Raw genomic sequence first — 68,412 nt, forward strand, 5'->3', positions numbered from 1 at the left:
CCAGCAATAGGAGACTGCTGTAGGTGTGGAAGGAGCCACGAGCCGCACCAGTGTCCAGCCTATGGAGCTGTGTGTCACAAATGTGGGGAAAGCAACCATTTTTCTAAAGTATGTCGGGCAGCAAACAACAACAAAAGTACGTTTAGAACAAAGACTGTAAACAACATAGAGTGTGAAGTGGATTCCTTGTACGTAGGAACAGTAGAGATGCTGAAGTGTGTGCAGTAGATCAAATGAAGGACAATGGGTGGTATACAACAGCTAGCATCAGAGGTGTAGAAGTAAAATTCAAGCTTGACACAGGTGCTAAAGCAAACTTGCTACCTCTGTCCATTGTCTGGCAAATGCCAGGTTTCATTCAGCTACAGCGTACATCGACAGTGTTTATTGCGTTTGGTGGTGCTCACCTGACCCCAAACGGCATTGTGTCACTGAAATGCAAGACCACTAAGGCCACAGCCACACTGCAGTTCTATGTATCAAGTCAGACACACACATCGATCATGGGCAGAGAAGCATGTGAAGATCTTCAGCTGGTGAAGAGGATTGAGGCACTCACCACAAAGTCTCCAGCCACCATAGATGAGCCGGTTGAGATGTATTCAGCAGCCTTCACAGGGCTGGTGAGTTCCCAGGAGTCCATCACATACATGTTGATCCATCTGTTATGCCTGTGGTCTGTTGTTGCAGGAACATTCCTCTCTGTCATTGGCAAACTGAAAGACACACTACAAGACCTAAAGAAAAAAGATGTTATAACAGCTGTCAAAGAACCAACAGAGTGGGTGAACAGTCTGGTCATCACAGAGAAGAAGAACGGTACACTGAGGGTTTGCTTGGACCCCCGTGACCTGAACGAGGCTGTAAAATGTCAGCACTACTCCATTCCCACCCCAGAAGATGTGTGCAGCAAGCTAGCAAGAAAATCCATCTTCCCCATCCTTGACGAGAAAGATGGATACTGGCAGATCAAGCTGGGTGAGCCATCTTCGAAACTGTGAACTTTCAACAAACTATGAGGCCGGTTCCGTTTCCTAAGACTCCCATTCAGCATCAAGTCTACGAGTGAGGTGTTCCAGCAGAAGAAGAAGTGTGAGACCTTTGGTGACATACAGGGTGTACACATCATCGCCGACGACATGATCATCGCCGCATCGTCAGATCAGGAGCATGTCTGAGACCCTACACAAGGTAATAGAGAGAGCAAAATCAGCCAATGTGAAGTTCAACAGAGACAAGATCCGGTTCAAAGTCAACACAGTCAGATACATGGGACACATCATCACGCCAGAGGGACTGAGAGCTGATGATGCAAAGGTGAAAACAATCAGCGACATGCCACCCCCAGAGGACAAACAAGGCCTGCAACGACTGCTTCGAATGACAAAGTACTTAGCACAGTACATCCCAAACGAAACCTTGTTGATAGCACCTCTCAGACAGCTACTCAGGAAGGACGCTATGTGGCAGTGGAGCCCACATCACAGCGCAGCAATGGAGAATCTGAAAGCTACCCTCACACAAGCACCTATACTGAGGTTCTATAACTACAAGAAGCTGCCGACAATACAGGCAGACATATTGAATGATGGGCTGAGAGTGTGTCTTCTGCAAGAAGATCAACCTCTGTGCTATGCATCGCGAACACTCACTGCGAATGAACAAAGATACGCTCAAATAGAAAAAGAACTACTCGGTTTCATTAATACATCTACGGCAAGACATTGACGGTCCAGTCAGACCACAAGCCTCTGGAGATCGTTGTGCAGAAGCCACTGAACAAAACACCAGCATGACTGCAGTGAATGCTCCTACAACTGCAAAGGTATGATCTGAACATCACATACACACCACGCAAGCACATGTATATCACTGACACACTGTCTTGTGCCTCAGTGAACGGAGAGGCAGAAGATGTCAACGGGAACCCCTGTTATAAGAAGCCACAGACGCGCTGAGTGCAGAGACACTCAGCCAGCTGAAAGAGGTAACTGCAGCAGACAGTGTGCTACAAGCGCTGTGTGAGAGAAACAAGAAAGGATGGCCACAGAAACGATGCAGCATGGACAGAAGCCTACACAGCTACTGGCCAATGCGACACAACTTCACCCTACAGAATGGCATTGTGATAGTCGGTGACAAAATCATCATACCCAGAGCTTCAAAACAGTCATCTTAAAGAAACTACATCTAGCTCACCAGGGAGTTCAGTGAACAAAGGCCAAAGCAAGAAGAGTTCTCTACAGTGTCGGCGCTACAGGGGGGCATTGGCCGGGCCTCGCCCCCCCAAATGAAAGTTGTGCCCCCCGCCAATTACCCAGTGATGATGTGAAAATTAGTACTTAAGTACTTGAAGATGTTGCTTTAAATTCGTAACTTAGTTGTGGAGTGTTACACTTGCTCAAAAATGGCATACCTTACACACCACTTTTTTCTTTGATTCAAGGTTCTTTCGGCTTAGCCATTTAGTAGCCTACTGTGACGCAGTGCAGCTAGCATATCAGTGTGTTGTTGTAGTGGGCTGTTTGCTGCGAGTAAGCTCACACGATCTGCTTGTAGCGTCTGTGCGCGAATGGAAAACAACGGGGGAAAAGAGTAGATTCAAGATTCAAAAAAGGACTGGCTGTTAAAATCCCTAGTGTTTGCATTGCAACAGATTCAGTGGAGATCAAACTGGAGATGTCTGCCAAGGTGACATTGCCACCACCAGGACACATCATCAGTTGTGTACCTCAGCATCACAGGGTGTTTCGGCCTTTTATCACAAGACACCCTCCGCTGAGGCAGGCCCACCACAGGTTGATCGGTCCTGGGTGCGTGACCTGTGGTTAGCTGTTCACCCTGGCAGCCCAGACGGCGTCTCTCCTTTTGAGCCAGATCCAGTGGCTAGTCCTCTCAGCAATGTTGGCTAGCTCTTTGATCACTCTCCTGTGGGCCTGCCCCCTGACTCCTAGTTCCCTCAGAAGTTTTGCTGTGGAGCTGGCAACAAAGCCCCTACAACCCACCTCCACAGGGCGCACCTTCACCTTCCAGCCTCTGTCCTCAGCTTCGGCTGCTAGGTTGGCGTACCGCAGCTTCTTACGTTCGTACGCTTCATCGACTGCATTCTCCCAGGGGACTGTGAGCTCAATGATGTAAGCGAGCTGGTTAGAATTGGACCAGAGGACGAGGTCTGGTCGCAAGGTGGTTGTTGCGATCTCTGTCGGGAAGATAAGCTTCTGGCCTAAGTCCACTCGCATTTCCCAATCCCTGGCTGAGTTTAGTGAGCCTAAGTTGGGAAGTGAAGGGTTGGCCTTCAGTTTATCCCCCTCTCGAATGAAAGCTGGAAACCGCCGGGGCCCTTCCTGGTTGTTGAAGGGTTGGGCATTGATGGAAACCCTCTTGCAATCGAGTTCAGCTGCCAAGCACCTGAGCACCTGATTGTGTCGCCAGGTGTATCTGCCTTGGGTAAGGCTGGTCTTGCAGCCAACCAAGATATGCTTGAGGGTTGCTGGGGCTGTACACAGGGAGCAAGATGGATTCTCTCCAAACCAGAGATTTAGATTTATGGGAGAGGGCAGGACATCATATGTGGCCTTGATGATGAAACTCAGCCTGTTTGATTCCATGCTCCAGAGCTCACTCCATGTGAGTTTCCTCTTTTCAACACCCTCCCACCTCATCCAGCGACCCTGTTTGGCATGTGCTACGGCTTTAGCACATTTGGCTGCTTCTTCCTGTTGGCGGACCTCCTCAATCACCATAGTTCGCCGTTCGGTAGTAGTCGCCGTTTTGCCAGGTAGGTGTTTTTATTCCCAGGCAAAGGCCGCCTCTGCCTTGTTGAACATGGCCTACTACGTCTCGGTGGCGGAGGGCAGATTTCGCCTCCAGTACAGCTGCAGCCGGGGTCCATTTCTTCCCTGTTGCTAGGGTTGGAGCAACTCCTCTCACTACTGGGTCTCGGGATTCTGTGAGGGACATGTCCAGTCTCACTTTGGCACATTTGAATTCCTCAACCAGGCTGGAAATTGGCAGTGCGAGGGCTCCATTGCCGTAGAGTCCAACACTGCTGAGGCACCTTGGCAGTCCAAGCCACTTCCTCATCTGCAAGTTCACTACCCTCTCCAAGCGATTGGCATGAGATAGTGAGACTTCGTATATGGTTATTGGCCACATGAGTCGGGGTAGCAGCCCAAACTGAAAGCACCAAAGCTTCAACTTCCCGGGCAGTGCAGTGTTGTTGATTTGCCTGAGGCCACTGATTGTATCCTGGCGAAGTTGCTCCAGTTGCTGGGTGTCTTTGAGGTCTGCATTGTACCACCGTCCGAGGCTCTTGATGGGCTTCTCCCGGACTGTGGGGATTGGTTGATCACCAATGCAGAACCGTTCATCTGCTAGTTGGCCTTTGACAATGGAGATGCTGCGAGATTTACTTGGTTTAAACTCCATTCGTGCCCACTTGATGTTCTCCTGGAGTTTCTGCAGCAGGCGCCTGGTGCATGGTTTTGTTGTTGCTATGGTGGTCAAGTCATCCATGTACGGCCGGACTGGTGGAAGACGCAGGCCATTCCTGGACCTTTCGCCTCCCACCACCCATCGAGATGCACGGATGACGAGCTCCATTGCCATGGTGAATGCCAGAGGGGAAATAGTGCAGCCCGCCATAATGCCCATTTCCAGATGTTGCCAAGTGGTGGTGGGGTTCTGTGTTGTGACACAGAACTGGAGATCCTGAAAATAGGTCTTGACCAACTCTGTGATATTTTTGGGGACATGGAAAAAATCAAACGTCGTCCACAGGATCTTGTGAGGAACTGATCCAAAAGCGTTGGCAAGGTCTAAGAAAACCACGTGCAGGTCTCTCCGTTCTTTCTTGGCAGCTTGTATCTGGTGCCAGATGATATTAGCATGCTCCAGACATCCTGAGAAGCCATGGATCCCGGCTTTCTGCACTGATTTATCAACAAAGTTGTTTCTTTGGAGGAATGTGGAGAGCCTTTGGGCAATCACACTAAAAAATATCTTTCCCTCTACATTAAGAAGGCTGATCTGGCGAAACTGGCTGATGCAGGAAGAATTATTTTCCTTGGGGATCAGAATGCCTCCTGCTCTTCGCCATGCCCTGGGTATGACTCTTTTCTGCCATGCCACTTTCATCAGCTTCCAGAGGTATTTCAGGACTCCAGGAGTGTTCTTATAGAGTCTATACTGAATACCATTGGGCCCAGGAGCTGACATCGATCTTGCCTGCTTTACCATCCTCTCCACCTCGCTCCATGTGGGGGGTCTTGTGTCCATATGGTGGTCAGGTGGGTGAATTGGTGGCATGTCATCCGGGATGGTGACTGGCTCATGTCTCTGGACATCAGTGTAGGTCTTCTTTAGGTGCTCTTCCAGATCTCGTATGGGGACTCTAAGGCTCCCATTTTTCTTGCTGTCAAAAAGGCTCTTGACAAAGCTGTAAGGGTTGCTGTAGAAATGAGTCCTAGCCCGTTCTTTCCTCTTATGCTGTCGTCTGAGGTGTTCTGCTCTTCGCAGGTTTGTCAAACGCTGCTTTATTTCAGCCTGCAGTGCGTCAAGCCCAACCCTCTCTCCCTCTGTGGCCTTCCTCCACTGCTTCCTCAGTTGTCTTCTCTCCTTCACCAACCTGTCAATTTCCCGCTGTCTCCTGGATTTGGGCTGGGTTGAAGGGTCTTTCTGCCTACTGGGTATCTTCTCCTTCACCCCAAATCTCTCTACGCCATAGCTGTAAATGATGGCTCCCATGTTCTCCAGTTTTCTTTCAACTGTTCCCTTTTGACCTTCTAGTAAGAGGACAAGGTCAGAGTTGATGGTCTCCCACTCAATCCTCTGGCTGGACTTGGGCCACAGGATTTGAGGTTTTCTTCCTTCCATCTTCCTCTCTGCTACTGGCCGTGGCTGGCCGGGCTCCAGACCGGAGTCCACTGGAGGGTCTATGCAAAGTTGAGCTTCGTCTGGGGTGCTGATACCCTGAAGACTGTGGGGGTTCTCCTGCCTCCGGGCTTCACTCAACTGATTTGGCCTACTTCTTAAGAAGTACTGGTCAATGCGAGGCCCCTTACCGAGCTCACTAAGGCACTTCTTTTTGCCTTGATGGATCTTAAGACCCTTCACTGATGTAACCTTTGACCAGCCACAGATGCAGCTGTGCAGCTTTTGTCCTGCCAGTGCTGATGATCCATCGGTTGCAGTGCTGGTCATCCAACTCGTTGTCAAATCCTTTCCTTGTTCCGTTACCGTGTGATCCAGCTGTGAGTCATCTTGCGCCCCTGCTCTCGCAGACTCTGGGGGTATTCTTCTCCTTAAAGTTTTCGTGGCAATATTGGGTGGATCCAGGAAGGCTAACTAGCGTTGGGTCCTACTAGTATGAGTCGCTAGCCCATACCAGCCCCGTTGGGGTCTATTCCCTCCTGTCAGCAGTCTTTCCAGGCCGTCATCTGGTCTTTCCCTGATTGTCAGCTGCCCTTTCGCAGCGGTCACTGGTTTACTCCAGATATTCAAGATTCAAAAAAGGACTGGTTGTTAAAATCCCTAGTGTTTGCATTGCAACAGATTCAGTGGAGATCAAACTGGAGATGTCTGCCAAGGTGACATTGCCACCACCAGGACAGAGCACAAGTAAGGATTCTAAGCGCACATTCGAAGGTTAATTTGGCAAATAATTAATAATTAATTAAAAAAAATTCACAATCGAAGAATATTCAAATATAGAATGTAAATTTGACAGCCCTAATGCTCATGCCCCCCGTGAAAACCGTAGGCCCGGCCATCAGATTTGTTCTGGCGCCGACACTGGTTCTCTACTGACCTGGAGTGGCAAGTGACAATGGTGGAGAAGTGTGAGCGATGTCTACAGCTACAGCCACAACACCAGAAAGAGCCACTCATCATGCATAAAGTTCCAGAACTGCCATGGATGAAAGTTGGAGCAGACATCTTCGAGCTGAAAGGTCAGTCATATCTTTTATTAGTGGATTATCTGACAAAGTATCCTGAAGTGCTAAATGTACCTGATAAAACAGCTCACACAGTAATCCAGAAAATGAATGCCAGGCATGGTATCCCAAAAGAACTCATGAGTGACAACATTCCATTTGCCAGTTATGAGATGAAGTCATTCACTGCATCATGGGAGTTCAAGCTCACAAACTCCAGCCCGGGATATCTACAGTTGAACGGACTTGCAGAAAAGACCATAAAGACTGTGAAACATGCACTGAAGAAAGCGCTACAAACAGGTACAGATTCACATCTGGTGCTGCTGTCGCTGAGAAACACACCAGTGACAGGCCTGAACGACTCACCTGCACAGATGCTGATTGGAAGAGTACTGCGGGGTAAACTCCCATGCTCCAGTACCATGCTGCAGCAGTCAACCCCACAACATGTGCACAGCAGACTCCAGGAACTGCAGTCTCGTCAGCAGCACTACTACAACCGAGACGCCAATCCACTACCAGAGCTGACCCCAGGATCCACCGTACACATGCAAACGAGGCATGGATGGGAGCCTGTCGTAGTGATGCACAAGAGAGATGAACCACATTCGTGCACCATGCAGACACCTGCAGGAAAGACATTCAGGAGGAACAGGTGCCATCTGAGGAAGATACACCCGAGTTTGTGCAGAGACACTAACCCTAACGAACATTCAGAGGTAACACTTCCCCAGACACCCAGGTCAGCCGACCTGCCACTGCAAAGCCCTCTAGTGAGTGCACACAACTCTCCTGCACACCACACCAGAAACGGTAGAGCGGTAAGACGCCCTACCGGATACAGAGACTATGTTATGGACACTTAACTGAAAGGTCTCACTAAGATCAAACTCTCTTAAAAAAAAAAAGAATGAAAGAGAGATGTCATTGTTTACGGTGTAATGTGTGTTCATGGTAATGTGCTATTTTATTGCATTACATACTTGCATTGTATTTTGTCTACAGTGTATGAGTAAATGCACAAATTAGTTCAAATGATAAACAAAGATTTGATAGAGTTGTTTATTGTTAAATATGTTAAATGTAAACCTAATGGAATGCATGGAGCACATCCTAATCTAGAAAAGGGGGATGTGGTGTATTTGAATGAGCACTCGGTGCTCTACTAAGTTGGACTGTTGATGAAGCACATTGTGGTTGGATTGTTTATGCGTGCGAATGACACACCATTAGACAGTAAAGACCCATTAAACTTTCAGTCTCGACTCTGTATCATTATTGTAAGGATAGCCACCCTCCACTCGGGTATTGTTACATAATGTAACTAGAACATAACATAACATGATAACATAACATAACATAACATAACATAACATAGGGCCATGTAATGTGCGTGTGCAATCTGGTTGCTGAGTGACATAAAGGAAGATCTGATGGTGATGCTGCAATAGCTGCTATAGTGCACAGTGGTGTGCGTTGTGGTTGTTGAAGATCAACTGTCTTGATGGTGTTGATCCAGTAGTGTATAGAGTGCATGATAGTGTATTTTATATGTGGCTGTGTTGGCTGTATCAGCATCCATGTGAGAAATGTGTGCGTCTGTATGTGTATGTGTGTGTGGGGTGTGAGAGGGTGCAGTTTGTTACCGAAGGCCCTGACCGAAACCCCACAGTACACTACTGTAGAAAATGTACACTATTATGCAACCATGTCTTGAATGTTCTATATAGTTCTATGGTCTTGAACAACAAGAGCAATGGCTGCTAAAAAGAAAAACAGGCATTGGACACATAAAGAGACAGTCAGTGTTGCTGTATGGGGTGAAACATGTTACCAAAAGCAATTTGATAAAATGGTGCAAAGCCATACTGGGTTTTGCACCAATTCATCAAATTCATTTCATCCTATCAAATGCTGTATAGCAAGATGAGCCTCTTGGATTTGCACCCAAAATGCTGTCCAAGCTTTCATTTATAATTTCCACCAAAACCTCCATAGTTCTCGACTGGGAAAGAGACAGAAAAAAAGGTGCAGACAAACAGACAACCTTCCTAAAATATCTTATTTTAAAAAACAAACAAACAAGGAAATCACACAAAATTGAATCAGTTCAAATTAGTGAGAGACCAGTTCGCACGGGTCTAATATTATCAGATGACCTCTGTTTCCCGAAATATGGTAATTTGCACTGGATTTTTTTACTTCACAAATTACAGACAAGGCCGAATTGCATGGAATTAAAATCACAGACGACCTCTGCAATCATTACAAATTACTAGATGTCCCCAATAATACAAGTCCTGTGCGACTTTTCAACAGTACTTTGCAATTTCACACTGTTAACATAGAGTATTGATATACTTTGGAAAGTACAAGAATAAAACAGCTTTGCTCAATATGGAACCTGTAAGAGTAATCCTTTATGTTAAAGATTTGATTTCTTGTGATTTCGACTGTCATGACTTGTGTGTAGATTTAAACTTTGGAGCCCAATGTTTTTGTTTTCCAGAATCATTTAGAGGCTTTAACACGGTCTCATTCTCCAATAGATTTGATCAATGTTTTAATCGGCTATGGCCAAAATGTGTTGTATTCTTGTTTTCAGTCAGCTTCAATAACGTAGCTGAGATGTACATGATTCCTAAAAATCATTCCAAAACACAGATATGTGTGATATGTTATGAATGTGCAGAAAGGTTCGAAGATGAGCAAAAGTCTTGCTGAAACACATATGAGCTAGGTTTATAAATCAATTAAAATTAATTAATTTATCATTGAGGCGAATAGGTGCCACATGCACATTTAAGGAGGTTACTTCCCAAACCAAAAGACACAAAAGAGGGCAGGAGAGTAAATCGTGCATAAGTGTTGGTTCAGCAGGGATAATCTACTACTTTCGGCTGCTCCCGTTAGGGGGCGCCACAGCGGATCATCCGTCTCCATGTCTGCCTGTCTTCTGCATCTTTCTCTGTCACACCAGCCACCTGCATGTCTTCCCTCACCACATCCATAAATCATCCATAAATCCGTAAAACACATCAGCAGGGATAGTATTAAATGAAAAAAAATTGATCTACAGAAGAATAAATATTTGAAACTAATACAGAATGCCGGAGAGCCTTACTATTATATTCCATTATATTTTGAATTGTCACCTGGTGCCTGAATTTCGATCTTTCCTAAACAAAAATAAAGACATTTCCTCCATAAATTGATGCAGAAACGGCACAAATTGGTGCATAAAAAATCACCATAATACAGGAAATGAAGTGTTTGATGCTCAAAATTTCCTAGGGGAAGACCCCCAGAACCCCTGCTTAATGTGCCCCCCAATGTTCAAACGAAACCTACGCTCATGTCTAACAGAGGCTACTGGTGAGCGTGGACAGTCAGCACTGAAAGCTTTTCAATATTGTTAGAATCATTATTTGCCACAAATATCTCTCTTCTACAACTTCAAATAATTCATCTCAGCTTTCTGTAACCCGTATGTGAAATAATAGAGGTCATCGGCTTGTATTTATCAAAATTGCTTCTTCTTTTTTTTACCTAATCAGATTCGCTTGTGTTGCGGGGGGGGGCCTTTAACCTCTTGAGTTGAGTTGCGTAACACACAAATGGTTAAAATGCCTTTGGACACAATGGGAAATTAAACGAAACAGCAACAAAATAAAATCTCCATATTTCATCAAGTGCGCGTTTTTCTTTAATTCTACCACCCTGAAAAACTAAAATGTTATCCATTATTTGTCAGTGATTTTAACTGGTCAGGTCGTCCACGCTCTTGTCCTCGTAACCTTTTCTCTGTAAGTGCGTCTGCGGCGGTAGTTCATGTGACCGCTGACGTATAGTGGGAGGAGACGTCACTAGCGACTCTCTTTTACCCAAGGTGGCTCCGCTGATCCGATCAGTGCCCGGCTGTCTGCTCACCCCCGTACCCGCCATCGGTACTTCCGCCGCTTTCACCTAACCAACACCAGCCAAGCCATGAAGATCTGGACATCAGAGCACATATTCAAGTAAGTCACGGATCCCAATAATGTATTTAGTTCCAGTGTTGGTGCATGTTTGAATAAACGTTGCCTTACTCGCTCGGTTAAAGGGTCTGTCTGTCCGGACAGTCTGGTTACTCTAGCCGGCGTATGTCATTGTCATCTACCTAGCATGTGAGACGATGAGTCAGTATATGTACCTCAACTATGGTTGTATTTAGTTTCTAGATTAGGATTTTTTTCCTGCAACGGCTCTCAATGACCTCATTGTAGAGAATACTTCCAGATTGCGTAAAGCGCTAACCGGCTGGCCGCAACCTTTGACCCACATTCTGACGCGCCTCTTCACAGCGTCATCTGACAACCACGCCGCGCTTACGTGACTCCATGGCAACCGTATTTTTATAATTAATCTTATTCTCCTGCAAATACTTCTTACATCATTGCAAGTTTTCTAATGAAAAACAAAAATCCGTGCCTTGTACCTGCTCTCATCGCTTAGTAAAAAAAAGCTGCCTTAAACTCAATAACCGATTTAATGCGTGACTATTTTTTTGCTTTTATTTTCATTACCCAGCTGTGTTGGGTGTTCATTTTGTGTTGTTCCCAATTAGAAAAAAAATGAAGAGGGAAAAAATTATCAATGAAGTTAACAAAAATAAAGTTTCTCCCTGGAAATCATGCACTGTATATTCGCCTCTAATATACTGTGGAAGCGCATCACTGATACCCTTGCGAGTTTCCTAAATCATAACAGTCGTGTTCAGCTAAAATAGATCTGAAGGTCATTAATTAACTCAGTTTCCACACTTCTACCTCCCTAATTCCCTGTCAATAGATTTTTAAAAGCATGTAGTGTAACTTCAATTAAATTGCTTGTCATTTATTCTCAGCCAAGTTATGTAAAGGATAGCACAACTTGGTCAGTTTCCTTTTAAAAAATAGAGCTGAAATGTGTCTTGCGTTGCCTCTGAAAACGCAAAATAAAACCTCATGTGCAGTGTAAGTCTTGCAATTTTTGTATTTTACTCTGTGCAAATCAGTCAGGGGAGATAACTGTCCCTTTCAACGGACAATAAAGATCATTCAGAATGTGTCTTTACATTTTGACTTGTAAGGCTACATAAAACATTTTTTTCTATTTTATGTTTTGTGTTCCCTCTCCCTCCCTTTACAGTCATCCTTGGGAGACAGTAACAAAGGCAGCTATGCAGAAGTACCCAAACCCCATGAACCCAAGCGTCGTTGGAGTGGACGTTCTGAACAGAAACGTAGATAAAGAGGGATGCCTGCACAGTGAACGGCTGCTCAGCACAGAGTGGGGCCTTCCATCTATAGTCAAATCTGTGAGTGCCACCTGATTAAGTTAAATCCACTTTTTCAGGATTCATCTTTTATAAGAACCTATTTATTAGTTGGCATCTAATTAATGCAGGAGTGATGTTGTGGCATTGTTAGCCTTCCAGTGTAATTAATTATCTTAGTCAAATGTCTTTATGCATGCTCAATAAACCAGGTAAGGAAATCACAGAAAGTTGAATCAGTTCATCTGGACACAATGTTCTGTCCAGATGAACTGATTTAACTTTCTATCTCAGTCAAACTTAGAAAGCATGTCCCACATTATGGCCTGCCATGGTGGTAAACTGGAGAAGCAGAGAGAAATGGATATGCTACATCCATTTAAAAAGTCAAGAGAATTACAGGGTTGTAATGAACGACAGTAACTTGGTTGTAGCACCCTTTCTCATGGCTGCTTCTTCATAATCAAGTGTACTGGCCATGTAGGTTTGCACTACATGGAATTTATCTCCGGTTTCGTGGCTCTCTCTGTGTATTTAACATAGAATAACAACACAACAATCTTCAGATATATACACAAAAATTGACTATATACAGGTGAAATAAGAGGCGATAAAGTGCAATGGTGCAGAGAATTCGAAGTGGAATGAAGCACAGTGTCACTTTAGTTGCATTTCACCTGTAAACTTGGCCTTCCTAGAGCTGGACCTTAAAGGATAGAGTGAATATGAGTTCTGGATCTGAAGTGACAATTGCTAATGTCGAGTATAAAAAAGTTATTTAACAGGTGGAAGCATAGGCATGAATCCAATTGTAGCAGAATGCAGTTAGGCTTCAGTCAGCGGGAACTGACCTTATCGGCAAAGGCTATTTCTGTGGGAGACGGCTGACCTGGTGTCTGGCTAGAGGCCAGGAGAGTTTATGGCTGTGTGCTGTGGCACATGCTGTACAGGACACAACACTGCCATTTCTGTCACTGCAGAGCTTTGACCCTTGATAGCATGTGATGTAACTTTTCCGACAGAGTGTAGGGTAGAGAGGGTTTACTTTGTTTTAACAGTTGGCAAAGTACAGCAATGGTATCAGTGCTGCACTTGGCATCTGCGTGTATTTTAACCTCTAGCTTTAGACTCAAGATATGAGTATTAAGATAAGTGTGAAAAAAGTTCAAGCGATATGAAGAGAATGAAATGACTGATCACTGAAGTAGGATGACTTCAACTAAACCTCAAAAAGGGTGTTAATATTCCTTCATATGTATTACCTATCCGTAGCTACTTTAAAAAGTACATTTGAAAATGTTCAATTTTGCAAAATCTAAGCTGTGTTCATGTTGTAGACATCTGGGGATTTCCTTTCCAAATCCCAACCTGAATACATTCACTGGGAATACCTAGGCTACAGGGTGTAAAGATCGCTTGTGTTGTGCTATGTTCTTTATTGGTTTGGCCCTCTAAAAAGTCTTGCTGGACAATAAAAGCTGATTTAGATAACCCTTCATTGCTCTGTATCATGGTCCAGCCTATTCAGTTATTAGCCAACAAGTTGCTCAGTTGGCTTAGATCCCTGGAAAGGTTACAGAAGACAGTCCCAAGATGACATCAATTACTATCCGCTCTAATTCTGTCTGCCGTCTATGACACTGACTGGCCCAGTGAACGATGGCACATTTAACATGGCCCTTAATCAGATTGTCTGCAATGAAGTCACTCCTAAGGCTTTGCATGAGATTAGACCGCTGTGTATCTAGAAGTGCACAGGCGCTAACCTTAAATCATTTTGCCCTTTTAAATCATTGTAGAGTTAATATTGTCATGTGATCTGATCATTGTGATCAGAATACACGATCTTTGCTCCCTACGCTCATCAATGAGCCTTAGGTGCCTATGACCCGGTTTTCAGTTCACCGTTGTCCTTCCTTGGACCACTTTTGGTAGGTACTGACCAGGGCATACTGGAGAACACCCCACAAGACCTGCCATTTTGGAGATGCTCTGACCCAGTTGTCTAGCCATCACAATTGGCCCTTGTCAAAGAAGCTCCTATCCTTATGCTTGCCCATTTTCCCTGCTTCCAACACATCAGCTTAAAGAACTAACTGTTCACTTGCTGCCTAATATATCCCACCCCTTGACAGGTGCCGTTGTAATGAGATAATCAATGTTACTCACTTACCTGTCAGTGGTTTTAATGTTTTGGCTGATTGGTGTATATGGGAGTGCCAGAGTTATCAGGTGAATTGGTCAGTTGGGAACTGCTGTTAGAATAGGTAGCCTGGTGGCCTTGTGATTAGAGTTAAGGTTACATTTAGAGTGCAGGCCTCAATTCTCAATTTCATTTTTGGCCTGGATCATCTTTGTCTTCATTTTCTTATGGACAGCATTTTAAATGGACTCCATTTTATGTAGCGCTTTTCTATCTGCAACAGACACTCAAGGCGCTTTACAATTAATTAATGCCTCACAAACGCGCTTACACATACACCGATGGCGGTGTCAACCATACAGGGTAACAACCAGGTCATCGGGAGCAGTTACGGGTTAGGTGTCTTGTTCAGGGACACCTCGACTTCTTTTGCAAGGAGGAGCTGAGAATCGAACCAGCAACCCTCCAGTTACCAGACCACCTGCTCTACCTCCTTCATCTCTTCTTTATCTTAGTCTTCTTCGTTTTCTTCTCTATTTTTTGTCTTAATGTTCACATTCACTTTTGATAGTGACCCATATCTGATATCAGTGCGTACAGTTTTCCATCCTGAAATAACTTGCATGTTCTAACAAACGGCCACAATTGGTGTCTTGTGATAATGCTCTCAGCCTTTTCTCTAGCAATTTGTTTTTCATGAGGAACAAGCACTGGTCACATGCAATCTGTGCACTTAGGTTGAGCTTGAATAGTGGCATCTCCTCACATAGATCTAAAATCAGTGACTTGCTGTCTTCCCACTGACTTCCAGCAGTGTCATTTTGTCCTAACTTCTCCCTTAACTTTGCCCCCACTAACATCCCATGTACATATGTCACAGGCATGTTTCCTTACCTCATTTCCCTGTAGTTTCACGCAGGATTGGTCAGTGTAAGACATGCCAGTCAATCTCTCATTGCTGTGTCATGGACACTGGCATGAAAAAGTATGTGAAGTCCATACATACTCCAATCGCATGACTGCTGGCTGCATCCAAGGTGCAGCCAGCTAAGTTGTGAAGACAATGAACGAATTGAATAATGTGTCAGCAAATCGCAGCCATTCATTTCAATTGTAGTAAACTATGCCTTAATTCTTTTCTTTCACTTTGATATCTTTAGATCATCGGTAACACGCGGACATGCACGTACATCCAGGAGCACTCTGTTGTGGATCCCAAAGAAAAGACGTTTGAACTTCAATCCTCAAATGTGAGTGATTATAATTGGAGTAAATGTCAGGTACAAATGAATGTGACGTTGAAAGGATTTCATTTTAATTTTCAAATGTTGAGTGACACCGTGGGTCCATCTCTAGTGAAAACACACTGATCTCATGGAGACTTGAGAAGAAAAACTTTCCATGTAATCCCTAGTCCCAAACCGAGATTAAAGAATGCTTTAGATGTCCACCTCAAATTTATTTGGGGATGTAGGCTTTCATAAGATATTATTATATAAGGTACATGTATGTTCTTATGAAAACCCTTTCACTAGGTTTACAAAACATGTCATGAATGTGTCAACCACAAACATGGTGCCATGGACAAATTTGACCCATTCCTGTTTTTGTTAAAGCAAGGGGAACCTACATGTACTGCAGGGTAGGAATTTTTTTCAAGCATCTCTGGAATGATTCCTTACTTGTTCCAGGTATAGCTGGCTGGTTGACATTTCCAACTGTATGGATCATATTATGTAATCATTTGACACTGTAATGACAATTCCTCTTGTTCGTTTGTTTCTGAGACCCTGCGTGTTTTCATATTTGCTAATGTTATTCCCTCTTTTGTTTCTGTAGATCACCTTCACAAACATGGTGTCTGTAGATGAGAAGTTAACATACAAACCACACCCTCAAGATCCTGAGAAGTAAGTTTCAACATCACAGGCATTTTAAGATAACACAATTTACCTTTCCTCTTATTCTTATTGTATGATACAAAATATATCAACAAACCTTTTTGACAAACTATCATGACTACCAGGGTGTTGTAAACAGCCTTTGTATCACTAAAATATATATTTTTGTAATTCTTCCAACCCTCACCTCTTAAGAACAATACTAACCCAGGAGGCCATCATCTCAGTGAAAGGAGTCAGTCTCAGCAGTTATCTGGAGGGTGTTATGGCCAACACTATCTCGACCAATGCCGGGAAGGTAAGAGACCCTTTTCAAATTCAGTTTGTTGTGGTGTCCTGGTGGTTCAACCATTTAAGCTCATCGTGTAGGCTCAGGCCTCATTGCAGTATCCTGGGTTCACGTCGGGCTAAGAGCCTTTTTTGCATGTCTCCCCCCTTCATCCTACATTTCCTGTTTGTCTCCACTTTAAAACTAACCTTAAAGAAAATTCTAAATGATGGCGGACAAATCTTTGGTACAAAACCACAACATGAGAATGTCTTGCAACCCACTGTCTCACTTTGTGAAAATATTAATCTCCCGGTATATGCCTTATAGGCTGACAAGTATTTTTTTAAATGAGAGTGGTATAAAAGATGAGGACACGGACCTTCTGAGCTAAGAGTCTGTGTCAAAACAGATTTTACAGGGCATCTTTCGCTCTTATTGTGAAAAATAACAGCTTAAGGGTCTTTGTGTATTGTCTTTCATCTGGAATTCTCTTTGTGGAATAATTAGAATTCTGCCACCGATCCGAACCCTCATTTAACTGTCAGACTCTTTTCCATATGAACAGATACTGTCACTTCTTTTCCTATTCTGCTGGGATCGGTTCTGTTTGCATCCTCTTATGAATTAACATCTTTTTGTATCTAATCTCCATCAGGGTCGTGAAGCCATGGAGTGGGTGATCAGAAGGCTGAATGCGGAAATAGAAGAAATTGCAGCCACTGCACGCGGGACCATACGAACACCCATGGCCGCTGCTGTCACTGAGAAATGACACCTCCTTCTCAAGCTTAACCTCAGCTCTACATCTTGGTGCAACTAATGCCAGCACAACTAAACAACCCCCCCCCCCCATGTTGCAGCAGTTTTTTCTATTTTGTAATACTCCTCGATGGTGAAATTCCTCAGTCTCTTCTAACTTATTATCTATATTAGATATGTTTCGTACTGCAACATGAAGTGATTCCAATGAGCAGCTTCAGGAGAAGCCTCTTGGTGGGACTGCATTGAGAAACCCAGGAAGACTGGGTGGTGTGCTCAGGGACAAGGTTGAATGCCACTGATATCTATGTTTGGAAATTTGTGGAACGAGTCAAGGTTAACAACAAGTTAGTCAAGGCATCAGTTCACTCAGATGAGAAAAGGTGCCAAACTTTTAAAACTACTCTTTGTCAGAGATGACTGACATACAACCTCATACTGCCAGTTGGTCTCCTAACCGAGCCCTGTGGGTTCACTGAAAGGAAGTTATAAGAAAAACATAGTTTGATGGTAGGAAATGTCCTGGCTTTGATTTGGTGAGGCACAATCCAGTACAAAGCATGTAAATAATAAACAGTAGGGTGTTCATATTTTCAGGATAAGTTAAATGATTTACACAGCCATGGGGAGAAACCTCATCAGGGCTGTTTATTAAAGAGCAACAAACCTAAATAGGTTTTTCTCAGCCATCTCAGTGATGATAAGAAAGCCTGTGCCAGGCATCAAATATGAGCCTGAACATAAGTACTGTATTCTGACATGATGGGATCAACATATATACTTTGGGGTTTTTTTTTTTTTGATGGAGTAATATAGTGGACCATCTAAAATGCAGTGTTTGTAGACTTTCAATCATTCTTCAATTTTTACACTTGGGAGTTTGCAAGTTGTTCAAATGCTTTGTTTTACAGTTGAAGCACCACACCAGTAGTTGCTAACTAACATAGAATGAACTAATACTGAATTCTATTTAGGTTTATCTACATGAAAATGAATCCTGTTCCCCCCTTCGATAACACAAGGAACAAAGCACACCTGCAAAGTGTGAAAAGCATTACAAGCGTTTAAATCTATACTTAAGCTTTGTCTTTGGCTTATATGGAATAATTTTAATTAAAAAATAAATTTCTAAATTTACAAAAGAGAACTTTAATACCTTTGCATTGATAAGAGCAAAAGTAGTTACAACATGCATTTATATTCATGATGAAAGTGGCTTGTCTTCATACTGTAATCTGTAACAGGAATATTTATTGAGTGAAATGGGTGACGTGTTGAAATGAGCGATGTGATGTTACATTCTTTGTTGCCAGTTGTACTTTGTGGATTTCGTTTTGGTACTTTGGAAAATGAAGTAGCTCGCTTGGTACTTAATTTATCATGTTAAATATAGAGCGGAAAGTTGTAAATGCACATATATGCCCCTGATTTCTCTAATGTGAAGTATCCAAGAATACAAAAACCTCTTGGTGGTTTAAATGGCAAATAATTCTACTGTAGAATTGAATTTGCTATTCTATTTTTGTATTATTATAAAGACACTAATGCATTGTGATTCTGTTTTGTTCTTAATGGTAATAGGATGGTGCTGACAGTGAATGGACTGCACCTAAACCTTGTTCTGTGATCACATCACATAATTCAACCATAGAGATGGTCACTGGAAAAATATGGGCCTGTTTTTGGAGGTGACGTCTGAGAGTGGAATAGTAAGCTAAAGTGATTCAATAGTAGATTATCAGAAAGACCCTGAAATTTTTGATGACCTTTCCTTTATTTTTTTAAAGGGCATCATTATTTTCAACAAAGCCATGCAATAATTTAAGACACACAAATTGGGCACACCTAGGTGAGTTGCCTGGTAAAACTACATTCTTCCACTGTTGGTGACAGTTTCACCGGTATGCCTGTGAAGCAAATTAAAAACAAGCCACACTGTCATGCTGTGGCCAAATATTACAATTCTCTTGTTCATCTCCCTTGTGTTCAAAGTTCAAATTGTATATTGTGTTGACATTTGGCGAGGATAAGGCTACATAAATTATTTACCTCTAAAAATAATATTCTGTAATGATGATATTGTCAACATTCACATTTGACATGCTCATGCATATATATATGGAAGAAAGTTGAAATGCTGCTGTTTGAGTTTCCTATCTGAGAGAATGTGTGAGATGTATAGTTAGAATGAATAAAGATTTCAAGCATCCTACCTGCAATACTACTCACTACTTTTTGTCTGTTGTGTGTCGAGTGCAGTGGGTAGTGACTAGCATGTTCAGTTTGTGGCACTGGGTAAAGCTGTCCACGTCAAGGTGTAGTAATTTCACCATTTCCACGCCAATTTGAATTGTAGGGCCAACACCCTGTCAAATGGTCATAGTGTGCTTATGTGTGACTTTTCCCTAACATTACATTACAGTCATTTAGCCGATGCCTTTATGCAAAGCGACTTAAAATAAGTGCATTTACACATGAGCGCTCCAATTTCAGTCTAAAACACATGAAGCACACACAACAAAAGGGCAAACAAAATGTAAATGTGTGATTTCACGATGCTGTGAATTTTCCACAGGTTAAAACGTTTTAATCATGCAATTCAATTAATTACCATCGTTTGCATTTGTGTAGAAATCTCAATATTCCCGTTCTTGTCAGTGCATTGACAGAAGTTTGCTGAGATGCGTTTAACCAGGATGAGGAATAAACAAAAGTCTACATTCTCTACCTGATTCAGAATGTGGAGAATGTAAAACAAACAGAAACAACAGCAAAGCGCAATGAAATATCTGGAAATAATTATGGCACGGTCATGAAACATTGAAGTACACAAAATTGAATTTGAAACGGAGTAGCAGAACTACCATTTTGCCACTACTTCGGGGCTTCTGTTGTGGAGTGCATAGGGAGTGGGCGGGTCAGGATGATTCCAAGGTCCCGGATATAAAAGAAGCCTTTAAACTGACAGTCCAATGACATTGGGATTTTACAGATGGCAGCATATAGTCCATGGGCCAGAGCCCAAAATTTCCTATTTCGGTACACTCAAGGTGGCAAAACTTACTTATAATTTTTGAAAGGATCCATGTCTGTAGATGATATTTTGGTATGATAACCATTCCTGAGTGGCAGCTGTATCACAGTTATCAGCTCATGAAGTTAACCACCCCCTAAAGTAAATTGCATTTTGGACGCTGGTGCATATCCTGGTTTAGCCTCATGGTCAGGACATTTTTCAATGTTCTATAATATTGTCTTTGGTATCATTTTAAAGGGGACCTTCTTAGCTTTCATTCAAGCCCTGTTGTGGATATTTCTCACAAATATAGAGGTCACTTGAGCTCTTCAACCTGTCAATAACACACATCTTTCTGCAATGTTCGCCTAAACTATATATACTTTCCTTTAGCCCTATGGCATCTAGGAATATCAGGGACACAAAACACAAAAACTGGAATACTCACAGGACTGTAAAGATTCAGGAAATGTATAATATACCCATACTATTTCATTGTGTGAGGTGATTGTGAACCTTAAATTAGAAGGGCATTATTACTAAGAAACTAACTAGACCAAAGCCAGTTAGTCCATGGGTCAGACCAGATATCGATATCACCCGAGGTGACACAACTTCACTGGTGCCATTTTATTTGGTACACTAACAGAAGTAAAATAATACATGATAACCTTTCCAAATGAGCAGCTATTTCATTTTTCTTTCAGGAAACCTGTTTCTGTGCCTCTCACGATTGTGTATTTGCCCAGATTTTTACAAATATAGCATTTCAACACCCCTGGTACTGATAAGCCTAGCTTAAACTCTGGGACAGTTCTTAGTTGGCCAACAACCAAGGATAACCAGTACTGTGTACTTCCATTCATTGTGCTAAGCTAGGCTAACGTGCAGCCAGATAGCTTTCTACTAAACACATATAGAGGAAACTGGTATCTATCTTCTTGTCTCACTCTGGAGAAGATTGTAAGCTAATTTCCCATAATGTTAGCATGTTCTTTTAATGTATATGTTAATATGATTAGTTAAAGTGGCTACGAGGAACTTTCATCTTGTGTTGATTTTAGCGGCCTCATGTGGACAAAATACAGCTGTTGCATAGCAACTAGGTAATGTATCTACTTGTGGCTATGTAAGATAAATAATGGTAATATGACGCTGGTGAAGCAAAGTAAACTTTGTTTTAGTAGTGTTCATACACCTAAGTTACATGTATTTGTTTGTATGTGGCAGGTGAAAACTGACTGAATATGGCCACTGGTGAACAAGCAAGTTTTTACCTAATACCAAAGCGCCCACGGGTGGAGTGCATTATCCACTGTTCTGATGATACAGATAAGCTGGTTTCACTACAAAGTGTCGACTCATGGAGAACTCTGCTCAGGGCAGCTCAGATACGAAATCATGCACCAGTTTTGAAACTGGCAAAAGACATTCCTGAGGGACAGATTCCAGCAATCTACTACCACAGAAAGTGTCGCAGTATCTTCACTATGAAGCAAATTCTTGATGGCCTCCTTGCAAAAGAAAAGAAAAGTTGTGTCTCTGCTGAAGAGAAACAATCTAAGAGAGTAGCTCGACATGCTCCAAGTACATCTAGGACTTACGATGCAGAGTGCATATTTTGTCAGAAAAACAGCAAATATTCCAAGAGACAGAATACGAGAGAAGTACTGGTGCAGTGTCGAGAACTGCGAGCTGATGCAAAGATCAGGAGTGCAGCCACAAAGAAAAGGGACAGCAGAATCCTTGCCATTGTGAGTAGAGACCTTGTAGCAGCTGAAGGGCACTACCACAGGTCATGCTATAGACTTTACACCAAAGAAGAGGTTTCCAAAGGAGAGGTTGCCAGCAATGAAGATGATGATGCTGCAGCCCAGTATGAAGCTGCTGTGAATAAGGCATACAATGAGCTGTTCCTCTTCATCAGGATGGAGCTTTTTGGCAATCCTCAAGTGATGACAATGACTGATCTCTCTTCTAGACTGGTAGCTTCAATGAACTCCCAAGGCATTGCCCAAGTCAAGGAATCAACCAAGAAGCACATAAGGCGAAACCTGGAGAGTGAGTTTGCTGGAGCCTTGCAGATATTCCCTGATGAGAAAGGAAAATTCCTCCTCTATCCCGATAACTTGTCCATGAGGGAACTTGCCAAAGAAAATCAGTCTCTCAAAAGGGAGCTGCAGACCCTGAAAAGTGTCAGTGCACAAGATGTTATAGCCAAAGCAGCCATCAAATTGAGAGCAGACATTAAAAGTCAAGATGTTCCTCAAACCTGGCCGCCTGAAGTCAAACCAGAAGCAGAATGTCCTACCATTCCAGAGTCGCTCATTATCTTCCTGTACTCTCTACTCACAGGCTCAAATGATCCTGATCATGCATCCCAGAGAGTGCAGTGCCTTCTGCAGTCATTTGGCCATGACATAGTATATGCAGTGACATGTGGAAATACCAAGCCTTCCAAGCACATTGTTCAGCCATTCAGTGTCAAATCGTTGACAGGAAATGTAGAGTTGATAAACATCCTCAACCGACTTGGTCACAGTGTGTCCTATTCACAGATGGAAGAGATCAACACTGCCCTGTGTCTCCAGAAACTCTCATCATCAGGGAGTGGCATTGCCCTTCCAACTAACATCCATCCTGGCATATTCACAACTTTAGCCTGGGACAATATCGACCGTCTTGAAGAAACTGTCAGTGGTGAGGGAACATCTCACAGAGTCAATGGGATTGCTGTGCAAGCAAAGCCAGTCAACCCACTTCCTGTCCAACCCATGCCCACTGTTCCCAAAACAAAGAAGAGAAGCATTGATGGACCCCCACCAATGTTACCAACTTACAATGCTGGACAACGGGTAGGGCCACCACAAAGCAAAAAGTCAGATGCCGATACTGCAGCCAATACTAAGCTTGCCAGAGAGAAAAACCTTCTTTGGGTCCTAGCACGCATGTCACAACAAGAAGAACAGTCAGTCAGCAGCTGGACAGGCTTCAACATCCTGACTCGAGGAGAGATGACGGTCATCCCCGCCAATATAGGCTATCTGCCTACCATCAATGCTCCAGCGACACAAATGTCTACTGTCAACGAGGTGCTTAACCAGTCACTGAGCATCATGCAGTGCTTAGGCCTGAGGAAGATTGTCTGTGTCTTTGACCAAGCCCTGTATGCGAAGGCTGTCGAGATCACATGGAAACACCATGACAAGTTCCATGATATCATCGTTAGGCTTGGGGTATTCCACACCATCAGCACACTGCTGGCAATAATAGGAAAGCGTTTCCAAGATGCTGGACTCAAAGACCTCTGCATTGAGTCTGGCATGATTGCAGAAGGCTCAATTGCTGGTGTTATGGATGGCCGCAAGTACAACAGGGCAGTGCAACTACACAAGCCCCTGTATGAGGCTCTCATGCGACTGACCTTGAATGGTTTCCTGTCCTGGTTGGAAGAAACTCACAGGAATGACATGGTTCACCTGAATGAGACACTGAAGACCATTGACAGCCTTGGGAAAGAAGTCTCACAACATGCTTTGAAGGAGGTCCTCGAGAACAGCTCTTGTACACGCATCATAGATCTATTTGAAGTCTACCGTGAGTTCCTTAGAGGTGGAAACGGCAGCCTCTCGAACTTCTGGATGTCCTATTTGGACATGGTTGAAATCTTGTTGGGGCTCATCCGAGCATCCAGAGAGGGAGACTGGATGCTACACTTGGCTAGCATTCGAGCAATGATCCCATGGTGCTTTGCTTATGACAGGATGAATTATGCACGCTACCTCCCCTACTACTACGCCCAGATGTCTGAGCTGCCCATCACACACCCAGATGTGTACACAGAATTCATGGAAGGAGGCTTCTCAGTCCAACTGGGCTCCACCAATCCCTTTGGCCGAATCCCTGTTGACCAAGCTATAGAAGAAACGGTGAACAAAGACACCCAAACAGCTGGAGGGACAAAGGGATTCAGCTTGAAGCCAGGAGCTGTGACCAAATATTATCTCACAGCTGAGTATAGAAGCATGTACCTCAGACAGCTGAGAGACCTGACAGGTCAAGGCAGGTGCAAATGGTCTCATCCAGATCTACAGAGTCCAAGGATCAAGAGAGATGAAGCAGATGTTTAGTCTCTCATGGACCTTATGGAGAATAACTGGCTCAATCCTATGTCCCCTGATGAGATTGATTTGGTTAGCCTCTCCACTGGCAACATGGCTCCACCTGATGTGACCATAGATCTCTTGAGAGCTCTTGAGAAAGGAGAAGAGGCCTACCAAGCATTCCAGCAAACAAGGTTAGATGCAGACCCACCACCTGTGAAATTCCACGACAAGATTACCAAGCAAAGTCTGAAAACATTCTCCAATGTCAGCACAAAACAAAGCTCATGGAAAGAAAGCACAGGATGTGGTTCTGAAGGCAGATAGAAACCTTTTCAGTCACATGATCCTGGTGGCTGAAAGCAGGAAGGTGAATCTGAAGGATGTCCTTGCCTACCCATTGGGCCCACTACCATGGGCACTGGCAAATGCTGATGGGTCCTTACGAAAAACAAACAAGGCTGCACTTGCCAGAGAGCTTGAAAAGAATGTATCTCCTGCAGAAGACATCCCAATCCCATCTACTTCCATCATTGATGGGATGAGCCTGGTCCAAAAAATGAATGGCAACAACAAAACCTTTGCACAGGTGGCAGAGTCAGCCTTGACCCAGGTCCTCCATGAGGGAGCACAGAGTGGGAGGATTGATGTTTTTTTTGATGTCTATCACCAGACTTCGATCAAAGATGCTGAACGACTGAACCGGGGTGGAGACATCACTCTCCAGTACAAGAATCTTGCAGGGGGACACCACGTCCAGCAGTGGAGAAAATTTCTGTGCAGTTCCTCCAACAAGACCAGTCTCATCAAGTTTCTGGTGGAAGAGTGGAAACTCCCACGATACAGAGCTATGCTGCATGGCAAGGTGTTGTACATGACCTGTGAGGAAACCTGCTACAAGTTGACAGAAGATGGGTGTGAGGAAGCAGCAGAACTGCACTCCACACATGAAGAAGCTGACACCCGTCTGCTCCTGCATGCATTGCATGCAGCAAATGCGGGCTCAAAGTCAGTTATCATCACAGCTGAGGACACTGATGTCATGGCGCTTTGTCTTGGCTTCCAGAAGGACATCACCTGTCCCATCTACCAGAAGTGTGGGACTCAGAACCGCACACGGTTTGTCGACATCACCAAACTGGCAAGTTCACTTGGAGACAGCATCTGTGACAGCCTAATTGGCTTACATGCCTTCACAGGCTGTGACACTGTCAGTGCATTCGCTGGTCGAGGGAAACTGAATGCCCTGGAGATAGTGAGAAAGCACACTTCCTGCCAAGAGACTTTTAGTCAACTGGGACAGACATGGAATGTGAGTGATGAGCTGTTCCAGAAAATTGAGCAGTTCACCTGTCGGATGTATGCTGCTAATAGCAGCACTGCTGAGGTGAACAAACTGCGTTACCAGCTCTTCTGCACCAAAAGGGGAGAGGTTGAGTCCAGCCAGCTGCCACCATGTAGAGACTGTCTCTTTATGCATGTTCAACGAGCCAACTATCAGGCAGCAATATGGAAGTGCTGTCTGCAGGCTAACCCTGTGGTGCCAAGCCCTACTGAGTATGGATGGACAGACGATGAAGGCAAGCTGGCCATTTACTGGATGCGCTCCCCACCTGCACCAGATGTGGTCTTGGAAATGCTAACATGCAAGTGTGTGCATTCATGTAAAATGCCAAGCTGCATGTGCCTGTCAAATGGACTTCCATGCACAGACATGTGCAGGTTACAGACCTGCAGTAACCAAAAACAGCAGGATGGTCCAGAACTGGACTTTGAACTTGGGGAGTCAGATGATGAGAGAAACGAGCAGTTTGATGAATGACAGTGTGATGATTCTGATGGTATTACTGTGGTAGTAGTCTATTGATGCACAGGATGTTGATTCTGGACTTGGTTACCCAGAGCTTGATAACAATAATGTAACCATATTCACATATACCCATATACCCATTACCCTACCCATTACCATTACATATACCCACTAATGATATGGGATTACATGTATCATTGAACAAGTATATGTAAATGTCAATGTTGTTTAAAATATTAAAATAGTTCATTACCTCACTATGGTATTCCTTTTTATCATGTATTTTGATTGTGTATTTAAACAAATGTATAGAGACCAGTTTGTGACCTAACTGGCTTTGGTCTAGTTCTCATTTAAGGCTCACAATCACCTCACACAATGAAATAGTATGGGTATATTATACATTTCCTGAATCTTTACAGTCCTGTGAGTATTCCAGTTTTTGTGTTTTGTGTCCCTGATATTCCTAGATGCCATAGGGCTAAAGGAAAGTATATATAGTTTAGGCGAACATTGCAGAAAGATGTGTGTTATTGACAGGTTGAAGAGCTCAAGTGACCTCTATATTTGTGAGAAATATCCACAACAGGGCTTGAATGAAAGCTAAGAAGGTCCCCTTTAAAATGATACCAAAGACAATATTATAGAACATTGAAAAATGTCCTGACCATGAGGCTAAACCAGGATATGCACCAGCGTCTAAAATGCAATTTACTTTAGGGGGTGGTTAACTTCATGAGCTGATAACTGTGATACAGCTGCCACGCAGGAATGGTTATCATACCAAAATATTATCTACAGACATGGATCCTTTCAAAAATTATAAGTAAGTTTTGCCACCTTGAGTGTACCGAAATATCGTCTGGCCCATGGACTAATAGCAGAGAAAGACGGCAACGGAGAGAAATACTGCCACCCCCAATTTTGGAGGATTTAAAAAAAAGAAAAAAGAATGCGTCACTCGTGACGTAATGGGCGTTCTGTAGCAGCCAATGGTGGATGAGTAGAAACCGTCTCTCAGCCAATCACAGTCTTTTGCGGAGTTAAAGGTTTTTAAAAGTGGGACATTTGAAATCAAACAAGCCACTGCCAAGGGAGTCGGAGGTTAGCGTTAGCTTACCCGTTCGTAGCTGACCCCTTGCTTTGTCGTCAAGTCCAGAATCGGTTGTTTAGAATCGTTGTTCTTTATACGCGCCAATGGTCGTTTTTTTAACTATATATATAAAGATAAAAAACACGACGCCGTGGAGGCTGATTGGAAAATCAGCCACGCAGAACTTTGCACGTCTATATCGTTAGCTATTAGCCGGCTACCTTTCTTTTGCTCCAACGGTAGTCAGCTAGCCAGTTTACCAGCTATTAGCAGGTATTCTAACGGAGATCTGTTGTTTTAAGATTCCTTTTATTCGACAGGTGGGAACCGGAGAGGGGGCTCTAGTTGGCCTTCGTGATTTGATTGATAGGGGGTAAGTTATATCAGTTAAACTAATGATTAACAAGTTTTTGCTTACTCCCGTGCCTAGCTTGCAATTTTGCTTCAGCCCGTTTGTGGTAGTCTAGCTAGCAGTTTGAGTCGGGGTACGAGAGAGCAGTACGCTAACATACATGGTAGCCGTGCTTAACGCTACATGTAATCCCTTTTTGTCGTATGAACGTGTAGCATGTTCTTGCTAAGCTGATCTTAAACCTAGTATCAAATTTGATGAGACTATCAATGCGTTGCCTTTTATTGCACATTTTCTTGTGCTCTCAATCATTTCACCCTCAGATTCACGTAAGGGTTGTTTTTTTTTTTTGTCAAAAGTGAAGCGAATTCAAATAATGGGCAAAACGTGGTGCAATGCCGTGAAGGCTAGTTTGTTAAAGTATTTATTTCTGAGTCTGAGGTGAGTGTCATCGCTGGCATTAGTTGTTGGTCAAATGTGATATTTTCTTGAGTCTTCTACCAGGCCTCCTTATTTTATCTCTGCTGGGCATGCGCGATCGTCCAAGTCCGCAGCTGTCCTTGGAAGGTGGAAAGTCGAGCCTTTAGGGGGGAAGTTCTGCTTCACTACACTGGTGAACGCCGAATAACTCAACTGATATTTGACGCTGTGTTAGAGTTACACACGCTGCAACACAAAGTATCAAATGTTGCGTTTCACGATGGTAGTGAGACCAGCTATGTTGTATGGTTTGGAGACGGTGGTATAGACGAAAATACAGCAGGCGGCGCTGGAGGTGGCAGAGCTGAAGATGCTAAGATTTTTGTAGGGAATAACAAAGGAAGACAGGATTAGGAACGAGTGTATTAGAGGAACAGCTCAGGTTGGACGGTTTGGAGACAAAGCAAAGAGAGGCAAGACTGAGATGATTTTGGACATGTGCGAAGGAAAGATGCTGGGTATATTGGGAGAAGGATGCTGATCATAGAGCTGCCAGGCAAGAGGAAAAGAGGAGGTTTATGGATGTGGTGAGGGAGGACATGCAGGTGGCTGGCATGACAGACGAAGATGCAGATGATGGGAAGAGATGGTCACGGATGATCCGCTGTGGTGACCCCCTAATGGGAGCAGCTGAAAGTGGTGGTGGTAGTAGTAGTTCAACAAACAAATGAACAAATACAAACATTCCTCACAATATGGAATGTAATGAAAGGAGCATTTAAATTTTTATTTTCCATCATTTTCAAGCCTCGTCACTATGTTAAAACTACTAAAGATGGTCATTGTAGTAATTTTTCTGAGTAGCATAGCAAAAGCTGAGTGTAGATGATGCAATTTATGCTGTTTTTTCTCAAGCAACTGAGACTGCCAATAAGGCAGTTTAACTGTTGAATTAGATTGTCTGTCATTGGACTTAAAGACATTAACTGAAAGAACTTGAATTTCTTTGTGTCACAAAGTTGGCTTAAAGTCATCAAGGTGAATGTTTTGCAGCCATAAATGTGTATGTGAATGTCTCCCTGATTCCTTAGAAGATGGATGTCGCCAGAGCTAAACTGACCAGAGAAATAAAACCACAAAGACCCGAAGTGAAGGTAACACTGAAGTGCTGTCCTGCCTTTGAACTTACAAGGCACTGTAGTTGTTATCCATGGTGCTGTATTCAAGCCACAAGCTATTCTAACAACAGCATCATACCCCTTGTTTACATTTGGCACAAAAATGTGTTTTATGGATTTAAATAATTTTTTAGTGCATCTAGGATCTGTTTACACTTGGATTTTCATGTGGTTTGTCTAAATTGGATAGCTATCAAATTAAGTCAAGGCATGTACAAGACAAAGAGGATTTTAAATGCACAATTTAAGAATTCTCGAGGAAGATGCCCTACCTGCCCCACAGGGGCCATAGTAGCTGTTAGTCCTCTAAGTATAGCAAAAACGTGTATGAAAGTGTGATTGTGTATAAACAAATCCAAATTATAACCTTTATATTCTCAACACATCCAAAAGCGATTTCAAATAGCCCATTTTCCTTCTGCATTTATTCACTACAGTCAATTAATGGACCGCAGCGGATTCCCTTGTCAAATGGAAAGATTGCTCAGAGGCCTGTTGTGACTCCAATCCAGCCACAGCGGATCCTGGCCGTATCAAATGGGCCTCAGCGTGTGCCACGACCAATGAGCCAACAGAAACCAGTTTCAGATGTCTCTAGTAATATCAAGACCAAGCACACAGCCACTGATCAGAACGTAAACCCTGTTGCTCAGAATGTAAACCATATGGCACAACCCAAGCCCATTGCCCAACAAAGCCAGGTGAAGACAACGGTGCTCAAGGGCAGTGCTGAGCCTGTCAAAACAGTGACAGAAACGTCAAAGCAAGAAAAACCACAAAGTAAGAGTGGGAAACTTGTGAATGCACAATTTTATATATATTTTGATTTTTTTTTTTTATACATTTAGGCATTTTATTTACTCGTCTTTTCAGGTGCTACCAAGAAAGAATGTACCAATGCTGCCTCATCAAAGTAAGTCCCTTCTTTTAACATATTCCATTATCAACAATGTAGATCATGAAGATTTTGGTGAAAGAGTTCAAATATCTCTTAAAGTCTAGGTCTCTTTGCACTAACACAGGAAAAAATGGAGCCTGGAGAACTTTGACATTGGCAGACCTTTAGGAAAGGGAAAATTTGGCAACGTCTATCTGGCCAGAGAGCGTCAGACCATGTTTATCCTCGCCCTGAAAGTCCTTTTTAAGAAGCAGTTGGAGAAGGCTGGGGTTGAGCACCAGTTGAGGAGAGAAGTGGAGATCCAGTCTCACCTCAGGTAGCCAGCAAAGACGTGGTTTGCTCCTCACACTCCTTGTGACATCTAATGAACTGTGTACAATTAAAGCCCCTAAAAGATGGAAAACAAATTGATTTTTAGACTGAAATTGGAGTGTAAACATCTTACATTTTAAGAAATGGTTATATAGCACTATTAGTTTCTCAAACAATGTCTGAAATATTACTTAGAATGTCTTGTCTTTTCATGTTTCCAATTCGGATCAGACTAGAATCACTAGATTTGCTCAGGACCCCACTACTTATGGTATGAAGCTAACTGAGGAATGGTCTTGTCTGGCCTTTAACACATTTCTAGTCTTTCTGACATACAAGTGATCCAACCCAAATTCTGGTTTAAGGATTGAGACCACAGATTTGATAAGAAGCATTACATATACACTCACCGGCCACTTTATTAGGCACACCTGTCCAACTGCTCGTTAACGCAAATTTCTAATCAGCCAATCACATGGCAGCAACTCAATGCATTTAGGCATGTAGACATGGTCAAGACGATCTGCTGCAGTTCAAACCGAGCATCAGAATGGGGAAGAAAGGTGATTTAAGTGACTTTGAACATGGCATCGTTGTTGGTGCCAGACGGGCTGGTCTGAGTATTTCAGAAACTGCTGATCTACTGGGATTTTCACGCACAACCATCTCTAGGGTTTACAGAGAATGGTCCGAAAAAGAGAAAATATCCAGTGAGCGGCAGTTCTGTGGGCGAAAATGCCTTGTTGATGCCAGAGGTCAGAGGAGAATGGCCAGACTGGTTCGAGCTGATAGAAAGGCAACAGTAACTCAAATAACCACTCATTACAACCGAGGTATGCAGAAGAGCATCTCTGAACGCACAACACGTCGAACCTTGAGGCAGATGGGCTACAGCAGCAGAAGACCACACCGGGTGCCACTCCTGTCAGCTAAGAACAGGAAACTGAGGCTACAATTCGCACAGGCTCACCAAAATTGGACAATAGACAATTGGAAAAACGTTGCCTGGTCTGATGAGTCTCGATTTTTGCTGCGACATTCGGATGGTAGGGTCAGAATTTGGCGTCAACAACATGAAAGCATGGATCCATCCTGCCTTGTATCAACGGTTCAGGCTGGTGGTGGTGGTGGTGTAATGGTGAGGGGGATATTTTCTTGGCACACTTTGGGCCCCTTAGTACCAATTGAGCATCGTGTCAACGCCACAGCCTACCTGAGTATTGTTGCTGACCATGTCCATCCCTTTATGACCACAGTGTTCCCATCTTCTGATGGCTACTTCCAGCAGGATAACGTGCCATGTCATAAAGCTCGAATCATCTCAGACTGGTTTCTTGAACATGACAATGAGTTCACTGTACTCAAATGGCCTCCACAGTCACCAGATCTCAATCCAATAGAGCACCTTTGGGATGTGGTGGACCGGGAGATTCGCATCATGGATGTGCAGCCGACAAATCTGCAGCAACAGTGTGATGCTATCATGTCAATATGGACCAAACTCTCTGAGGAATGTTTCCAGTACCTTGTTGAATCTATGCCATGAAGGATTAAGGCAGTTCTGAAGGCAAAAGGGGGTCCAACCCGGTACTAGCAAGGTGTACCTAATAAAGTGGCCAGTGAGTGTATGTTTGTGATGGATTTCCTTCACAAACAGTGATGTTGCAAAACGCCAGCGTTATTAATGTGAACGTCTACTTGCTCTGTGAGTGTGCAGTTGTCATTTTCACCACAAGCACAGCACAGATATGAGAGAGGAATGAGATTTTGGGGTATTTGCAGTGCTTCTGTACTGGAGCAAGATTGGGTAGGTATGTGTATTTCTTTCATATATGGATAGAAAGAGCTGACCAGACAGGAAACAAATTGGGCTATAGAGAAATCGTATCTAGACGGAAGGGGGGGGGGTTAATACATAGCAGACATCTATTCCAGGAAACAGAAAATTATGACCCAGAGATGATCTGCAATATTCACTTTTATGTGAAATGTATTTGTAGTGCATACTGCGATAAACATTCACAAGTGTATTTTTGAAGCTTCCTTGATGCATGTGGGCCCAGAAAAGTAGACTTGGAGTTGAAAGTGAATTGATCGGCAAAAATTATTAGTTTAATACCACAAGTGTACTCTGTGGACAAATCATTGAATAAAAAATGGCAGCATATTGGCTCTTGCCACACATACATGTGCCAAAAATGCCTCCATTGGACATTGGCACCAAGTACCAACAGATGGCATTTTTCTGCAATACTGTAGGCATTTTTTTCTGTTTACAGTTCAACTTTCTGTCAAAAACATTTGTAACAAACTCAAGACAGGTCTTCATTCAAGTTTTCCTTGATACAAGAGTGAAAATCCAGCAGTTGCCGAGCAAATGCATTTGGCTGCTTATTCTTCAATTGTACAATCGGCTATGCTAACACTCCCCCTAATATGTGGCAAATCGGTGAAGACCTAGTCCGCTTTTTATATCTAGCCTGGATAGCATGCGTGTTTAGAAATATGCACAAGAAACTCCTATCTATACCAAATAGCCCTGTAATACATATGTCCAACCTTACTTTTAATGATCCTCAATATATGGAGGTACACGCTCATTACACTGAAAAAGGAAAGACCTATCTTGTTTTTCCCACTTTTGATTGGCAAAATTGATAAAGTATATTAATTGTAATATTTGTTTTGCTTAACTTTTCATCTTAATGGATGATATGAGTTAAATTCTCCAATGTGCTTGTCTGTTCTGGTGACTTCTGTCTATCTGCTTTAATAAATCGATATACCACCATTGTTTTTTCTCATAATTGTCTTGTTTAATGCTCTCACAGGCATCCTAACATCCTACGTCTCTATGGCTACTTCCACGACTCATCTCGTGTATACCTCATCCTGGAGTTTGCACCCAAAGGAGAACTCTATAGTGAGCTAAAGCGCTGCGGCAGTTTTAATGAGGAAAGGAGTGCCACGGTATGTCTGAGGCAAATTATAATGTCCAAACAGAACTTTGTCACAACGGTTGTAATTTATTTGCCCTTTTGAGTCCATCATTGTGCCCATCAAACTGATAACAGTTGGCCATTTTGTGTGTGTGTGTGTGTGTGTGTGTGTGTGTGTGTGTATAAAGAGGTATCTAATGGTATCACTTCTGGTTTTTGTTACTCCTGTTCACTTATGTAACCCCCCCCCCCCAACCAAATCTTATCATGTGCTGTTTGTTTTCCCTCCCCCATAGTACATCATGGAGCTGGCAGATGCTTTGAACTACTGTCACTCCAAGAAGGTGATCCACAGGGACATCAAACCAGAGAATTTGTTATTGGGGGCCAATGGGGAGCTGAAGATTGCAGATTTTGGCTGGTCTGTCCACACACCATCCTCCAGGTATCTGTGTAGGCTGTTGCACAAACAAAAGTGGTAGCATAGACTCCCCCCCCCCCCCCTCCTATTTTGACAAACACGGCAGCAGAGACGGTCAAATCATCCAGGGCAGAATGAGTTCTGTGATAACAGCTGACACATTTTGACACATACTGCATTGTGCCTCTGTCATTTGAGTCATTCTACTGTATGACTTCCTTGAAATGTCACTATGGTCTCTGCCAATGTGGTTGAAGATTCTGCTGTTACGTTTTTGGGGATTAAAGTTCTCCGTCGCTATGACTGATTTCGGTCAATAGGATTGCAGAGAGATCATGCATGAGATCAGTGCAGGTTTTCCTTACAAGACTTGGGACCCAGTGCTTAAGCATTTTTGTGCAGTGCCTAATGATATTTTCAAACGATAAGTGACACTCCGCCTGTGTACCCACTTGGATCCACGGGGTCTCAATGCGCTCTGAAAGTAAATGCGAGGCGCTGTGTGTGGTATCCATGGAAACGGTTTCTGTACACTACTTTATCCCTGCCGGTACAACTGTATCTTTTTATAGGCTATAGCAACAGATCTAGAAATATTTAGTCTATAACTATATAACATAAATAACTGACACATGGTGAGGATCAGTTTAACATTCATTTTGTGGGGTGACATTGCATGGACCATCTGTGTTTTGGACAAGCCTAACTTTTTTAAAATACTTCAATCAGAGGAAGGTGTAACCCAATTTGCACTTAACATTAGGGTAGGCACTGATGCCAGTATTGGATATCGGGCCGATGATAGGCTGAAATGGTGTAGCGATATTAGAGATTTTACTAAAATCCAATAACAAAACAAAGGAGTAACATGTTGTAAACAAAAAGTACTTCTTTAATGGTAGAGAAAACTGATTTTAATTCAATTCTTTTGCCCACTGACCCCAAATTAATGGTTTCAGTCTGAAATGTTCAGCAAAACTAATGATCAGATTGTTACTCGGTATTGGCCAATACTTAATGTTTGTGTGGTGTTGGGGTCTGTGTGACCTGTTTTGGGTGTTTAGTTAAAGAAAAGGCTAAAATGAATTATTTTTTTCAGCAAGAGAGTCATCGGGCTCATTTTCTATGAAGAACATATAAAAGAAAACCTTTTCATTGAGTGCACACAGTGTACCCCGCCTACATGTTTCCCCTTCAGGGAATGTACAGTTGTTTTCCGTATTGTTTTTAAATACCCTCATGTCATTGGTCCACCAGATCTGCAGACATTGGGTGAATAACAAAAATATGAACACCATACAAGGGTTAAAGATTTGAACTCAGAATCTGCATTGGCACTGAAATGGTGATGTTGGTGCTACCTACTTTAAGATCAGTGTGATCGACTGGCTGGTTGATGAGCTCAACTTGTAAAAGAGACCAACCAGGTCTAGTTTGTGAGGATAGATTTTATAGATTAAATACTGTGGATTATCTCTATTTACCAATGGCAATGTTTGCTAAGTTTCAAAGCTGCCCAGACGACTAGATATTACCAACTACTATGTACACAGTCCATAGCCTGGTTAGGGCATATTTTCGGGCCATCACATGGTGAGGAGAGTGATCTTTTAGTAATGATTTATGAATATTAAAGGTCTGAAATTAATGTTGGGAGTGATCAGGATCTTTTTATGCACTTGGACTTCTAGAACAGAGGTGTCTTTGTAGATTTAGAGAAAGCATATGACAAGGTCCCGAGAGAGGAAGTGTGGTATTGTATGAGGAATTCGGAAGTGGCAGAGAAGTATGTAGGAGTGGTGCAGGATATGTACGAGGGAAGTGTGACAATGGTGAGGTGTGCGGTTGGAATGACAGATGGGTTCAAGGTGGAGGTGGGATTACATCAAGGATCGACTCTGAGCTCTTTCTTGTTTGCAATGGTGATGGACAGGTTGACAGACAAGATCAGGCAGGAGTCTCTGTGGACGATGATGTTCGTGGATGACATTGTGATCTGTAGCGAGAGTAGGGTGCAGGTTGAGGAGAGCCTGAAGAGGTGGAGGTATGCACTGGAGAGAAGAGGAATGAAAGTCAGTAGGAGCAAGACGAAATACCTATGTGTGAATGAGAGGGAGGACAGTGGAATGGTGAAGATGCAAGGAGTAGAGGTGACGAAGGCATATGAGTTTAAATACTTGAGGTCAACTGTCCAAAGTAACGGGGAGTGCAGGAGAGAGGTGAAGAAGAGAGTGCAGGCAGGGTGGAGTGGGTGGAGAAGAGTGTCAGGAGTGATTTGCGACAGAAGGGTACCAGCAAGAGTTAAAGGGAAGGTTTAGAAGACGGTTGTGAGACCAGCTATGTTATATGGTTTGGAGACAGTGGCACTGACGAAAAGACAGGAGGCGGAGCTGGAGGTGGCAGAGTTGAAGATGCTAAGATTTTCACTGGGAGTGATGAAGGACAGGATTAGGAATGATTATATTAGAGGGACCGCTCAAGTTGGACGGTTTGGAGACAAAGCAAGAGAGGCAAGATTGAGATGGCTTGGATGTGTGTGGAGGAGAGATGCTGGGTATATTGAGAGAAGGATGCTGAATATGGAGCTGCCAGGGAAAAGGAAAAGAGGAAGGCCAAAGAGGAGGTTTATGGATGTGGTGAGGGAAGACATGCAGGTGGCTGGTGTGACAGAGGAAGATGCAGAAGACAGGAAGAAATGGAAACAGATGATCCGCTGTGGCGACCCCTAACGGGAGCAGCCGAAAGTAGTAGTAGCAGTAGTACTTCTAGAACAGTATAATGCCTGTTAGCAGACGCAGCGCATTTAGCTTGTGTAAAAGGATAAATTTTAACATTACGTTGAAGAACCCCCCCCCGGGGCATGAAATTGCCCATAACATACACATGGCGATATCATTGCGGTTAAATGAATGCATGTCAATTTTGTCTAGGCTTAATACTCATGACAAAATCCATCTTTTTCACTCTGTGTAGGAGGTCTACCCTGTGTGGAACTCTGGACTACCTTCCTCCGGAGATGATTGAGGGTAAGACACATGATGAGAAGGTGGACCTGTGGAGCCTAGGTGTCCTTTGCTATGAATTCTTGGTGGGCAGCCCCCCATTTGAGACAAATAGTCATGAGGAAACATACCGCAAGATATCACGGGTGAGTAAAGGGTAATAAACAAGAGTATCAATGTATTTTTAAAAGCAAAAATTGTGTTGTACTGGGAATCCATTAGGTGCTCTGGATAAGCTTGATTGTTGGTCTATCTTGTCTTTAAGTCCAGTTACACTTCCACTCTGATGGGACTGGATTCTCATTCTACCCCACACACACTTGATAAAACTTGTTTTTTAATTGCTCAGAATATAAATGGCAGAAAAACAAAAGGGAACATGTTTACCTTGTAGTAACCCACCACAACCTTACTGCCACATGCATGCAGACTGAAATTGGTCTGTCGGGAATGACGAAGAAAATAGTCGATCGCGCCCCTTCTCATGTTAGTTTTCCAACCATTTGGATTCACCACAGGAGAATAGAGCATTGTCCCACAATTGCTGATGCGTACTGTGCATCCAAATAACTTTTCCATCAAAACCTGTCAGATGATGGCCTCATGTGTTGTTGTGTTTGCATGTGTGTATTATAAGCTGTATGCATATAGTTTGGTAGTAAACAGTTCCCACCCTTGTAAAAATGGCATCCACAGTTCAAAGCTCACACAGGTGATCTAATGTATTACAAACTACATTTAAACTTATATGAGAACACTGTTGTAAAGTTGATTATACAGTAGGGGAATTACGTGTCCGACAGAAGCATCGCTGTATCATCACTTTTCGCTTTTTTTTTCTCCCCTTGCTTGAGAAAGAACGTGTTTGCCACTGCAATAGTATTCATCCTACCTGGTAAAAAAATTTAAGCAGCAGTATATGGAGCATCTCCAACCATGGCAAAGATGTCAGTTAGCATTATGTAACCTGACTCTATTGTCCATATAGATAGAATAATTATTAATGGAGAAAAATGCAGGATTTCAGCTTTAATGTTCATAAAGCCTGTGTCAATGTGTATATGAAAGACACCTTATTTTTTTCTGGCCATTTTTAGGTGGAGTTTTCTTACCCTGCTAAGGTCAGTGTCAGCTCTGGTGCCAGAGACTTGATTGGCCGACTTCTGAAGCACAACCCCATGCTCAGGCTGCCCATTCAAGGTGTCTTGTGTCACCCTTGGGTGGTCGAGAAATCGACCAAGAAGCCCACCAATTTATCGGCCAGCACAGAGCCCAGTGAATGACATGACTTCTGCAACAGTGGCAGCTTCCCTTGTTTTCGTCATCCTGAGATGATGAAAGAGATTTCAGTGCATCCTGAGAGGATTTTTTTTTTTTTTTTTTTTTCAATGACGTGAAGCTCAAGGTTGCTGGTCATTTTTCAAAACTGACTGAAAAGTGCAATACAAGGACATTGATGATCAACCTTTTGGGCAGCCTGTGGACTTTCTTTTTTTCCAACTGTGGATGTTTTGTGTGTTGGTATCTTAATCCATCGTCTTGTCCCCCCCCACCCACCTACTTGAATGTCCATCTTCCACATGGCTGTCTTGTGAATAGAAATATTTTATATTTTACTATTTCTTTAGGGAAATGTGGAAAATTTTGCTGAAATTGCTGTCACTACTTGAAACAATGGGCTGAATGATGGGATATCTTAGACCTGTTTGGAGTCGATCCTCCAAAAAAAATCACCACCACTACTAAGGTTTCAGATGCGCCAAGGAATGGCTTACAGTGATGTTCAGATAAGTTTGTTCAGATAAATGTTCAGATAAATTTCCTATGTGATTAAATTGCTGAGGTGAAACACACAAACTGGTCAGCAGGGATCACCAAGGCACTGTTCCGATGAGACGGGTTTCCTGTTCAAAACTGTCTGTTCAGATGTATAAAATGATTTTTCACAATAAAGTGTCAGTTTTACTTGCTCTTATTTACTCTGCCTCAATTCTGTCGATAAGGGCACCAGGGAGATTCCGGAAGTTCCCATTAGTTGTATTGTAAATCATCAGTCCCCATTAGAAATAATGGGGCTCTAGTTGAGGTGTGAGCCACTGAGAGTCTTATCTTGTCGGCTTACTAAGTAAGTAGTGTGTGCAGGTTGTAAACATGATCTCAGCCAGGAGAAGATGGTGTATGCTGCATTTCCTCCAGATAAAGTAAATCAAAGTATGTAAAACACTGGTGTGATAATGAATTAAAGGAAATAATGGAAATTATTGGAGACAATGATTGAAAATGCATATAGAAAAAGAGTAGTGTTAATGTTTTTTTTAATCATTTTCATACTTCTCCACTGAGGATGCACAAGCCAGTGCCTTCTTAGCGTTGGGCCCAAGCCCAGATGATGGGGAGGGTTGCTTCAGGAAGGCCATCCGGTGTAAAACCTTTGCCAAATCCAAAGTTCATACATCTTCAGCCGCTTCTCTGGGGTGGGGTCACGATGGCAGCAAGCTCAGTAAGGCACTCCAGACTTCCCTCTCCCCAGCAACAATCTCCAAATCCTCCTGGGGGTCCCAAGGTGATCCCAGGCCAGATTGGACATGTAGTCCCTCCAGCGAGTTCTGGGTCTACCCCAGGGTCTCCTCCTAGTTGGCCGTGCCCGGAAAACCTCCAAAGGAAGGCGCCCAGGAGGCATCCTAATCAGATGCCCGAACCATCTCAACTGGCTCCTTTCGACGCGAAGGAGCAGCGGCTCTACTCCGAGCTCCCTCCGGATGTCCGAACTCATCTATCTCTAAAACTGAGCCCAGACACCCTACGGAGGAAACTCGTTTCAGCTGCTTGTATCTGCGATCTCACCCTTTCGGTCACTACCCATGACCATAGGTGAGGGTTGGAGCGAAGATTGACTGGTAAATTGAGAGCTTTGCCTTCCGGCCCAGCTCCCTCTTCACCACAATGGTCCGGTACAACGTCCATATTATTGCTGATGATGCACCAATCCACCTGTCAATCTCCCGCTCCATCCTACCCTCACCCGTGAACAAGACCCCGAGATACTTGAACTCCTTCACTTGAGGCAACAGCTCATCCCCAACCCAAGTACACTTATGAAATACCTTACGTTCGAACATGGTGTTTGTTATGGCCAATCCATGACTCGCACAGAAGTCCAATAACAAGTCACTGCTCAGGTTCAGATCAGGGAGGCTGTTCCTCCCAATCACGCCCTTCCAGGTTTCTCCATCATTGCCCACGTGAGCATTGAAGTCCCCCAGCAGAACTACAGAGTCCCGAGGCAGAGCCCTATCAGAACACCACCCAGAGACTCCAAGGCCGGATACTCCAAACTGCTCTTCGGTGCATAAGCACACACAACAGTCAGAGCCTTCCCCCCAGCGACTCGCAGTCATATAGAGGCAACCCTCTCATTCCCCGGGGAGAACGCCAAATCAAAAGTTCAAATCAAATGTGTGGCTCATAAATCAGTTTTCCATACCGGATCGGTCGAGGCCCGGGTTACCAACGACTGATACTGAATACGGGTGACGTACAGAGCTGTAGTAATTACAGAGGTATAAAGTTGACCAGCCACAGCATGAAGATATGAGAAAGAGTAATAGAAGCTAGGTTAAAAGGGGAGGTGGCTATTAGTGAGCAGCAGTATGGTTTCATGCCACGAAAGAGCACTACAGATGCGATTTTTGCTTTGAGAGTGTTGATGGAGAAGTATAGAGAAGGCCAGAAGGAGTTACATCGTGCCTTTGTCGATTTAGAGAAAGCATATGATAGGGTCCTGAGAGAGGAGGTGTGGTATTGTATGAGGAAGTCATAAGTGGCAGAGAAGTATGTAGGAGTGGTGCAGAATATGTATGAGAGAAGTGTGACAATGGTGAGGTGTGCAGTTGGAATGACAGATGGGTTCAAGGTGGAGGTGGGATTACATCAGGGATCGGCTCCGAGCCATTTCTTGGTTGCAGTGGTGACCCAGATAGCATCTGGATGTGGGCCACTTCAGGCAATGCTGCGGCACTGATGGCCTTCTTCTGGTCCTGACAAAATGGATGTGAGCCTGATGTGGCCCACATGTATAATAGCAAATATGGCCCAAATATCACAAAACAATTATGGGCTACCTTTGGCAAATTATGTGGCACATGCAGCATTGCTATGGCTTGGTTCTGGCCCAGATCTGGCAAACAGAAACGGACCGCCCAAGTGCCATCGTTCCACGCAGTATGTGGGCCAGATGAAAGTGTCAGTGTGGGACGGGTCCGAGCCACAGCAATTTTACTATCTGGGGATGGACAGGTTGATGGACGAGATCAGGAAGGAGTTTCCATGGACTATAATGTTTGTGGATGACATTGTGATCTGTAGCGAGAGTGGGGGGCAGGTTGAGGAGAGCCTGGAGAGGTGGAGATATGCACTGGAAAGAAGAGGAATGAAAGTCAGTAGGAGCAAGACAGAATACATATGCGTGAATGAGAGGGAGGACAGTGGAATGGTGATGATGCAATGAATAGAGGTGACGAAGGCATATGAGTTTAAATACTTGGGGTCAACTGTCCAAAGTAACGGGGAGTGCAGGAGAGAGGTGAAGAAGAGAGTGCAGGCAGGGTGGAGTGGGTGGAGAAGAGTGTCAGGAGTGATTTGCGACAGAAGGGTACTAGCAAGGGTGAAAGAGGAAGGTCAACAAGATGGTTGTGAGACCAACTATGTTATATGGTTTGGAGGCAGTGGCACTGACAAAAAGACAGGAGGTGGAGCTGGAGGTGGCAGAGGGGAAGATGTTAAGATTTTCGTTGGGAGTGATGAAGAAGGACAGGATTAGGAACGAGTATATTAGAGGAACAGCTCAGGTTGGATGGATTGGAGACAAAGCAAGAGAGGCAAGATTGGGATGGCTAGGATATGTGTGGAGGAGAGATACTGAGTATATTGGGAGAAGAATGCTGAATATGGAGCTGCCAGGGAAGAGGAAAAGAGGAAGGCCAAAGAGGAGGTTTGTGGATGTGGTGAGGGAGGGCATGTAGGTGGCTGGTGTGGCAGAGGAAGATACAGAGGACAGGAAGAAATGGAAACAGATGATCCGCTGTGGTGGCCCTTAATGGCAGAAAGAAGAAGATAAAATTTTCTTTAAATAAGCCTATCTGATTTATTTTCAGATTTTCATATACATTCGTTAACATTAATGATATATTTTCACACATTTATTATCTCATTTCTCTATTTCGGCCTTCGTTGAGGGGTACCATAGGCCAAAATAACATGACATCTGGCGATGGCGGCCTGGGTTGTTATTTTCTTAGTATCCAGCGGGTGGCGCGCTTGTCACAATTATTCCGGAACGACGCGGTATTCAGCGGTTCAAAATATTCTTTCGCATTTGTTGTTGTTGTTGTAGGAATTATATCATGAAATGATTTGATTATAAACTGGGATTTTTTTATCATATAAGGTTCAGGGGATGCACACGTGTGCTTATAGACAGTCTGTGAATTTGTCTTCAAAAAGCCCCAACTGATTAGACTTATTATTGCATGTGGAATGTCTTTTCTTCTTCTCTTTTTCACTCACTTGTCACCTTGGATATATTTGTCAGACAAAACGATTTAAAGTATGTATTTTTCCATCATCAAATGTTACTGTGTGAAATGTATTGAATAACGCCTAGAACAGTCTAACGTCTCATGATGGTCTGCATGATTGGTACGGGAGTCCGTTATCAGCCCATTCATGTGTATCTTGTAGGAACAGCTGGAGATAAGGCCAGCTATGGAGACAACGCATCATTTCCCAGATGTTTGCTGTAGTATAGGGAACCGGCACAGCGGGCTAACAGACAGGCCATAAGGACCCTGCATGCCCGCGGCCGAAGACCTGCTGTAAGACTTCAACAGGCAAGGAAGACCAACAAAAGAAAAAAAACACAAAACAAATCACACACACACACACACACACACACACACACACACACACACACACACACACACACACACACACACACACACACACACACACACACACACACAAACAGTTAGTGTGCCGTCTGCAAACCGAATGTCTCGAATCAAAAAGATGAACAGGGAGCTGATTCGCCGTGAAGAAAAAGATGTTTTCAATGTGTCATCGGCTAATAGAAAATGTGTCGTGTACTTTTCCTGTTTACCGATAGGCCTAGAAGAGTGTCAACTCGGAATCCCCCCGTCTGTAACTCACCCATACACACTCGAGCGCGAGCGAGCGCACATGCCCGCGCACGCACTTTGACGTTTCAATAGTCAAAATGTTACAGTTCGTTGCCACGTGTGTTGCATCTTCATAAGACCATCAACGATTTTCTCCATCTTCTGGTGTTTTATTGTGTAATTGCTCACCCCCTTTTTTCTCTCTCGTTTCCATCACATAAAACCACACAGTTTTACAATATAATTTCACTTATTTATTTATTCATTTATTTATTCTTTAATATTCATTTCCACGATATAGTATGATAACGATTTCGAGATATACATTCCATCTTTTTGAAACCACAATAACACTATAGGTACACATACGGTTTTATAACATTTCCACAGGGATCCGTTGGATTGCACAGAATGGAAAAACAAATGTATTTTACGCACATTTTCTTCTTTAACCATCTCTTAACTTTTATAGGGTTCGGACACCTGAATTTCGAGTGAACCGCTTGAATCCATCTCGAAATGTGATGCGCAGTGAAGTAAGAAAAAGTGTTTCGGAGATTTTTAGACTCAGTGTGCAGGATTTCAATTAGGAAGCCCCCACCTCCACCCCCCCTCCTTTGGGGCCATTGTGGAGTGGAGGGTTAGAAATAGCGTCAGGAAGTTACGTCACGTTGCCTTTCTGAAATTTTTTTTTCATTCAGTCGTTTTATACGTTTAGTTTAACGTCGACTGTGTAAAACTCAGCATCTATCAGCTTATTCAACATCTCGCGATCCGTTGCCTCGTGAATAAGGATGCGGAGGATTTTCTTTTTTTATGCCCAGTTTCATCATATTCTGTGTTTAAATATCATACATTCAATGCATAGTTTATATAGCTGCTGTGTAGGCCTGCTGACTGTCGTATTTATGTATGCATTTCCAGTACTTTAAACTGCTCAGGGAGGGTCCAATTTCCATAATAACTAGAAAATTATGAGCTGGAGTACATTACATTATTTATTCTTTATTTTATTTTATTTATTTATTTATTTTTTTAACTGCTGGTAGTTTTACGTCACGTTCTGTCTTCGTGTTTGTCCATAGCCTTTTATTTCACTCCTCATCCGAATATTGTAAATGACCCACAAGAAGAAAGTGCCATTTATTTTATTTTATTTTTTTAAAAACAAACGCGTCTTATTTATAATTGAATCACATTACGTAGTCGAATTATTGTCCATAATCACAAACTTCAACGTCGAATGAAGTGAATTCCCCTGTGGTGAAGCACCACACAAGAACGATGAAAGTAACAAATTGCCCAGGTTGCAATTTTTACGTTAGGTCAATATTGTAAACTGTCACTCCACTGGAAAATATGTAGCGAGATGTATTGTGTTCGCATATTTATACAACAAGTATAACGGTCCATATAGTGTGTTCCGTGTGCATATAGTGTTCCCCCCTGTGTGTGTGTGTGCGTGCGTGTGTGTGCGCGTGTGTGTGTGCGAGCGCGCGCGCAGTAGTTTGCGTTTGTTTTACGCACGCTTTGGACGCATGGATTAAGCAGGGGACGCTTGTTAGGTTAGTCGTGTGTAGTGTTTTGTTTTTTCTTCTTCTCTCTTTTCTTCACTAAATGGGGTTTTGCAGTTAACATCTAGTTCCAGCACCGGCTCGCATCTAATCCTCTATGTTATACTTGTAGGCTTCTATAAGCCCCTCCATCGAATGAATAAAACCGGATATGCTGCATATGCCTCCTATTACAAAGATGGCGACATCGAAGAAGACCTGGTGCCACAGCAGCTTTCTCCATAGCAGCTTGAGGTGGAAGAGACTTGGAAGTAGGAAGCACAGCCCTGCGCCCGTCAGGCTGCCCGTCAGGCCCATGAGGAGGGCGAAGTGTGGCACGTATATCGCCATGAGCAAGGTGAACACAACAAGGCTGCAGCGGAGAGTGAGGCCCCACGACTTTAAGCGTCCGTCGCCTCCGTAGCAGTCTGGGAAGTACGCGCGTCCGCCTTCCTGGAAGAAAGTTTTCTCCAGCACTTCGACGGCTGCAAAAAATGGCAACGGATACGACAGCAACGCCTTGGCCACTAAGAATATATTGACGACAGCTCGAATGGTTGACGGCAGGTTGTCTGTGATGACCTCCTTGGTGGCGTCGGCCCAGGTCAAGTACGCCACGAGGGCGAAGAGGCCCTTGAGGATGCACGCGGCGATGTGGGTCCAGTTCATCATGCAGTGGAACTCGCTGGGTTTCTGCATGTTGCCCTCCAGGGAGGGCAAGAAAATCTGAGAGGTATAGCTGAACACGATGATACCGATGGAGATGGGGAACTTCTTCACGTCGATGTAGAACTTGACCTTGTCCCAGGCCCAGTCTCTCGCCCTGGAGAGGCAGTAGGCTATCACCAGCACGTTGATGACGAAGTGGGCCAGCGTGCACAACAGGCTGAACTTGGAGACGGCTTTCAGGTTCTTGAGAAAGGCGCAGGGGAGGAGGGCGGCCGTGGCGATGATGGCCCAAGACTTCTGTGAAATCGGCATGTTGGGGAAGCTGTTGTACATCAGGTTGCCGCTGACGACGACGTACAGGATGCAGGTCATCACCAGCTCTATGATCTGGGCTACATTCACGACGTGGCCGCCCAACGACGGGAATCTGGGCGCACAGCAGGCGTTGGCGATGTCCACGTATGAGTCTCTCACGCGCACGAGCTGCCCGTCTTCGTCTTCCTCGTACAGACAGGAAATTAGGATTTTCCCCGTGTAACAACACACCACGGCGGCGAAGATAATGAGAAATAGTCCAAGGTATCCCCCGTGCAGAATGGCGTAGGGTAAACCAAGCACGAACATCCCCTGCGAATACAAAAAAGACAAAATGGATGTTGTCAAGTGAAATGAGACTGTGTGTGTGTGTGTGCAGTGGTTTCACATTTCAGCAGTCACGTTCTTATAATCAGCTGGATTGTAGACCCGACAACGCTGTAATGGCTGCGAGTCATATTCCGTGACTTCGCTGGGCTTTCCACTTTGCTTTCAGCACATCCAACGCGTCTCTGTCGTCACCGAGAGATGGAGGAGACACGGTGTGACGTAACGCCCGGGTGCCGTGACCGCAGCCTTCATAACGCACGACGGGACTGCGTAAAGGTTTTTTTTCTTCCTCTCCCTTTTTTGTCACACTTAAACTAGACTGTCGAGTAAAAGCCGACGGCTCAATGGGCGCCGAGCTTGTAAGGCCAACTAGCTGCGCGTATACATGGACTCGTGTGCGTAACGGAGTATACTGTGTTGTAAAAGACCAAGTCTGATCGGTTCTTTTTTTGTTATTTTTCTCGCCATTTCGTAGAAAAGCAATGGCCGACTGAATATCTTTGGCACTGGTGACCAAAACGACCATTTTAACTTCACATAACCGTGCGCGTAAAATCGACGCCGGGTTTGCAAATGCACCCGACAGAAACTTTTTCCTCGACCAAAATGTGTTGCATCAATTTCTTGACCTTCACTGGGCCAGACGTAAGGAGTCTTGCTATACAGCCTTCGAAGTAAAAAAGACGAGTCCATTTCGACCGTGCGCGACCTATTTATCTCCTTTCCTTCGGTGCAATGAGACGTTTTCGGGGAATTTGATCGTATGCGTTTCAGCAGCTCTCGCTGCACAGGGAATAGGGTCTACCGAAGGGGGACCGCGAAAACCTCTTTGATTCGCGTGTCTTTACCTGGATTGCGTTTGTGACGTTCCAGCCCGCCTCCCAAGCGGTAATTTTTGGTCTAACTTCAGTCAACTCGTTCGCCAGTTGTCCGTCTTTCGAGTCTGAGGGCGGGGGGCCGGTTCCGTCTCTCTGATAGTGGCTGTCCCCATCCAATGTCCCTTCCCCACCAATCTGTCCAGTCCCTTCTCCTCCCATTTCGTCAGTTGTTAAAACGTCCATCTGCATGCCCTGCCTGTGATCATAGTCCAAATCATCGCAGGCTGCGAAGCCGAGACCCTCCTCGTCGGTGGCTGCCTGGAAGCCCATCCTGGCGAACATCCCACTCACCTTCGCCTGGGATTTGTTAGAGACGGAGGTCGCCGCATTGGACAGTTTATTGGAAATTTTGCTCCTGATTAACGTCGCCATTTTTCGCTCCTCTTAATTTCTAAATTCTTGTAGCTGAATCGGTTTCTTTTTTTTTTAATTAAATCGAAATACCAGATGCCTTGGATTGCAACTCTTGCGTCTTTACATGAGGTGAAGCCACGGCAGAAGCGCGCAGTTTCCAAATCCCGCACGGGGTTCGAGTTGCTATCTCCACTTCTTGTTAAAGGTGCGCCTGCTCCTGATTATCCCCAGGTTCATGTCACCTTCAGATGTCGGTGGTCCGTGTCTGCATCTTGTCGCTCCGCGCTCTCGATGGTCGACGGGTGCCCTTCCGATGCGCAATTTGGACGGGCGGCTCGGGAGCGGGCGCGCAGACGCTTTACGCAAACGGCGAGCCGCAGGTTTCTGTAGATTACCTACTTCACTTTGGGGTCTTTTAGGTGTGGACAGCGCTGCCACGGTTGGGGTTTCAGTCGCCTTTACTGATGCCAATGCGGTATACGGTAAAACACGGGGGTGGCGAGGAGAAGGCACGCGTCATCGTTAGTCTGCCAATGCAAGGAGTCCGCCTCGCAAAGCACGTCTCCAGCCCCCAGTGCGCTCGGCCGCCGCACCAGAAAGGAACGGGAGAGATTTGCTGCATTTCTAGGGGAGGTGCTAACGGCACCCCCCACCCCCCATCCCCATCCCCATCCCCTCCCTTCCCCATAATCTATAACACTTCATACTGACATCCAATAACATTCCGTGGGCCTTGAGATTAGCATAGCTTTACGCGTATAAAAGGGGCGGAAAGCGGAGAATCCTCTTCAACACCGTGGTGCAGGTTATGTCCACTTGACAGACTAACACACAGTTTGGTTAAGTTTTTTTTTCTTCTATCCGTCTCTCTCTCTCTCTCTCTCTCTCTCTCTCTCTCTCTCTCTCTCTCTCGCTCTCTCTCTCTCTCGTGGCCTTGTGTTTCTCTTTTTTTCGGCGACAGGAAGACGCGGAGTCGCACCCGAGTTATGTCTATTGGAATTATACGGATCGAAAGTTTAAAACAAAAAAAACAAAACCGCGTGCTCGGTTCAGTCACGGGGGATAATATGTTGGTGCCTGTTTTTTCGCTAGATGCTGGTAAGATGAAGCCAGAGACTGTGTACGAGCTTAAAAGGTGTGCTGATTTATTTGCGCTTGTTTTTCGAGGCGAGACGTCCCGTGGAGTCTTGTCCGTTATTTTAGCAGCTTTGCTTTTAAAATGAAGCGTCTGGCCTTAAGCCTGTTTATACCCGCCGTCTTGGATCGTCTCTGCAACGAATACCACAACACCCTGATCCATGTAGGCTGTGGCAGTTTACTCGCTAACAGAAGTCAAATAACTGGGCAACGCTGAGATAAATCAAAAGGAAACATCTGAACGGGCTATATGAGAATAAGTTATATAATATCAGCGTTAGGACTTGTTCTATATAGTCTACAAATTTCTCAGAAGAGTTCAATAGCTGCACTTAAACTTTTTTTGTTTGTTTGTCGGAATGACTACAACATTTACATGTATCTAGAAATGTTGGTATAGTTTCCTAGCTCAAAGAACACAACGTTGACAACCTGAAATAGGAGGGGGCCCGTGTGGGGAAAGCCTACAGGCCTATACGGCACACAGGCGGGATTTTCTCAAATGTTGTGCATTATCTCTCGGATTATTAACATTTGATTTAGGCCCACGCCGCGACTCTCGGCCATACAAGCCGATCATAAATAGGTCTGATGACCAATAATGTTTTTTTCGAGAGGCGAGTTTGCTTTTGTTATCCAGTAGTAATGGAGCCCGTGGTGCTAGCTAGCTACTTTAAAGCGTTTGTTGACATCCTGTTGTCACGTGCACTGTGTGTGTGTGTGTGTGTGTGTGTGTGTGTGTGTGTGTGTGTGTGTGTGTGTGTCCGTGCGCCATTTTCAATTGTTCCACGGGCCGCTGCACGGCGCGCTCGTGAAAGCGTCTGGCGACTTGGTGATAGGCTGTACAGAATAATACCTGCTCTGCGGTCATCTGCTTTACGACACCGATGGTCTGTGATAGGCTGTACAGAATAATACCTGCTCTGCGGTCATCTGCTTTACGACACCGATGCTCCGTAACAGCCTATATCTGCTTTTGATTCGGGAAACATCTGACCTATTCAGCTGCGGTTTGAAAAGCTTTGCCTCTCAATAGGCGTTGGCTTTGAACTTCGCTGTTTCAATAGTGTGCTGTAACTTGATAGGACGTCTCTTTGTTGTTTACACAAGATTACAGGGAGCCATAACTCGTTTATAAATCAGCTTTTAGTCCCAATCAAATGATTTGTAAATGGTCAGCGCCCAAAACCTCAAAGCGGAGACGGGCAGAGGGTCAAACGGCTTTCACTTTTTTTGCCACTAAGCCAACCATTCTCTGCTTAGTTTTTAATTTAAAAGAAAAAAAATTAGATAACGCAATTTTATTCCTAAATCCAGACTGAAAAAAAGACCACGACAGTCCGACTTCATTCAGTAAATTGGGGGGAAGGATTAAGAACAATAGGTCTGTTTCAGGAACCTCTGTTAAAATAGATAAAGAAAAACAAATCATAGCGTTTGAATTTTGAAATGGTCAAATGAATACATATACTCTCCCAGCATTCCTGCGGTGCGGCTTCTTTCATCGTGGGAACGAAAACGGCGTGTTTCCCAGAGTGTGTTTAAAGGGTTAATGACAGGGGTTGTTATCAGTGGGCTGCAGCCCCTCTGATCCCTGCTCAGTCTGCGGCAGGACTAAGAGCCGCCGTGACACCGTGCGAGGAGGGGGCAAGCTTGTATTGGAGGCCGTTTTCAGACTTGCTGTACAGATAAGCAAATAATGAAACTCCCGAAAAACAAATAATCAATAATGATAATAGTAGTCATAATTCCACCTACACACATCTGACGATTAATTTATTCTTATAGTCTGGGTGTAGTATAGTTCATAATAGGCTATTCGACAATTTCCACGCGTGCGTACACACCCATGATGACGTATATATCATACTTGCTGATTAAAAAGATGTCAATATAAGCTTTTAATTCACTCTTTAATTCGTTGTCTGGGTGTGACTCGCAGTTACAATTACAAAGTCAGGCATGTCAATCAGCTAAAATTTCAATCCGTGTAAATAGGGAAAGATGAGGCGTTTTCCCGATTTTTTCTTCATTTATTTTGTATGCATATATGCCACGTGCCAGTCTGTTTTGTCACCCTTAAGAGGATGTGAGCCTTGTCGCTTTATCTGCTAAGGGTGAAAAGTGATTTTCTCCCTTATTGTACAGTTTATCACCCATCTGAGAGCCAACGATGGGTCAGATGCCATGTCCCAAGGGGTGTGTGGGGGGGCAGCACATTGTGATCTAAATCGACAAAAGGGTGATGGCCAATCAAGCTCGGATATAGAGTGTTTATTCAGTTTGTACTGCTTTGGGTTTCTAACAAAAGGCAGACACGAAGCTCACCACAAGTGAGTGCGCTGCTTTTTATGAACGACGGCCATAATGGAAAACGCCATTGTATAATCTCGCTGTCTCCTCAAATCCGTTCCCTTCAGTGCTGCCCCCCCCTTCTATTTTACCCCCAGCTCATGCAGTCTGCGCCGTCCTTTTTCACATTACACACTTGGGTGATCTGGCACAAGGTTCTCGGCCGCCGTGTCACCCCTTCTTCGAATCACACACACAAACACACACACACACACACACACACACACACACACACACACACACACACAAAGATTAATAATCATCAGCAGGGCACATTTTCGAAAATAACATTTGTAGCGAGATTTTTTCAGCCCTTTCGTTGTGCCACTGCTCCCTAACACTGCGTGTGTATGCATGTGTGTGTGTGTGTGTGTGTGTCTGTGTCTGTGTCTGTGTATGAGTGCGCGCGCGCGCGTGCAAATCAGATATGACTCACTTGTACTGATTTTAAAGAAACAACGGCGACGTTGAGGGACGTGCAGACAACAACACACCACGCGCAAAGAGGGCTCGAGGGAGCCTGCAGTACCTTATAACGACAATAGTTTAAAGGGATAGATTACACAAAAAATACGCCCAGGCCCCTTTTGCTTTTGGGTTTTTTTCCCATTGTTTTATCATATCATTCAATTTGACGTAGGGTTGTGAAATTGCACTACAAATAGATTATAACCCATAAAAGTACAAACAACCCAGTCCAGAGCTGAAGTCCAACACAATAAAACAGGAAGATCCATCCGGGTTGTCTGATTGTGTAGCTGCCGTGCCTCTCTGCCGGGCAGGCGAGCGGAAAATAACACCCTCCTCTTCTCAATTAATAAGGGAAACCGAAAAGGCACGCGCCGTCCCGGGGGAGCCGCGAGGAGGGATATTAGCCCACATCAGGCTAATCACTGGACCTCAGAGTCCATTAACATTAGCATCACAATCACAGGTGGGCCGGCTCCGCGTTACAGGGACGATGGGCTGTTTATTGGCTCAGAACGCTTTCCAAAAAAAAGGGGGGGGGGAAATCACTCGGGATGAATATTAAGGGCAACATGCGGGAGAACGAGGCGTCTTAGAGCCAGTTCCCGCCGTGGTCCGCGGACGGTGAGTGAACGACGGTGAGAATAAAAGCCCGGAAAGCCGTCAATGTACATATAAGCTGCTACACACCCGGACGCCAGATATTAGCAGTAGTAAATATAGACAGTGCATTTATGATAGGCTACCCAGATATAGAGTCACATCATCATCGCATCAGGCAATCACAACCATCGCCCTCTCCGAGAAAGAAAAAAAGAAATCCAGGTGGCCCGCAGTACGAAGCCACTAAGAGCCTTTTCATTATTTCTAATGCGCCTGTTTAATGGCTTATTATGGGCTCCCGAGAGAGCCCCTCCGGAAGAGGTTTGTATTATTAGCCCTGCGTGCCGGCATCGGCTCCTGTTTGCCCTGCACCGCCTTTTGTAACGCAGAGAGGGACACAACAGTGTTGAAGAATAGCCAGGGACATTATTTTACTTTACTCTCATCTTTATTACTATTTTTATTATTATTATTATTTGCTTTAGCTGAGGAGGGCAAATTTTTCCCTCGTCATTTACATTTCCATATTTAGCGTGATTACGTGTCGGTCACCCGCGGCTGTGATGGCCGGTTTAAAGTTGTTTTCTCCACCCGGTTTTGCTGTAGTGGTTTTCCAGTAAGTGGCTTGTCTACGTAGCCGCGAAAACGCTCCCCAGACGCCGTTTGCTTGCTGTTAACCCACGGTGACTCCGCTCCCTCCATCACCGTTGACGTTCCCCCTCCTCGCCTTCGCCCCTCCTGCTGCAACACATTAACATTGTAATTGCCTTCCCCCCCTGTTGTTGCCCCTCTCTTTGAACACAATAAACCGAGTCGGTCCGCGGGGAATAGCCGGGGCCCGGGGGCTGGCACGGAGCTACGCCATCGATTTCTCATACGCCGACAGAAAGCGCCACACCCGTCGACAAGGACTTGGTACATGCTCGGCGTGGTGTTGAAACCTGCCCCTGATGTAGCTATGTGGTAGTATATAAGCCCGTGCATGCACCAGCACCTGCCCCCCCCCCCCCCGGGGTAGATAACGTAAAATATATATATGGAAAAGAGCGGATTGTTGTTTCGGCGGCCTGCTGACCAAAGCACTGTGGTGGACCAATGTTTTCTCAGAAGTGACACTTGGAAAATGACTGCTGTGTTGCTGATAGAAAATAGTCAATAGGTATCACACCTGATGTGTCTTGGGGGGGGGGGACCTCATTCCCCTGATTTAGTGTGAGTAGTGCTGTATATCGAGTGTGAATCTGTGTGTGTGTGTGTGTGTGTGTGTGTGTGTGTGTGTGTGTGTGTGTGTGTGTGTGTGTGTGTGTGTGTGTGTGTGTGTGTGTGTTTGCGTCCTCATCCCTAAACATGCAAATACATTGTATGTGTTTGTTTCTACATGGGCGAGAGAGACATCGAAAGAGAACACTACACGATTTTGTGTGTATGTATCGGCATAGGCTCAAATATTTATATCCAATCATTTGTGTGTGCATGTATGTATGTGTTCATTCATGTACAGGAGGTAGTGACAGATGCGATCTGTGTGTGTGTGTGTGCGTGCGTGCGTGTGTGCAAGTGGTCTACGTGCTGTTTGTTTGTCCACGTTACACAGGAGTGTGTGTGGTCTCGTTTGTCAGAGCAAAGTCAATAACACAGCAGATTTCAGTAACCGGTTAACTGATGTGTAATAGTTTTTGTTCTCATTAAAGTTTTATGCCTTGAGAATAGACGACGTATTGCCTGTTCTCTCATGGATTAACAGGCGTGTACCTATGAGGTTGCACGGGCTCACAGAGCTGGACGTGTTATGTCAGCCCGTCGCTGACCTGATCCCATTCACAAACACACCAGCCCGGTGAGACCCTGACACCATGGCTCCTACACTACTGCCTGTGAAGTTTAGTCTGATTACATTACACAAGCTCTTTAATAATCACGTTTATAAACTGATCATTTACTTCCCATTTTATTTGTCCTGTTTTGTTTGCATTATTTTAAACAGTTTTACTGCTAAAATATTTTTTTGTGTTATATGTTTTTTCGACTGGACCGGCCAGCGGGGCAGCCCTGACTGACTAGTGGCTGATCGGTTTGACACGATTGGGCCGTTGGATCAGGTGACCAACGACAGCTAGCGGTCCGGGTAGCGTAGCGGTCTATTCCGTTGCCTGCCAACACGGGATCGCTGGGTCGAATCCCCGTGTTACCTCCGGCTTGGTCGGTGGGTCCCTACAGACACAATTGGCCGTGTCTGCGGGTTGGAAGTCGAACGTGGGTATTTGTCCTGGTCGCTGCACTAGCGCCTCCTCAGGGCGGTCGGGGCGCCCCCCGGATCGGCAGAGGGGGTGGAGCAGCGAAAGGGACGACTCAAAAAAAGAAGAGAAGATAAGAAAAGAAAGAAAAAGAAAGAAGGGGAGAAACTGAAAAAGAAAAAGAAAGAAGTTCCAGCTAGTAGCGACCGACGGCGTCACTGAATTTATACGATTGGTTGACCGAAGATGACGTCACTGTAAACACGGAAGTGGGAGTTTATCTATTGTCCTTGAATCAGCGACGGCTCTTTACAAAAAATCCAAATGGACAAACAGCAGCGCTACCAGCCACCCGCAGCTGGAGTGAAGATTATTAGTGTCTTCAGACGGCTGGCGGTAACTGAGGCGCATTCATGAGGGGTGTCACGCCCAGACTTTCCAGTCATCATGACAGCTGGGATTGAGCCAGGTAATTATTTCATATAAAAATAAATTGGCGTTATTTAACTGTATTTTATTGTGTTTATTTCATGTATTAACCAGGGTTTATCCTTTACTAATGGTTCTTATATGTTGTCTTTGTCTGTTAAGGACCCCGAGTCTGCAATAAAGTTTTGAGTTAAGTTGTACCGAATAATCACGGTTTGAAAATTGCTGTCCGGTACAGCAACTGGCCACGGAACCCATGTCAAAACAGCCGCTTTTTAAACATAGTCCAGATCCAGACATTGATTAGGTTTTGGCCTAGACTTTTTTTAGTTTAATTTTTTACTTTCTAAAACCAAATATCCTCTTTATCAGTATTTTAGCTGCCTGTCAAACAGTTTCTCAGATTGGGTCAAGTTCAGGGCCTGGGTTTAATAAGTGTTTAAAATGGTGTTTACTTTAGGCTAAAATGATCGCTAATCAGGCCTGATGATCAGAATATAAAACAAACAAACAAACAAACTGTGTCCTAAGGGTTGCTTCCGGTTGGGAAAGATATATTTTGGTTTGACGTTAGGCCTTTTATTGGAACAAAACCAAGGTCTCAAAGTTCTCTGTAACTATTGCTGTAATATAAATACCCATCAGCTTTTTAATTGTTTAAGATGGCATCCAATATCCAATAGGCCCATTCTATTAAGTTGGCAAACGTTTCTTTGAGTATCTCTTACCGGAGTGTATTTGGCTCTTCTGATGCCTTTTCTCTCAGCATACTATTTAGCATTTCCTGTTACTGGTGTATGGATCAAAAGATGAGATATAAATAAAATATAAAAGGGAAGTACAGGAAATCACTTTGTCCAAATGAGCATTGAGCTTCATTTAAGACACCCCGTTGTTTAATTAGTATACACAATCTGTTTCCATTCTCTGTCTATACTGAATGATTCATTGAAATGCACATCTTGTCTGCAAATTGACCACGTTCACGTTCACAAGCCGCTGAAAGCTTTTTGTTCCCTCGCTGCGATGTTGAGCAGGCCTTAAAGCAACCCCCTTTGATTTAATCAAAACGAACAATGCTCATGGAGGCTGCTTTGAGCTCGATGCAAGCAACTACTTGCTAAACTGGCTTATGAATATTAATAATAAAATCACGTATGCCTTTGAAAATGGGCTTTCCCTTCCTGCCCCCAACCCAACACTCCCCACCCAATCACCCCCCTCCCACCCCTCCTGTACACAAAGTGGGAAGCCACTCCAGGCTGTCATTAACTACTATTGAAAGTGGCACAATCAAGAGCTGAAAAAATATTCAGCACTTATCTGAGACACCAGTCGCACGCGCGCACACACACACACACACACACACACACACACACACACACACACACACACACACACACACACACACACACACACACACACACACACACAAACGAACGATAAGAATGGGTCTGCCTATTGATTTCTGGGGCTGACGTGTGAGACATTGCACAAATACAAGTGTCCCTGGACCCTGGAACAAAAGGTGTTTTTGTATTTCACAGTCCGTAATTATTTTGCTACACCAGGCAAGTGACTGGATCTATATTTAGACACCAGGTCAATTCAGCTATGTAGAAGACAAAATGGCCGTATATATGTAGGCCTATTGTCATTTATTTGATCTGCACCATGCCCTACTGTAAAGCTTTTTGAAATAACTTATGTTTGTTTGTTTGTGTATTTTGGGGGGGGCGGCATGCGTTGAAGATGTAAGGGGGCTGGATCACTTACATAGTAGATTTGGCAGTTTAGGCAGTAAAACACAATGCAGTACTCTGAAGAATACTATGCAGTGAAATCTTAGTGCGCTCGGCAGATACCTTGTATTTAAAAAGAAAACTTGTGGCTTTTATTTTGTTGACATTCCCGTCCTGATTGGCAAGCTGCATTCCTAGAGACAATTTTATGATTTTTTTTTTTTTACCGTTATTGACAAAAATACTATCAGTAACTCATTTCATCTTATCCCCCCCCCCATATTTTTGTTTGTTTGTTTGTTTTTGTGTAATTGCGATCTTTTACTTTGGGTTTTTAATTCCTTCATTTCAACTGAGCCTGCAAGAGTCGCCCATTCAATATATTTCCCCTCTTTTGTTCGGACAAGAGATGTTGGTACCTTAACTTTAAAAATGCTGTACCCCTGCCTGGCTGCACCTCTGCCTGGCTGCCTGTCAGTTACATCAACACGTTTCTCAGTCACTTCCACTGACAGTTTATAGACCCACTGGCTTCTGCTACATGGTGCTACTAGCTCAGTTTAAAAGGGCAGGTGCAATTGCACCTCTCATACAAGACTATCTCTTTCTCCCCCCCTCCCCCCCTTTTACCCCTCCCATACTCTGTACCTCTCCACACGGGCCCTCAGGCTCTTTGTAATTCACCACTGATTGCTTCCTGTTCTCACTCATGTACTGTTTAAGCAGAGCATTAGAAGGAACACAAGCACAGCTCAAGAGAGGCTAGCAGGCTGTCTGGTAGGAAGGACAGACAGACAGAGAGATGGATGAACAGACAGACAGACCGACCCATTTACCTCCTTGTCATGCACATTGCTGTGAATACACACACACACACACACACACACACACACACACACACACACACACACACACACACACACACACACACGCCTTGAGAGAGCTGAACTGTAGCTATGTCGACCTTCTTCTCATCTCTTTGGAGGCCTCCATGTAAAGGTCAGGTGAGCCCTCATGCACACATACCATGTTAGTTTAGTCTGACATAAAACTGGAGAGACACCGATGAAGCAGATGAGCTACGGGCCGGATAACATTCCTCACTCGCAGACAATGATGGAGATTGTTTACATTTAAAATGACAGAGTTGCTGTAGAATTAATGTGATGGAACAAAACATGTCAAATTTAATGGAAAAAATGCAGTATGAAGTGAAAGATTTGTTTTATTGTCACTTAACATTTATTGATTTAATAACTTCCATGTACTAAAGGAGGCTATCACAGGGTTTTAGCCGATATATGACTTCATTTGATTTTTGATTGAAGTTGATTGATGCTGTGATAAGCTGCAGTGATGACTATGGGGAAATGTACATGCAATATGTATGTGATATATGCATGTATGATATGTGTAATGGAGAATATGTAGAACAATGCTGGTTTAAGGAATTGTTAGTAATGCATTATACAGCTCAAATATCTGCAACGAGTGATATTCAAAGTCAAATGTGTTTGTTTCCACTCTTATTTTTCTTCCCCCTTCTCTTTTTAGTTTTTGTTCCTGCAGAAATACAAATCTGGTCTTGTCAAGTGTCTCTTCCACCGTTGGGTCTCCTGTGGTCAGTGTGTTTTACAAGGGGTGCGTGGGGCTTTTGGCAGGTAAGAGAGCAGTTTGCGCCCATTATTTTTCTTTTCAAATATGTTGCTGCCACCAAATGGGATGTATTCAGATGTTCTGCAGGCTTGATGAGCATGACTCTCAATCCGCTAATTTACCTCAGAAATGCCCAATTTAACACTGTCAGATGGTACAAATAGAAACAGACCCTGTGTGAGTTTGTCATCCATGGTCTTTGTGTGGCATCGCTGTATCAATTCCACTTGGTCACCAAGATAAAAAATAAAAGAGGGCAGTGGCAAAAATGAATAAAATACAGAATATTAATGTTTGTGAGTTTGGAATCCCTAAAGGGGGAGGTGTTTCTTATAAAGCATGTGTCTGGAAGCCTGAATGGAAAAAAAAAATCCACAGGGGCATTATGTTATAGTAGTACATCTCTGTCACATTGCCCCATGCATTTGCATTTTGATCTCGGAGAGCTAAGAATTTAGATCTTGTCCATGCTTAATTATCTTTTTACATGACTTAATATATTTTAGGTTGATAAAATATTTTAAATCGCCTTCCATCCAATTTGGAGTTGCATCGTGCTTACTTTCCCGTGGGGTCCATCACTAGTGATGCCCTAAAAATAGGTAAACATTCTCGTCCTAATCTGCCCCAGCAGAAGTGAGGTTATCAGGGGCCGGATCGCACCTCTCCGTAATTCAACCCCGAATACGGCTTATCACGAATCCACCATGATCCCAGATTTTTGTCACACGTAGGTGCTCAGGACAGGGTCTCTATTGTGCTGCGCTTGTGTAGTCGACATAAACAATATTAAAAACCGCCATATCTGCTACCCCTCTCTCCCCTTCTCTCTCTCTTTACTTCCCTCCTCTTTTCTCCCTCTCATTCCTATCCTTATGCTCTCCTTCCTCATGCATCTCCATCCTGCAGAACCCAGCCCCCATTTCTCCTTGAATACCTTTCGTCCCCCCTCCGAGCAGTGGTATCTCCTGGTAGTGTGCCTACTTCTTACCCCCTCCACCTGGAGGTGGTGTGTTCAGTTCAATTCCAGGTTCTTTTGTTTTTTAATTTGTGTGTTTTGTTTTTGTTTTTTTTGTTGGTAAGGACAAAAGAATTGTTATCTCCTTCCTAGTCTGCCTTCTCATGTAGCTTTGGTGACACTCTGCGCATACACACACACACACACACACACACACATGACACCTACACACACACACACACACACACACACACACACACACACACGACACCGCTAAATGTCGCCCACCCCTGCTTTCACGTTGCCTTTCCATTGTCCACTATCATTAACTGTTCTGCCCCTTGTGTCCCTTCCTGTCGTCCTCCTTTGTTGTCATTCTCTCTTCCTTTACTTGATATTTTCATTCTCTCACCTTTCCACCTCATTCTCCTCTTCTCTCCGTATTACCTCGTCTCCTCTCTTCCCCCCTATCTCCTCTCCCCTCCCTTCCTCTGTCCTCTCTTCCCCTTGTCCTCTCCACTCCTGTCCTTCCTCTCCATTATGCCTCTTCCTCACCCTTTATCCTCCTCCTCCTGGCTGTTCCCTCGCTCTCCCTGGTCTGTTGTGATCATACCTCCACCCAGGCATCTGATTGAAGATAATCACCACAGGAGAAAAAAAATGCTCCATTTTTATCTGCAGCCACAGCTGCAATTCATTGTAGGAGTGGTGAATGGAGGAGGGGAGATTAATAGCACCCCTGCTCTCTCTCTCTCTCTCTCTCTCTCTCTCTCTCTCTCTCTCTCTCTCTCTCTCTCTCTCTCTCTCTCTCTCTCTCTCTCTCTCTCTCTCTCTCTCTCTCTCTCTCTCTCTCTCTCTCTCTCTCTCTCTCTCTCTCTCTCTCTCTCTGACCCTCTCTCTGACCCCCATATCCACTACTTGCTGTCAATACAGCCGCCTACAGCTGGTGCTTTTTGATGGGTGAAAAGGACCCAGCTCGGTTTGAATGTCTCGTTTTTGACTTTCTGAGCGCCAGCTGTAAATTACAGGCTGGTTTACTGGGTGAAGATGGTCAGAGAGCTTTTTACAGATGGGATTTTCAGAATGGGTTTTGCATACTTAGAAACTGGCCCTGCTAGATTTTTATTTTTAATAATTTATTTTACATTTTTTCAATTATGTTTGTCTGAAAGATGAGTGTCAAAAAATGCACTGGCGCAATAATTTCTACCATATTGACCTGAAAATACATTTGATATTCCTATAAGATATTCAGCAGCACCATATGTTAGCTATTCCCGTTCACTACCGTCCGAAACTGAATTGTCTTCAGAAACTGAAACATCTACTGTGGGTTGAACAGGTGCACAAAAAGTCAGAGAGAAGGCAGAGAAGGAGGACAGATGATGTTATAAATGAACAAGAGCAATTTAATGGCAAAATTACACAAAAAGGGACAATTTTCACCTGGAGGCAGCGTAGCTCGCAGTGTGACATCAAATGGGAAAGGGGCACCGGTGGTTTGGAGAGCCCTGTGCAAACGGCAGACTGGCAGTTTGAACAAAAACACTCTGCCTTGTCCAAGACAGGGACGAGACAGCGCTGAACCAGGGTATATAACCTATACTGACTCGCTGTCTCTTTCTGCAAGCATCAAATAGGGTGAATTATATATATTTTTTCATTTCATTGTAGTACATCTTCTTATCTGAGCAGGCACTCAAGGTAAACAGCTGTAAAATCGACATAATACATGAATACTATGATAGAGCATTTTGATGTTGATTTTGCCCAAAAATATAAGTTTGTGGGTCTCCTCAGAAAATGGCAACTGCATGAGGCCATAAAAAAAGACGTGATTTTAAGAAGATTTGATTAGTTTTAAGGAAGAGATGCCAGAAATTTTCGGAGATACAGTGTTGATGCACTTGCTAGTCTGATGGCAGATTTGGGAAGACTGTTAAAAATATAACTAGATAGTGGTACTCAACTGAAAGGAGTGAAAGGCTGGGAAAAACTGCAAAAAACAGAAAAATACTGTGTCTATATTTAGCTTGAACAATGTACAGATTTGGGCTACATTGCTTACTGTACACTGGCTATTCCTCTTTTTTGACTTTCAAAATGTAAACTGTAACAAGTCACTAATTACTCATTTCAATTGTCCATCCATCCATTATCTTAACCACTTATCCTGCTCTCAGGGTCGCGGGGATTCTGGAGCCTATTCCAGCAGTCATTGGGCGGCAGGCGGGGAGACACCCTGGACAGGCCGCCAGGCCATCACAGGGCCGACACACACACACACCCGTTCATTCCTAGGGACAATTTGGTACGGCCAATCACCTGACCTACATGTCTTTGGACTGTGGGAGGAAACCGGAGCCCCTGGAGGAAACCTACACAGACACGGGGAGAACATGCAAACTCCACACAGAGGATGACCTGGGGTGACCCACCAAGGTTGGACTACCCCGGGGCTCGAACCCAGGACCTTCTTGCTGTGAGGCGACCGTGCTAACCACTGCGCCACCATGACCTCATTTCAATTTTCCAAACCTCAGAAATAATGACATGCGATGACTTTTGGATTGCGTTGCTTTCAAAAGTCTTTAGTATATCACATTTATTTTGACAATCACTACAACTTGAATTTGGATCTGAATTGAATTTGAATTTGGGTCTTCCGTTTCCGGTGTGGGAAGATGGCGGTGCCAATTCACGTTTGCAGCGGCCTCACCCAGTACCATCCATGCAGTGTCTTTGTCCACGTCTGCGTAAGTTTTGTCTTCATTTGATGGCTGGGAGAGCTGGCGCTGGATCAGCTGGGAGAACTTGGTTTGCTGCGTCCTGTGGGCCCAGAGACCACAGCCCTGCGACGGCCTCGCCTGGCATTGACTATGGTGTTTTTGGTGTCATCGTGTGGAGTGCAGGGAGGGGTGTCTGGCTGGGGGAGCTGGTGTTGGATCAGCTGGGGTAGCCTGGTCTGCTGCGTCCAGTGGGCCCAAGGACCAAAGCCCCTGCGCCGAGCTGCGCTCGAAGAGGAAACACCGAGGGCGGTCTGACAGGACTCGGAAGTGCGGCAGGCAAAGCTAACTGCAAGCCCATGCAGACTGGCAGTTCAGACTTCATCCTGGCAGGCGTTCGTTCCCTTGGACAGTGATTTTTTGTTTAGTTTGGATATATATGTGTTCGATTGGATATGTGTGTTCTTGTAGTTCTTGTAGTTTTTGTAGATGTGTTTTTGTCTTTGTGTTGCACTGCTGTGAGCTGGGGGAAACAATATTTCGTTTCATTTCATGTGCTTGCGTACATGAAATGAAACGACAAAGTGTTCCTGATTCCTGATTTGAGTCGTCACCTGTTCACTCTGTTGCCTCAAAGCAAGATGGTCTTGGGTTCAATCCTGCTGCGTTTTCCCTTTCCTGGTTTACAGTGTTCCTCCCACAGTCCAAAGACATGCATGTTAAGTGAACTGGAGGCCAATTCAACATGTATGAATCGGGCCATGGGCCTTGTGGTGGACTTGTGAGCTGTCTATGTAGTGTCTCCCTGCCTTCCACCCAACGCCTGCTAGGATAGGCTCCGGTAGCCGGGTGTCCCTAAATTAGAGTGATGTTTTCATATTTGTAATCAAATTACATGTAGCAGCTACTTCTCACATGCCACCAGGTTTCAGGACTGGATACAGGATGGGAGTCTGGGCGCGGCAGCCAAAGAGAGACAACGAAAGATGACTCACTGATGTGTGTGTACTGATTCCTCGGCTATTACTATCATTTACCTCTGGCTGTGGCAGACTGTGTGTGTGACTGAGGGTCTTACGCCTGCCTTGCTGACGTCAACATGAGACTCTTCTGATCAGGCCATCCTTTGTTCATCTGCATAAAAGAACAAGGTTCTTCATTTTTCCATTTGCGTTTATGCAGTTTACAGCAGGCATGGCACAGCTTACATTGGACAGATGCTGGGGAGAGGCAGACGTGGCTCATCTAGCCCATGAGGACCACCTGTGCATGCTTTGAATATAGATGTTTGTGTGTGTGTGTGTGTGTGTGTGTGTGTGTGTGTGTGTGTGTGTGTGTGTTCAAGCAGGGGAAAGAATCTATGTATTATGCTGGACTAGTGCAGTATATGAAAATTGTACAGAGCCCTTAACAGGCAAAATTATTGATCAATGTAACATTTGGAGTATAAAGGCCTCACTTCTGAATTCTGATAGTTTCAAAAAAAAAATCAAACATTAGGTTCATATATCAATGCATGTTTTAACTATTTTCTCAGTAGTGCTTTGCTTTCATACAGCTGATCCTGTTGCAAACTATCGAATGCTCTTGTTGTGGACTTTGTGATGTGTGTCTCAATGTAGATGTGATTAACGTCGCAAACATTACACCTTTCACAGTCTCAGAATACAACCGTTCCTACGTGACCATGTGCAGTCTGTCCATGTATCAGTACCTCAGGAATAATCACAGACAGTGAGCTGCACCTGCAGGTTAGTAGGGGTGATCTGAATGGCACTGACAGTGGAAGGAGTTTTGCCTCTTAGGGGGCAAAACAAACAAACATCTGAAGCAAGATCCATCCATCCATCCATCCATCCATTATCCAAACCGCTTATCCTGCTCTTGGGGTCACAGGTATACTGGAGCCTATCCCAGCAGTCTTTGGGCGGTAGGCAGGGAGACACCCTGGACAGGCTGCCGGGCCATCACAGGGCCAACACGTACACACACACACACATTCACCCCTAGGGAGGGACAATTTAGTATGGCCGATTCACCTGACCTACATGTATTTGGACTGTGGGAGGAAACCGGAGCACCCGGAGGAAACCCACGCAGACAAGTGGAGAACATGCAAACTCCACACAGAGGACGACCCGGGACGACCACCAAAGTTGGACTACCCTGGATATCATAATCAGTGTTTATGAAAATTGATTTACAGAGTATGTGTAAGTTGTAGGCCTATGTGTAGCATTTTGAAAAAGAAGCTTGCAAAGTAAGAATTTCCAGGTTGTGACGAAAAAACAAAAGTCAAATGTGCTTCACTCTTCATGTGTCTGCGGTGCATATCGGAGTTCGATGTGGCCACCGTCGTGCTCGATGATCTGAAATGGTATCGGTCGCTGTTCATCATGTTTGATACGGCGTTACTCCACAATCCACTCTGCCCCCGACACTTCTAGATTAATCCCACCTCATGGAGGGGCAGGGGCCCCGCGGCTCTCCACTCCGGTGTGAGAAGGGGTGTCTGGGGACGCGGACGTGGGTCACAGGCAGCGCATCAAGCTCCAGCGGAGAGGGAATTCATGTTGATTTTCATGCTTGGCTAAGCCTGTTTTGCCAGCTGCCGTTTATGCTCAGACATTTGCTCTTTATGAACGAGTGCATGTGTGAACGGATGAGCTTGCATGTACAAATGTGTGTCTATGCATGTGTGAGACAGCGGGAGAGAGAGAGAGAAAGTATATGTATCTCTGCGTCTTGTTTTAGCTGGCACAATGTAGCATCCTTCCAAGATAGGGTCACGATGTTTCAAATGAAAGAAAGGTATTGGATTAAAGAAAAATGTGCATACAAAAAAATTACACACAGATATGGAAACACGCAATGGCCCACTAAAATGTTCTCCTTTCTTCTCCAGCCTCTTCAAAAGGGAGCTGAGTGCTTGTCCTTTTTTTTTTCCAACGTAATTTAGGTTGGCGTCCAATTCATATTATTACTAAAATTGCTTCAAATTGGTTGCCATGGTTATGTTTTCCCCAGCTTTGTGCCTTAGTGGCCCGTGATTAGAAGAAACAAGGCCTACAAGAGACTGTGTGTGTGTGTGTGTGTGTGTGTGTGTGTGTGTGTGTGTGTGTGTGTGTGTGTGTGTGTGTGTGTGTGTGTGTTAGATAGACTGCAAGGCAGTGACCTGGTAATAGTGAATGTATCCACAGGCTATATTCCAAGATAGTTGCCATGGTCACAATAATTGGGAGGCAGGCCAGTCAGAAAGAGGGAATTGGGGAGACAAGGAGGAGTGTGCGTGTTGGTGTGTGTCTGTGATGGCGTCTTAAGTCTAGAGACTGAATGAAAATGAGAGGGAGAGTGAGACAGAGAGAGAGAGAGAGAGAGAGAGAGAGAGAGAGAGAGAGAGAGAGAGAGAGAGAGAGAGACAAGGAGACAAAAGAGATTGAGAGAGCGAGGGAGAGGGGGATTATTTTTTTTCCTTGAGAGGCAGATTGAGGAAACACTGCACACTAGCAGTAGTGAATAGTACTACACAGAGTGTCTGGGATGAGCAAGGAGAAGGGGGCTGACGAAACAAATCCAACGTCTCAACATGGATTAAATATAGGTTATATAGTGTACAGTGCCACACTTTCATCTAACCTCTTTAGAAGATTGGTTTGATTCATTCAAAAATTCCCTAACAGTTAGCAGTTGAGTGCTTTTTTTTTAACTGATCCCTCTCTCTCTCTCGCTCTCTCTCTCTCTCTCTCTCTCTCCCTCTCTCTCTCCCTCTCACTCTGTCTCACTTTCTTTTTTCCTTTGTTCATATTGTTAAAAAGAGGTCGTCTTTTTTGTAAATAATTTTGTTAAATTTGTTTAAAAAAAGTATGTTAAATAAAGACTGGTTTTCAAATTCAATTCAAATTCAATTCAATATGTGCTTTATTGGCATGACATATACATTTGTGTACATATTGCCAAAGCATGTAAAACAACAACAACACAATACAACAATGATTATGATAACAGCAACAACAACAATGATTATGATATTAAACAACAACAGTAGCAATAGGTGCTGTCACCCACCGTCTCTCAGGTTGTGGCAAGATAATATAAATCTTGCTGCAATGCTCGCCGCTGGCCCCCCTCCCAGGACCACCCGCAGCTTACCTGCATCATCCATTTCCTGGTACTCTGGAGTCACATGTTCCAGTTCCTTGACAAAAGCCCGGCGCTGTTTTTCAAATTTGTCACATTTAAGGAGGAAGTGCACCTCTGTCTCCACCTCATCTGTCATGCACTGACCACATGTTCGTTGCTCTTTTGGCAACCACATCTTTTTGTGTCTCCCCTTTTCAATGGCCAGACTGGTCACTGAGCCTGTATTCGGTGAGGATCTGTCGCTGCTTCCTGTCTGACAGTTAAGAGGTATTCTTCCAAATCATAGTTTGTTTTTAGGGCCCGATCGACTTCTAGTTTGTTTTGAGTTTTGATTTCAGCGTTCCAATGTTTCAGATAATTGTTCTTGCTTTGTTTTATAGCCTGGTTTATCGTAATCTTTAACGTAATCAATTCAAATTCTCTCGTTCTCTTTGTTTCTTTTTTCTCTCGGCCTTGGTCTCCCTTGGCATTGTGGGTAACCCTGTCACAGTTTGTAAAAAGCTGAATGGAGTGTGGCATCCTTTCTGTCTGTCTGTCTGTCTGTCACAATAGTGTAGCATCATCGTCCTCTGACACGGTGATATCACTTGGGTGTCCCCCCCACCCATGAGGGACGCACACACACACACTGATGACGGGTTTGCTGACTTGCGGCATTCCACTGTCATCAGTGTACCCATCATTCTGTGTGTGTGTGTGTGTGTGTGTGTGTGTGTGTGTGTGTGTGTGTGTGTGTGTGTGTGTGTGTGTGTCTCCCTCCCTGCTCTCCTCCTCTCCTGGTGGGCAGGGAAAGCCCCCTGGAGGCAGTGGAAGCTCAGCCGGTCAGTGAGCTCTCCCGGGGTGTTTCTCTAGCTGTTCGTGGGGCTTATGGCAAGTGCCAGATACCAAGGTGACATCACGGGGGTGCAGGCGGTGGTGGGCGTGGGCCCAGAGTGCTGCGTCTGTTTGGGCAAGACCTCTGTTATGTGCCGAAAACCTGTCAGACGGTTGGGGGCGTGTTTCAGGGAACAGAGCTGCCGCATTCCTGCAGTCCTTCAGTCAGGTCTCTTTTCTGCTCTCCCTCCTCCCCTCCTTTCCTTCCGTCTGTACCTCTTCTCCTCCCTCCTCTCCATTTCATTCCTGCTCTTCCTGGTCCTCACCTCATATTTCCTCTCCTCTCTGTTCTTGTTCTTTCTTTTATTTTTCTCTTCTCACATAAAATGGTTCACTCTGGAGTTTTAGGAGCAGAAACAAGAGCTTTGATTCCCTGCCATTAGAGATCAGAAAGGACATGGACGACACAAAAGGGCGGGCCGACAGGTGCAGACACCCATAAGGGTTGATCTGACAGGATGAAAAAGGCAACGTACCGCTTGAGGAAGAAGACACCAAATGAAAAATGGTGCTGTATTTTGTCATATGGTGGCATTTGCATGCGAGTGTGTGTGTGTGTGTGTGTGTGTGTGTGTGTGTGTGTGTGTGTGTGTGTGTGTGTGTGTGTGTGGATGGATGGTGTTTAGGGTGGGGGGTCGGCTGAAAACAGTGACGTATGGGGGGAAGTCATGAGTCATAGTGGTGAAGGGGAGCACAGCCGTTCTCCCTTTGTGGTTTTACAAATGAAGAATGTAACATAATGCAGAGCTCCAGGCCAGAAGCTCTGAGGTGCCAAGATAGGGACTGTATGTGTGTGTGTGTGTGTGTGTGTGTGTGTGTGTGTGTGTGTGTGTGTGTGTGTGTGTGTGTCAGTCAGTGTGTGTTCGCTTGCATAGGTATGCACACATCGACACATTAATATTTCATGTTCAGTGTTTTTGTTTTTTTGTATGATTGGTGTGTGTGTGTGTGTGTGTTTGTGTGTGTGTGTGTGTGAAACATCATCTTAATTCAGAGAACTTTATCTTTTTTGTTTTTTTGAGGAAAAAAATAAAAACAAACCAAAAAAAAATCCCAAAAAAAATCAATTCATTGCCTGTTCTCAGGATCTTTCCTGTTTGGCTTGTGTCAGATTCAGGTGCAGTTTTATTTTCCACTCAAATCGATGAACACATTAATGGATAAATGATGTAGGCTAAATTAATACTCTCGCCTTCCTGGGGAAATCAGTTCCAGGCTTATCTGAAACGGATACACCCTTCTCCTAACGCATTTGGATGTTGCGAGATGAAGAGGTTCTTTTCATGCGATCAGTTTATCTTTAATTATGCTTTTTTTTATTGATAACACTTTTTTTATATGGAAATGCCGTTTTATAGCGACTGTGGTTTTACATATGGTGCGTTTGAGCTGCTCCGTCTAATTAAACGCCGCTGCTTAAGAACAGGGGCCAGAATAGACATTAGAATATCTTTGATGTTCCTTTGACCGTATCGGCGCCGCTCCTCGATGCAGACTCGTAATCAGCTCGCGCCGCGGCCTGCCTGCCTGTCTTTTCCAGGAGAGATAGCATTCTGTTCATTACGCGCTTCATTAATTTAAATGCTAATTGATTCAGCGAGAGGCTTCCAGACCGAGGGCCGAGGGCCCCGTCTTCCTCATTGACTGCGTGCGCGCGCTTCGTGCACCTGCTGAATTGTCAAGTGACGAGTCCTGACAGAAAACCCTCTCCCGCCTGTCTGTCTGCGTCGCGCGGATCACTGATAGGGGGCTTCCTGCAGCATGAAGTATCCCCGGTCACAGAGACAAGTGCCACGTTGGAATAAAACGATAACAACAAAAAATAGCTGAGGACTGCAAATAAAAGCACAGCCAACACGAATAAAGGTAGTTGGCACACATGTTATAGCAATGAAGGGGGGGAGGTAAAAGGGAAGAGAAAAAAAAGACAGTATGGGGTAGTTAAATGATCCGTGGTTGGTTGCTAG

At 44.3% G+C, this 68,412-nt stretch overlaps 3 protein-coding genes across 4 annotated transcripts; 2 read left to right on the top strand and 1 right to left on the bottom strand.

The window, feature by feature from the left end:
• The first annotated feature begins 10,822 nt into the window (after positions 1–10,822).
• On the top strand, positions 10,823–19,520 carry prelid3b (PRELI domain containing 3). Its single transcript, XM_056273742.1, has 6 exons — positions 10,823–10,957; positions 12,108–12,276; positions 15,538–15,627; positions 16,217–16,287; positions 16,474–16,576; positions 17,205–19,520. The coding sequence occupies exons 1-6, from the start codon at positions 10,926–10,928 to the stop codon at positions 17,319–17,321; spliced, it is 582 nt and encodes a 193-aa protein (XP_056129717.1). The 5' UTR covers positions 10,823–10,925; the 3' UTR covers positions 17,322–19,520.
• A 9,676-nt stretch (positions 19,521–29,196) lies between these two features.
• aurka (aurora kinase A) lies at positions 29,197–38,251 on the top strand. Of its 2 annotated transcripts, none has more exons than XM_056274784.1 (8): positions 29,197–29,256; positions 29,718–30,066; positions 30,154–30,193; positions 30,303–30,494; positions 33,322–33,460; positions 33,726–33,874; positions 36,824–36,998; positions 37,950–38,251. In XM_056274784.1, the coding sequence occupies exons 1-8, from the start codon at positions 29,197–29,199 to the stop codon at positions 38,133–38,135; spliced, it is 1,290 nt and encodes a 429-aa protein (XP_056130759.1). In that variant the 3' UTR covers positions 38,136–38,251. The 2 variants fall into 2 exon arrangements, with proteins under 2 accessions (XP_056130759.1, XP_056130760.1); XM_056274785.1 differs by having other exon boundaries at positions 30,169–30,193.
• A 6,438-nt stretch (positions 38,252–44,689) lies between these two features.
• slc32a1 (solute carrier family 32 member 1) lies at positions 44,690–47,154 on the bottom strand. The gene is made up of 2 exons (XM_056275281.1): positions 46,744–47,154; positions 44,690–45,877 (listed from the first exon to the last, which is right to left on the bottom strand). The coding sequence occupies exons 1-2, from the start codon at positions 47,143–47,145 to the stop codon at positions 44,690–44,692; spliced, it is 1,590 nt and encodes a 529-aa protein (XP_056131256.1). The 5' UTR covers positions 47,146–47,154.
• Between the last annotated feature and the right edge of the window lie 21,258 nt (positions 47,155–68,412).

This window comes from Lampris incognitus, chromosome 2, assembly GCF_029633865.1.
Source record: "Lampris incognitus isolate fLamInc1 chromosome 2, fLamInc1.hap2, whole genome shotgun sequence".
Lineage (NCBI taxonomy): Eukaryota > Metazoa > Chordata > Actinopteri > Lampriformes > Lampridae > Lampris > Lampris incognitus.

Bases quoted from the DNA above. Each gene is read 5' to 3' on its own strand.
- slc32a1 (XM_056275281.1), bottom strand. From the start codon at position 47,145: ATGGCGACGTTAATCAGGAGCAAAATTTCCAATAAACTGTCCAATGCG. The intron at 45,878-46,743 runs GTAAAGACACGC...TTGTATTCGCAG, and splicing joins ACGTCACAAACGCAATCCAG to GGGATGTTCGTGCTTGGTTT.
- aurka (XM_056274784.1), top strand. From the start codon at position 29,197: ATGGATGTCGCCAGAGCTAAACTGACCAGAGAAATAAAACCACAAAGA. The intron at 30,067-30,153 runs GTGGGAAACTTG...TCGTCTTTTCAG, and splicing joins AGAAAAACCACAAAGTAAGA to GTGCTACCAAGAAAGAATGT. The intron at 36,999-37,949 runs GTGAGTAAAGGG...GGCCATTTTTAG, and splicing joins CATACCGCAAGATATCACGG to GTGGAGTTTTCTTACCCTGC.
- prelid3b (XM_056273742.1), top strand. From the start codon at position 10,926: ATGAAGATCTGGACATCAGAGCACATATTCAA. The intron at 12,277-15,537 runs GTGAGTGCCACC...TGATATCTTTAG, and splicing joins TTCCATCTATAGTCAAATCT to ATCATCGGTAACACGCGGAC. The intron at 15,628-16,216 runs GTGAGTGATTAT...TTGTTTCTGTAG, and splicing joins TTGAACTTCAATCCTCAAAT to ATCACCTTCACAAACATGGT.